At 39.2% G+C, this 72,089-nt stretch overlaps 2 protein-coding genes across 2 annotated transcripts; one reads left to right on the forward strand and one right to left on the reverse strand.

Annotated features, from left to right (window-relative positions):
- Positions 1–38,244: 38,244 nt before the first annotated feature.
- LOC133825331 (uncharacterized) lies at positions 38,245–39,935 on the reverse strand. The gene is made up of 2 exons (XM_062258289.1): positions 39,892–39,935; positions 38,245–39,100 (listed from the first exon to the last, which is right to left on the reverse strand). Exons 1-2 carry the CDS (start codon positions 39,933–39,935, stop codon positions 38,245–38,247), a joined length of 900 nt encoding a protein of 299 aa, XP_062114273.1.
- A 1,230-nt stretch (positions 39,936–41,165) lies between these two features.
- On the forward strand, positions 41,166–42,302 carry LOC133825332 (uncharacterized). The gene has a single exon (XM_062258290.1). The coding sequence runs from the start codon at positions 41,166–41,168 to the stop codon at positions 42,300–42,302; it is 1,137 nt and encodes a 378-aa protein (XP_062114274.1).
- The last annotated feature ends 29,787 nt before the right edge of the window (positions 42,303–72,089 follow it).

Consider the following 72,089-nt stretch of genomic DNA (forward strand, 5'->3'; position numbering starts at 1 on the left):
AGCTTTTGCAGTGGACAATTGTATCTTGACCAAACCAGCGATACTTTATTTTTAAAAGAGAAAATAGGAGTTATTTTATGTTTTAAATAATAAAGATAAGATTTTATTATAAGCTACCCAAATTTAACTTGACTGACCCTAAGGTGGCACTTTATTTGTTGGGCAGTTTTATTGTCGAATAGTAAATGCTACGTTTATGTGTTTTAATTGTTGCATTCATACATCATATTTACTTTTCAAATAGTAATAATGTTTTATTTTATTTCCAGTCATAAAAATGCTACCACCCAATTACTTTCACATTATGTGCCTTGTCATGCATCAAATGATTGATGATCATATAAGTAAAGTAAAACTAACTAAAGAGGATGAAAGAGGAAGGATAAATTCCACTTTATTCATTTTTCTAGCTAAAAAGGTTAAACGTATTTTTAATGAAAGACGACCTCCTCCTATGCCATCATGGGATGCACAGAAAGAGGAACATGAGAAATATGCTAATTGGATGAGTTCAAATCACATGGCAAGATTTTATATTCTTAGCACCATGGAAGAAAAGCTGAGGAAAAAGAATAAAGATATTGAATACGCTCGTGATATTTGGAATGTTGTCTATGAGGATATACAGACAAGACCCCATTCGCGAAAAAGGTAAATATGATTTGCCTTTACCATAATCTTAATAGTGGATTATTATGTATCATTCTGAATCTTTGATTTAGAAACCACTAATCATATTTTTGCTCTTCTTTACAGACACTTGTGCAATCAAGAGGAACTTGTAGATGGTGACAAAAAGACTAGAAAGAAGAAAGAGAAAGCGTCTAGTTCAAGAAAGCGTTGAACAAAGTTCGTTTATTTTAATGTTCTTTAGTTTTATTAAAAGAAAACTATTTTGTTGTTTTGAAAAATTCTTTTAGTTTATTTCTTTTAGTATTTGGAATTTGATTTTATTACGTGTATAGTCTTTAGAATATTTTTAATTTGATTATTCTGAAATTTTCTTTAGACATGCAATTAAAAGTTCGGACTTTCATGCTTTTAAGAAATTAATGATCACAAAATAACTCAAAATTATTTAAAGTGGCTAAACCGAAAGGAAACAAAAGACAAAAGGTTTCATCTGAGGATGACACATTTTTTTGGCATCTTAGACTTGGTCATATAGGACTAGACAGGATAAACTGGTTAACAATAAATGGACTGTTGAGAGAACTAAGAGTTGGAACTCTTTCGGTTTGTGAGTCTTGTCTAAAAGGGAAAATGACCAAACATCATTTCTCAGCGAAAGGCAATAAAGCTAAAGAGCCTTTATAACTTGTACAAAGCGATGTCTGTTGTAACGCCCTACTTCCTTAGAGTCGTTACTAAGTGAGTTTTAAATGTGCAATTAACTCACTAATCGAGGTTTTAGGTTAAAAGTGTAGCTAAACTATAATAAAAGCCATATAATTTGAAAACGTAGTCATTCATTTAAATTATAAAGCGTTATACATTTGAGATCCCAAAATTACTGTTTAGAGATATTTACAACTCAAAAATATGATTAAAGTCGACTAAACGACAAAACTCTGATTAATACCTAACGACTCCCAAAAATACCCCTGGCCGTGGCAGCCAGGCAGGCCAAACATGTACACGTCGCTTCACGCTCTCCGTACTCATGTTTGGTCAACATTTCCCTTGCCCTTACCTGCACCATAGAGCACCCGTGAGTCGAAGCCCAGCAAGAAAACTCAACACAAACAATCAACATATGCATATCCATCATTCAGCATATAACAAAGCCTCCAACAGGCGAAACATATAGCGCCCATGATGTCCCAGGCGCATTACCATGCCCTGGGCTCGTGGTCTATAACGTGAAGATGACTCATGCATCTTAGAAGGGTCTCATCCTAGCGACTTGCACTCTGCGTGCTTAACGCCGCTCCCGACCCTTGCCATACTCAGCCTTGCACTCCACATGCTTAACGCCATCCCCGGCCCCTTGCCATACCCAGCTTTCTGCCATTTCTGACCTTCGCCGGTGATTCACAAATAGGCATACATAGCATAATATCAATAATTACTTAAACATATACCATACATAAACAATAGGGCTACACCCTACAATTCAATCACATAGGGCAGTTCCCTACAATACAAACTATAGGACCACGCCTTGATCTACGGGTACAATCTTAACTAAGCTTCTAAATACTTAAATCTCTGGCCTAGGATCCTTCAAAATCAAGTCCTATGGTGAGAGAGAGAGATAACCGAATTGGAGAGAGCTGAGAGAGAAATTTCTATTTCTTTTTTCTTTTTCCTTTCTCTGATTTTGTCTAAAATGTTCTAGAGTCTCCATCTCCCAATTAAATATAACCTCTTGGCAAAAGTCAAGATTACCCCTTAAGTTAACCTAAGTCTTCAAATATCACCAAGGTTAGTTTAGTAATTTGACACGTCCCGCTAAATCCTCGAGTACACCTTAAAATCCCCGTTAATCCTGGCATACTCAAACCATTACTAAATTACTACCCAATACTTAATAAATCCCAAATTCATATTATATACCCAAAAATACCCCTAGGCTCCTTCCGAGTCGAGTATTTGACCCCGTTGTGACTTTCCAGCTAAACTGCTCCCTAGGACCGTCTCAGTTCGTGCATCACAAATATATCACCACTCACACGTGGTGTCAATCACAATATACACAAATATTGCATTTATGACCTCAATGGGCTAAAATTACAAATATGCCCCTAGCAACCAAATGGGACCCACATGCATATTTAATTCACCTAAACATGCATTTCTAATCACATACTTATCAAATTCACATATTGACACAATAAATCAAATATTGCCCTTCAAGCACGCTAATCAAGGCCCTAAGCCTTATTAGCAAATTTGGGATGCTACATCTATGGTCCAATCAACGTACAAGCTAGAGGAGGATATGTGTAACGACCCAAATTCGCTAATAAGGCTTAAGGGCCTTGATTAGCGTGCCAGGAGGGCATGATGGCATTTATGTGTGACTTTGATGAGTTAAATGCATGGTTATGATTTAAAGCATGTTATATGACTATTTGATTATCTTAGAAGCATGACTATGTATATTAGTATGCATGTAGGCCCGGATCGTGTTAGAAGGGCATAACCGTAATTTTGGCCATGTTAGGCATAACTGTATTGATATGTGATGATTGTTGAGACCACATTGTGATGTGGATGTATCTGTGATTTGTGACTCGAGGCGATCCTAGTGAGCAGGCTAGTGGTAAGTGATGACGGGAATTTATACCCGGCTCGGTGCGAGCCTGAGGGTATAAGCAGGAATTTAGAGAATAGATTGAGATTAATTTTGATGATGGGGAATAATTATTTGGTGATTTATCAGGTATTGGGAAGCAACGGGAAAATATTAGAGACACTTGAGGATTAGCGGGAATTGGGTAAAATGACTAAAATGGCCCTATTTGGACAAAACGGCTTAGAGTTAATAGGGAGGGCATTTTGGTCATTTGGCTTTTAGGGATTGATTTATGAGGCTTTATACACTTAGTGGGATTTATAGAGTAAGTGTGTTGGCTGTGGAGAGAAAGAAAGAAAAAAAAGAAAAAAAAAAAACAGAGGGTTTTCCTAATGGGGCGGTTTGTGCATTCTTGCACCATTCCTCTCCATTTTTCTTGGAGCAAAGCTCAGTGGGGAGCTAGGATAGGCTGAGCATCAAGGATCTTAAGGTTACACTTGAAGATTTGGCAAGGATTAGCAAGAACACATCAACTTTTGAGGTAAGTTTTTAGAGATTTCAGTTTTAAGGGTTTTGATGGTTTGAGCTGTGTTTTGAGCTGAGTTGATGGGAATTTTAGGGACTTTCTGGGCAAGCTTTGAGGATGAACAAGCTAAGGAGGTATAGGGTTGAATCAAGGTCGAAATTTGCATCAATGGTAAGAATTCTAAGCCTTTAACCTTGTTGTTGATTGAATTTCTGGGTTTAGGGTTGTTCATGGTGAATTTTGAGATTTGGGTTGAATGTGTTTGGGTTTTGAGTTCTTGGGATGCTTGGGATGAGTGTGAGGTGTTTATAAGCTTGATTTTGGGTTTGGAAAAGGTTTGGACAAGTTTGGGGTTGAATTGGTTGAAGGAAATCGCAAGAAGCGATTTTTGGGTTCTGCTGGGCTGCAACTAGCGCTACAGCGCTAGTCAGTGGGCGCTGTAGCGCTAGCCCCTGTTCTGGGGGGTGTGTTCTGCTTGTAGCGCTACAGCACCCTCTTTAGAGCGCTGTAGCACTGCACTGTTCACAGAAGGGGATTTTTGGGTTTTTGATGAGGGATTTTGACCTAGGGTTCGGGGCTCGATTCCGCCACTTTGTTTTGGGGATCTAGGACTTCCCGGGGGCTCGGGAGTGGTCCCGAGGCTAGGTATTCAGACTTGGGGTTCGGTGTTGACTTTGACCTATGTTTGTGCCTAGGTGTGCGCTAAGGCTCGAGTGGGATCGTGCTCAAGGAGTCAGGTGATCTAAGCTATCGAATTGAAAGGTAAGAAAACTATAACACCCGTAGGATAGGGCGTGGGCCCATAGTGTGATTGCGGGGCACGGCCCTATATTGCATGATGAGATGATTGCCGGGCACGGCCCTATGTTGCATTACATGTTAGGGTGCAGACTTAAATAAATTGATATTTGTTTGAATGTTGTTTGATTTATGCTATATGTGATTATAGTGAAATGAACGGCTATGGCCGAGGGCGGCAAGGCCGAGAACGGCAGCGGGGCTGGAAGTATCACTTAGCACCTGGGATGCTTATAGTCAGGGTGGGACCCAGTGGATACATGTGAGATCCTACAGTAAGGACCGAGACCGCAGGCTTTGGTAAGGCTTCTGGTGCGGCATGGCCGTGTTTGCTTAGTCTAATGGTTGACTTGTTTATCTGTTGACTATCTAATATGATTAACTGTATAATTTGCATATGTCATGTACAGCATGAGTTTTCTTGCTGGGCTTCGGCTCACGGGTGCTTTGTGTTGCAGGTAAGGGCATAGATTGCGTCAACCAACCATGAGTACGGAGAGCGTGAAGCGACGCATACATGTTTGGCCTGCCCGACTGCTTCGGTTGGGGGTTTATTCGAGAAATGGCTGTAATAATCTATGATTTTATAATTAATCAACTGTAAACTTATTTCACTGATAACCTATATTTCATTGATAACCTATCCACTAACATCCAATCTCTATCTATTGTCAAACTTCACACAAACATAGAAAGCAAACAAACAAAGCGACAAACATTAGCAATTAGGTTCATGAATTACCTAATTGACAAGCAAATAGAGAAAAAAAATATGTCCAAAAAAAATTGGGCAGCATTTCCCCTATTTCTATCACATTTTCCAAATTTAAAATGTACATGTATACAACACATAAAACACAATAGTGTTCAAAAAATCAATCAACACATGCATTATTCTCATATTACTAAATCTAAAAAAACTGGGCAGCTTTTCTCCTATTTCTATCACATTTCTCAAATTTAAATAGTACATGTATATAACACATAATACACAATAGTTTTCAAAAAATCAATCAAACATGCATAATTCTCATATTACTAAATATAAAAATAAAAATTAGGCAACATTTCCCCTAAATCTATCACATTTCCCAAATTAAAATAAACATATATTCGTCACATAAACACAACAAATCAATTAATCAATCAAACATGGATAATCTCATCCTTATATCACCGCAACACACAGTCCCAGAACCTATCTCCGCTAGTTTTTAAATCCTAAATTCCACTAATTTCAATATGATAATTAAGTATTTCTAGCTTTCAATACATATTATTGTTATCCCCGTTTCTTCCGACTTATACGGATCCACACTCTAAGTACATGGGCCACCTTTTTGGGAGTTAAGGCCCAGATCAGGCCCATTAGAAGAAGGGAAAACGAATATAGGCAGCCCAAGTCTCGGTAAGGCCCAAAGGGCATCAGGGAGTGTAAGCCGGGACCATCGCCAAGGCAGGTTGTACAAACCCGGGACTGCATACCGGGATGTCCCCTGAGATGCGGTAAAGGAGGTCGCGGCTCCCAAATCCGAGATTGGGCCAGGATCGCTGTGGATAAACCCGGGTCCTAGTAAACGGACCGGGACCCTGGTAAACGTACCTGAATAGGTTGGTCGAGTTTGGCGTGATAAAGTATCCCCGATACTGACATCGTCCCAAGAAGCGTGGGGTGTTGTCCCCACGAGTAACCTGCAGAGGAGGCTACCTTGGGACTGTACGCCGTTGGTTTAGAACTGCGACGCCACTACTCCGGCCGATCTTGTCCCCCCACATCTTCCTCGTAGTCCATAACACCCAGGCTGAAACACTAGTTTGTCGCGTGTCTTATAATAAGATCTTCGTAACGCCCTACTACCTTAGAGTCGTTACTAAGTGAGTTTAAAACACAACTGTGCAACTAACTGACTCTACGAGGTTTTCAAAGACCAAAGTGTGACTAACCGGAAGTTAAGGCTGTAATCTTTGAAAATATTTAGTTTCATTAAAAACTTTAGGTATCAACATCTGGGATCCCAAAAATAAGGTTTACAAAATACTTACAACTCAAAAATAGATTTACACTTAATTGACTATCAAAAGAATAAGTTAATACAGCCATATTCAAAATGCCCCCAACCAAAGCAGTCGGGCAGGCCGAACATGTACGCGCCACCCCCACACTCTCCATACTCATGGCTGGTTGACTGACCCCTTACTCTTACCTGCAACACAGAGCACCTGTGAGCCGAAGCCCAGCAAGAAAACTCATACAGTAAATAACATATAATCCACTGATAAACAGGAAAACCATCAGACTGAACAAACACGACCATGCCGCCCCATAGGCCTAACCAAAGCCTGGGGTCTCGGTCCTTACCGTAAGGATAACTCATGTATCCATTGGGTCCCACCCTGACTATAGGCACTCCATGTGCTAAGTGTTACTTCCGGCCCCACGGCCGTTCTCAGCCTTCACCGCTCTCGGCCTTAGCCGTTCATCTCATTATAATCACACATATAGTACATCTCGAAATAATCATTCAATCATATAATAATTCATTTAAGGTTATACATTAGCACGTAATACAATCTAGGGCCATGCCCTGTAATATCACTATGGGCCCATGCCCTGTTCTCGGGTGCTGCAGTTTTCTTACCTGTATTCCGAGCTTTCTGATGCGCTAAAGCCGCGAGCACGGTCCTCTAACCCAAGCTTTTCCAAAGACCTAGTCACAACACGTATAAAACATCCTTTAATACTAATCAATTCAAAACCACTTCCCGGGACAATTTCCACACTCTTGGGACTACCAAATTCCTAAAAAAATTCATTGGAAACATCCCCCGAACCCCCGGAGCAAAAGCTCAAAATTGCAAAATTTCATGCCCTGAAAATGGCCTAGCGCTGCCCAAGAGGGCCGCGGTGCCCAGAAAGTAAGAGAGCCCCCCATTGCCTGGAAGCAGCCTCGCACCGCGGCGCCCAAGAACAGGGCCGCGGCGCTCCTTCGCGAACCCAGATTTCTGGGTTTTCTCTTGCGTTTTTCCCGAGCTACAACCTCCCCAAATCATCCCAAAAAAATACCTAAACCCCAAGATCAATTTAAAACTTCATATGAACCATCTAACAACCCATAAACACTAATATCAAGATCAAAACACCATCCCACCCAAAGATCCACCCTTTGATTTCTAATTTCAGCAACTCAATCCAAAACTTTAAAAACTTAACTCATGCTTTAGATTTCTCAAATCAAAACAGAAACAAATCTTAAATGTGCATAAAATCCTTACCTCAAGTGGAGAATTAACCCAAAGGCTTCCTTGATCTCTTCTTAAACTCCCCCTTCAGCCCCTTCTACTCTTCTTCTTCTTTTTCTTCTTCTTGCCCTAGCTTTTTCTTTCTTCTAGTTTTTCTTCTCTTCAATTTTTATCAAAACCATCAAATGACCCAATGCCCAAACCGTGTACCCCAATACCCCAGCTGAAAATTGTCTAAATCCCTTGCCAAATGACCACTTTACCCCTTCCTAATAATCCTTCCTAACTAAACCTTCAAGGGCACTTAAGTCCTTTCACTTCTATTCAATTCTACCATTTTCCATCTAAAACTTGTTACTCAAAGCAGTTACAATTGGTTACACAGGTTACTCAATCTCCAATAACTGTAACCATTAGTTCTCAATTCAACTTACGAAATTCCTAAAGTACCCCTAGGCTCCTTCCGAGCCGGGTAAAAAATCCCGTTGTGACATTTAGACTAACTAGCTCATTAGGACCGTCTCGACACGTGCATCACAATAAAAACTCAACACTCACGTGGTACAAATCACATAATACAATTATCACATTTATGCCCTCAACGGGCTAAAATTACCAGTTTACCCCCAGCATACAAACGGGGCCCACATGCATCTATATACCACCTAAACATGCATTACTAATCACATATTCATTCAAATTCATATATTATCATGTAAATTCATTCATATACCACCTAAACATGCATTACTAAAATTCACACTAAACAAGGTCTTAAACCTTATTAGCAACTTGGGGTGTTACAATCTTGTTTGGGCTAGCCCAATGGGCTTTGATTAATGTATGTTTCATATTTCCGTCCTTTGTATTGGGCTCCCATCAGAGAATCCAATGGTACTTACACCCTTATTGGTCCCGGACTAGCCCGGCCTAAGCCTAGTGCACTCGCGTGCCTATAAATACGAATAGTGGTGCACTAAGGAGGGGATCCTAGATTTTTATTGTAAGCAGTTACTCTGGTCAAACTTGCAGAAAACTCCATTGTCAAAAGCTCTCTAAGCTCTAATACAACTGACTCGTGGACTAATGCTCATTAATGCCCCAACCACGTAAAAACCTTGTTTGCATTTCTCAAATCCTTTCTTTTAAGCTCTCTAATCTTTTATAATTCTAGTTTCCGAAAAACTCGGTAAACATTTTGGTGCTTTCATTGAGAGCCTAAGAAAGCTCGAGTTGATCTTGAGCGTCTGCAACAATGGTGAACACAAGACACACCACTTTCGACCCTACTAACCAAGAACACAGCAATAGAGAGCCACTGCCTAGCCAACCTCTTCCTCAGAGCCAACCTAAGGACACACCTCATCAGATGTCCCAGCCTGACGAGTCGCAGAACTATGAAGGTGGAAAAGAGTATGAGGAAGATTACTATGAGGAAGAGGAGGGAAATGAGGGGGAATACCACGATCTCGAGGCTGAGGATCCCGTGATCCCAGAAGAAGCAGACCCCAACCAGGAGGACCCGGAGGTAACCAAACTAAGACAACAAGTTCTGGACTAAGAGGCCAGGATTGCTGAGCAAAAGGAAGCCACTCGACGAATGCAAGAGTCCCTCCAAGCCCTGCAAGCTTTCATAGCTTCCCAAGGTTTGGCAGCTAGTCCTCCAGTTGTTCCGTCTCCAGGAAACCAACCGCCCACTCTACAGGCTAAGAATAGCGCCCGAAAATGCGAGGACGATTCCTGCCCCGGAACAAGCTCCCGGACAAGGCCCGGTTAACCCGGCCCAAGAAAAAGGGAAGGCCAAAGCAAACCCCCAGAAGGAAGTCCCTCCTATCCAGAAAACTGGGACCCTCCCCTGGCCGCTCCCTAGGAAAGAGAGGGTGTGTCCCGTCCCAGGACAAGGCCACCGAATCAATCCGCGAGGGATCGTGCTCGCAGGGTACCAGGCCCCGGCCTGCCCTAGGGCAGACCAGACGGGAACGGTCTTTCCACCCAAGCACTTCTGTGAGTAAGGGCCACCAGGGGCGCCAGCATGATGACGAGCCGAATGCCTTTAGCTTCGGGGACGATACATCCTGGGTAGACCTATGCGACGGGCTGAATGCTCGAAAGGAACAGGCCAGCAAGGAAAAGATCCGTCCTTGAGGAGGCGATTTGAGAAATAATCTCAACGACAGAAGGAACGAGAGAGTTCCCTTGGAAGATGGCACGGCCAAACAATTCATGGAACAGCTGGCCGCCTTAAAATAGGTCATGGACCGCCTGGTCCACAAGCAGGAGGGAGAAGGCACTGACTACGACAAAGAATAAAAGGAGCCCTACGCCAAGCACATCCTGGATGTGGTGCTCCTCAAAGGGTTCAAAATGCCAAATTTTCCCGCCTACACTGGGAACACCAACCCCAAAGATAATCTTTCACGCTACAATCGGTTTATGACTGTAGCCCACCTCTACGACAACAGCAAGTGCCTTTGCTTTTCGATTACTCTAGGCAGACCTGCAGAGGAATGGTGGAAGAGGCTCAAGCTAGGATCCATCCAATATACTCCAGGCCTAGACTACCCATTTGCCTAGATACGGAATCGCACCAGTCAGGTACAGTGCTGCTCTCAACGGGGCCTAGCCATCCCAGATGGAGGGAACTGAATCAAGTGTGAATCCCTCTCGGGGAAAGAGATCCAAGAAGGGAAAAAATAGTTCTTAACCATATAAGAAGGGCAAGAAGGGCTATGAGCCCCAGTATTCGGAGTACACCAACCTAGGGGATACTAGGGAAAACATCTACCTGGCCACAGAAAGGACGGTTCATTACCGAAAATCAGCCCTCATGTTCAAAGGAGGATAAAACCTCAGAGATACTAGCAAAAGGTGCGTGTACCATAAGGAGGCGGGCCACACAACCAAAGAATGTTGGCAGCTAAAGGACGAGATCAAAATTTTGATCAAGCTAAGACATCTCCACCAGTGGATCAGGATGCATGTGGGAGTTCCGGGACTGTCAGCAGTCCCTGGACTGTCCACAATCCTGGGCGCACATGGAGCGTACCCACCTCCCCAAGGAGGTTACGCAAAGGGCCCAGTGTTGGTGGATGATGGAAGTTCCATCAACATCTTGTTCAAACCTGCCTTCATCGCAATTGGCTTGACCGAAACGGATCTGGCCTCATGCCCAACCCCGATCTGTGGCTTCAATGGGGACTCAATACTGCCGTTGGGAAAAATCCAATAGCCTGTAACACTGGGGAATGAGATGCAAAGCTCGTTCAAATTTTGTACATTTGTGGTGGTGGACTGCCCCACCGCTTACAAAATCATTTTTGGTCGGCCCGCATTGGTCAACTTCAGGGCTATCACCTCCATCCACCACCTATGCGTGAAGTTTCCTTGCGATAACGGAGGAGTGGGAACAGCCTAGGGAGATCAGAAGAGCGCACATAAATTTTACCATGTATCTGCGCGACCCGTTTACATGGTCCACGAAGAACCTCTTGAAGAAATCGTCGATGCAGTCCTGCCTCCTTCCCCGGCAAGACGGATTGTCCAGGAGGAGGACGAGCTGCACCTGCGGATAGGGGATGACCGCGTAGTGGAACCCATGGAGGAGATTGAAGAGGTGTGCATCAGTGACACAAACCCGACCAAGGTAATCCAAGTCGGGAAGAACCTAAAAGCAGATGTTCGGGCTGCCATCATCGCCCGGGTGTAGGAGAACCAGGATGTCCTGGCCTGGTCCCATTCGAATATGACCTGGATCGATCGCAATATCATCTGCCACGCCTTGAATATCGACAAGGATGCGACCCCGGTCCGGCAGAAACGAAGACCCCTAGGGGTAGAGAGGGAGAAAGCCCTCAAGCTGGAAGTTGAAAAGTTATACTCGATCCACTTCATCCAAGAAGCTTTATATCCCGTGTGGCTCACCAACCCAGTGCTGGTGCCTAAGCCGAACGGGACCTGGAGAACATGCATCGACTTCACGGATCTCAACAAAGCTTGCCCTAAAGATTGCTTCCCGCTCCCTCGAATCGATCAGATGTGGACGCAACATCTGGCGACGAGATCTTGAGTTTCATGGATGCCTACTCAGGCTACAATCAAATCTCTATGCACGTAGCAGACCAAGAACATAACAGTTTCCAAACTGACAAGGGGGTGTACTGCTACATCGTCATGCCCTTCGAACTCAAAAACACCGGAGCCACCTATCAGAGGCTAGTCAACATAATGTTCTGGGCCTAGCTGGGATGGAACATGGAGGTATACATCGATGACATGCTAGTCAAATCCAAGACCTCTAGCAAACATTCTGACGATCTGGCCAAAGCCTTCGCGATCATTCGAAGGTATGGGATGAAGTTGAATCCCAAAAAATGCACCTTCTGTGTAGCATCCGGGAAGTTCCTGGGGTTCATAGTAAGCTACCGGGGAATAGAGGCCAATCCGAACAAAATCAAGGCACTGATTGAGATGCCCTCACCAGAAAAGCACAAAGATGTTCAAAGCCTGACTGGCGGATAGCCGCTTTGAGCTATTTTGTCTCAAAGGCCACAGACAAATGCATCTCGTTCTTCAACATCCTTCAGGCAAGCCAAAGGTTCAAATGGTCGGCTGAATGCGAAGTGGCTTTCCAAAAGCTAAAAGAACATCTCGCCCGATCACCAATATTGGCGAAACCGGTGGAGGGAGAACCGTTGTACCTCTATTTCGCCGTGACCGAACACGCCGTCAGCGCCGCGCTAGTACGGGAAGATGGGAAGTCCCAGCTCTCGGTCTATTACGTAAGCAAACAGTTATTGGGTACAGAATCACGATATCCACTAATCGAAAAGTCAACATTTTGCCTGCTAATTGCGTCCCGGAAGCTTAGGCCTTATTTCCAGGCCCATGCCATAAGAGTTCTGACCAACCATCCTTTGCGGCAAGTATTGCAAAAACCTAAGTCGTCAGGAAGACTCTCGAAGTGGGACATGGAGCTAAGTCAGTTTGACATTGCATACATCCCTAGGATATCAATCAAGGGGCAGGCCCTAGCCGACTTCATCATGCAATGCTTCGGGACCACGGAAGAGGACAATGTTTGCGGATCCCGTAGCGCCCTTGTGGAAGGTTTTCGTAGACAGAGCCTCGAATGACAATGGAGCAGGGGCCGGAATCATCCTAGTGTCACCCTAGGGACACCTGTTGCAAAACGCCTTGAGTTTCCAGTTCAAGGCTTCGAACAACGAGGCCGAGCACAAGGCCATGTTGGCCAGTTTGCGCCTGGTCCGGGAGGTAGGGGCCGCAAACCTGGAAATCTACAGCGATTCCCAGTTGGTTGACGGTCAGATCTTGGGAGAATACTAAACAAAAGGGGAAAAGATGGCAGCTTACGTGACTCAGACTCGAGAGATGCTTCAAACTTTCAAGAAGAACTTCATCCGCCAGATCCCCAGGGAGCAAAACTAGCCACGAATGCGGAGGCAGAGCTTTTCGGGCTAGTCTCAATCAACCATCTCCCCGTACCAAGTATTCAAACTTCCACAAACAACGCTATAGACTACTCCACGTCCTCGATGGGACCCATCATCCAATACTTAACAACTGAGGGGTTGCCCACGGACAGGGCAGCAGCTAGGAAGCTTCAGTACCAGGTCCATAGACATGTCATGATGGAGGGAAAGCTATATCGTAGAGGAGTATCCATGCCATACCTTCGCTGCGTTTCCAAGATTGAAATGAGCGCAATCATGCACGAGGTGCATGAAGGCTTCTGCAGAGATCATACAGTCGGACTCAGCTTGTCCAAGAAAATCCTGCGCCAAGGATATTTTTGGTCAACCATGAAAAAAGACTGTGTTGATTACGTCCGCAAATGTGAGCAGTGCCAAAGGTACGCGAAGATCCCGCGAGCCCCTCCAATGGAAATAACTCTAATGACAAGTCCCTGGCCCTTTGTGATATGGGGAATCGAACTAGTAGGATCGCTCCCGACCGGGAAAGGTGGTGTGAAGTATGCTATCGTGGCTGTCGACTACTATACCAAGTGGGTCGAAGCGGAGCCCATGAACACCATCACCTCAAAGAAGGCCTTGGACTTCGTCATCAACAACATCGTGTGCCAGTACAGGCTCCCCTACAAGATTGTGTCCGACAACAGGAAGCAGTTTGACAGCATCCATTTCACAGACTTCTGTGAAAGACATGGTGTCATCAAGAGCTTGTCCGCGGTCACCAAACCTCAAGAAAACGGGCAAACAGAGGCCGTCAACAAAGTCTTGAAGGGGATACTAAAGAAAAAGCTTCAAGACTACAAGAGCAAATGTCCAGAAGAGTTGCCCCGCGTACTATGGGCATACCAGACCACCGAACGAACGTGTACCAAACACACTCCTTACTCCATGGTGTACAGGTGCGAAACCGTCATCCCAGTAGAAACAGCTGTCCCATCCCACAGGAGGGACACGTATGATCCCGCCCAGAACCACGCCTTACTCCAGGAATCCTTGGATCTTATCAAAGAGATCCGAGAAGAATCGTAAGTTCAGTTGAAGATGTACCAAGGCAAGATCGCTCGGAATTTTAACTCGAAAGTAAAAAGTTGAAGGTTCGAAACCGGTGACCTAGTCCTAAGGAGAGTCTTCCCTGCATCACAAGATCCAGCAGTGGGGGTTCTGGGCCCGAACTGGGAAGGGTTATACGAAATTCAACATGAAGTATGTCCGGGAACGTACTGCTTAAAGCAACTCGACGGAACTGAAGTCCCAAGGGCCTGGAATGCAGAACATCTCCGTAAGTACTATCAGTAGTTAGGATTGCATGTTTTGGCTTTAAATTTTCTTTGTAAACAATGTATGCCCCAGGGCGATTTCTTGAATAATAAAAATGATGTGTACAAAACATCATAAAGAAATATTGTGAAACAATGAAAGTTCTCGTCCGTCTCCATAAGCAAGTGACCCAAGACCAGTTTTGGCTTAATAAGGGGGGGGGGGGGGGTGTATCCATTCACACGAGCAAGTCCGAGAACAAAAACAAACAGGACGCTAAATGCTCTTAGTTCGAACCAACGGATAGAAATGGAAGCCCAACTCCTAATGAAAGGGCACAAGGCTAAGGCCTAGTCCTGACCCGAACATACGTGGTCTGGGGGTACAAACTATAGGACTTAAGGCTCAGGCTTAATCTAGGCCCGGACATACATAGTTCGGGAGGCGAAATATCCAATTGGACATGTGGGCCAGCCCTAGTCCTAACTCGGACATGCGTGACCCAGGGATATAAAACACTTAAAAATTGGTTGACCAAGCGTGGTCCCAAATAACCAAATACCTGTCCGCATCATCTCTGCAATAGCACAGGACTATTAGAGCGCGAATCCCAGGTATAAGTTGTCTAAAATTAGTCTTATAAACGGCCCAGGCCGTGGGAACCTAACCCAGGTTTCAAAATAAGCTAATCAACTAATCCCCAATGGTCCAGACCGTCAAAACCTGAACACTAGAATCGGGACAAATATATTTAGTGATAATTGTCAACTCCCTAATGGCCCAAGCCATTGGAACCTGAGAAACATGATTAAAGCGAGTTGATAAATTAAAATCTAGAAAGATCTTGGGCGGTCCGGGCTATTGGAGCCCGTATTATAAAACCAGAATAATCTAGTCAAGGCCATCAAAACCCAAAGATGGGTCACCAAAAGAGACATTTTCAGCAACTTTTCCCAACAGTCCCGGCCGTTGGCACCGGGACCGAACATTCGACTCATTTAAACAAGGTGGTAAAAACACATAGTAAAAGTTTAACGAATGGAAACAGGAAAGCCTTATGCAAGAAATGAAGTAAATGTTGTTGACCATGTTTTTGGCCAACGACGTGTAGACATCAAAAAGACAAAAACCTTCAAGAGAAATAAATGACACAAACAATTTTTTATAGTGGTTCAGCCCCAAGGTGTTGTTAATAGACTAATCCACTTAGAGTTATGATTATAAATCTACACTCAAGATCAGATGAACCTAGTCAACAAAGTTTCTTCAGTGCAGATTACAAGAATACAAGAGTTCTCTCAAGATACAAGTACTCTCTCTCCAGAAAATTAGAATCTGACCCCTTTTATGATGCCATGAGCCTTGTATTTATAGGCTCAGGATCGTGCAGATGATTTCCCCCATAATCGGGATATTTTATTATTCTCACTATATTTAATTAACAATAATATTCAAAATACAATGATACACTATATTTATGGGATAATCGGAGAGATTCCCGCGCAGGTAAGACCGATTCTTGTTGAAGCCATTTCTGGGATCTTTTGCGTAGCCTTGCTCTGTCTAGTCGATCCATATCACATTCAGGCTGGTCGACCAGACCTTCACTGGGCGGACACGCACCTGAGTGGGCCGACATACACCTGACTGGGCAGACATGCACCTGACTGGTCGGACAAGCTCCTGACTGGGCAGACAAGCATATGACTGGGCGGACAAGCACCTGACTGGGCGGACAAGCACCTGACTTGGCGGACAAGCACTTGACTGGGCGGACAAGCACCTGACTGGTCTAGCATGAAACTTGACTGGCCAGTCAAAAATCTTCATCGGTCGGACAAAAATTCTTTTAGATCGGTCAGATCACTTTATCACAACTCCGAAGAGCCAACACATTTATTGACTATTAATGTGCCATTTACTGACCATGCATTGCCACTTGTTACTCCTGATTGCCACATCATTGAACTCCAATTTTTGGGGATAACAAATGCGAATATAAAAATTGTCTTAGACGCATGCGCGTCCATAAAAGTGTTATAAAAGTAGAAAAAAGAGAGAAAAACAAATAGAAGACTCGGCCTAGGTTTCGCCATGATGCCTCTGGGTTGGCTTCATCTGCCTCATCCTCGTCCAAGGGTTCTGCATCAGCTTTCTCCTTGGCCTCAAATTCTGCTATTTTCGCGGTAGGGTCGGGATAACGCAGGAGGTTCATGTTCTTGTCCTGGAACCAAGCCATGTAGATGGGCTCATCAAAGGTGACCTCCAGCAAGGCGTCCCCCCGTTCTTTCTCGTGACAGGTCTCATCGTGCACCGCCACCTCCTGCCAAAACAGGTCGTCCAGTTCAAGGACCCGAGACTCAAGACTAGTGACCCTCTCCCGGTCCTGGGTAGACTGGGCTTCAGCCGCCTCCTGCAGGGCCATTACTCGGAGAAGCTCCGCCTCCAGACTAGCCACCATCTTGCTATTCTCAACCTCTCTCTGGGACATAGTCTCTTCAAGTTGAAACTTAGTCCGGGTAGCCTCTTCGCGGTCCACTTTGGCCTGAGCCACCTCCTTGGCCAGGGCTTCTTTAGAAGCTTCCCGCTGGTTCACGACTGCCTCTAGCTCTAGTTGGCTCGTCTCCATTTTCATTGCAATCTCGGCCACCAAGTCAACATTCCGTTGAGCCAGTAGAGCATCCAGGAATGAATTGAAGTTAGAAAAATCTGAAGAATTAAAAAAAGCAAGAAGAAAAAGGAGATGTAAACAGATAACTTACAGTGGCTTGATGGCGGAGAGCCTGGGAGATGAATAGCATGTCCAGGTTGGCTATGGTGGCATACCACTTCAACTAGAGGTTGGACATAGTAGCCCCCACCTGATCTAGCAAGTCCGCAGCAAACGGAGCCGTGTCTTGCCCCAGTTTGGGATAGAACCCTATCTCAGCAGCAAGCCGGTCCACGATCGGCTGGGAAGAACTAAAAGCTGCCAGACGCTCCAAGAACTCGGCCTGACGAGGAATCATCAGGGCCCGAGGAATCCCTCTTCTCCTGGCCATTCTCCCACATCTGGGACACTAGTTTGGACTGTTCCTCATGTAAAACCGCCTATCCCTCTTCGAGCAAAGTCGGATGGACGAGAAGCGCGAGCGCTTTTGGAAGTTCCTTGGCAATGAGATGACTCTCCCTGGAGGATTCCTCGGCCGAGCCAGCGTCTTTGGTCTTGGCCCTCTTTGTCCCTTTCGCGGCCTCACGTACGCTCGAGTCTGCGGTTCTCTTCCCGGAACTCCGACTCACCAGTGGTTCCCGCTCCAGGTCGATTACCGGAGGATGAGCAAGGAGAGCTGGGACAGTTTCAGGATGAACTGTTGTGATCGGGACCGCAGCTGAGGCCTCCCTGGCGGAGTTAGGCTCTGGCACCGAGCTCCCAAGGATCGCGTCCGGAGCTTTTGGCTTGGGCGAACCTTTGGCAGATTTTTTGGCCAAAGCCCTAGCCTTGGCAGCCTGGACCTCAAGGGCCTGCTTCATTTTCTCCACGAGATTGGACATGTCAGAGTCTTCTGAAATAAACACAAAAAAAAAAAAGAATTAGCAAAATAAACAAGTTAAGACAAATGAGTAATAACAAGACTAAAAGTACTCTTGGACGAACCCTTGTCTAGACCTCAGACTCGATTTAATTCTCCTAAGGCGAAGGAATGGATTCGGTCTCCCATGTCATCCGGGTATAAGAAGTTCCCATACTGAAGGAATCCGGATGAGTACATGAGAGTTTCCTGATCTACAGTAATGGGATACGAAGGTCTCATCTCTCCATCAACCCCGAACAGGGGCCTTGATAAACTAGTCTATCCCTAACTAAGTCCCCAACTCAGGGAGCATAAGTCAAAAGCAAAGGTGAATTACCTCTCCCTGATACACTAGCACCGGTAGTCCCCGTGTTCGGTTGGGCCTCATCAAAGAGGGCTCCAGCTCCTCGGAGGTGGCACTCTCCTTTTCCTGAGTCTGGTCCCGCTTCCTTTTGGCCGCCTCTGCCAGGGTCGTTACCTCTACAACCCTGATGTGCTCAAGGGCCAGCTCCTCCCTCAATGCTGGGTCTTTCTCGCATTGTTCCCCCAGAGGCTGGGAGCCTTGATCGTTTGGTTGGCCGCCAACATGCCGACCACTCGGAGGTTCTCGGTGTTGACATAGCCCCCTACATCCAAATCTTCTGCACTTAGGGTGGAGTAGAACTTCTTTCAGTTCAGGATAAATTGGGTGAGGGGGTCTGGGCATAGGGTCCTATCATCCAAGGCAATATACTAAGAATGAGGAATGAAAAGTGAAAACAAGAAAGAAACTAGGGAACGGTAAGCCACTTACCCACTCGCTGAAAGTCCAGCATCAGCATGGTGTTCTTTTCCAAAAGAAACCCGGATGTCATGAACCAATATTGTCTGACGTCCGGGGGGTGCTTCCATGTGCTGGTGGGAGCAGCGTAGTTGGCCCGCAGTTTTATTCTGTAGAAGTCATCCAGGGTCTTGTCCTTGACGTTAACCTGTGACTCCAACTTGTAGAAATACATCACCTCTGCAGGAGTCAGATCCGAAATCTGCTTCACTATGCAAAAGATGCGCCATCCCGCATCAATCGGTATGCTTGAGGCAAGTGTTGGAACAGCACAATCCCCATGAACTTGAGGAATTGCGCGAAGTAGTCATGAAGTGGGAGAGTGGCTCCTGCACTGATGGGGCCTACGCTCCAAGCCCTGAACTCGCCCACGCCGATGTGAGCTTTCTCTTATTTTTTGGCCAGACAATTATAGAATAGTCTGGGAGTCGACTCCACGCCCAAATGCTTCTCCAGGGCATACAACATCCGATAATTTCGGAACAGGTTCTGCACCCCGTCCATCTCCCATTTGTTGCCACTGGAAGTCTTGGGTCCTAATAGAGTGACAGGGGCTGCTTGAACATGTTCTTCTGAATGGAGGGTAACACCTGAAGTCATGGCTGGTGATCTGGAAGCAAAACAGAACAAAACAAACAACCAAGCAGTCAACACCAAAACCCAAGAAGGTTGGTTAAGGCACGGGGGCTCTCCTACGAACTGCTTGGAAGAGTCCCCTCTGGATCAGGTCCGGGATCACCAAGGAACCGTGGAACCCTGATCGGGAATGAATAAGAAGGGATCTAGTTAAAGTTCTCCTAAGCCGGCCTATTATTGCTTTTCCGAGAATCACCCGAACCTGAGGAGATCCGGGACAGTCCGGACTACTTTTTTCCTAACCTATTCTAATGCACCTAGAGCCAGCCTAAACATAGGCGAGCTCTAAAAGCCTAAACAGACAATTTTGACGATATGGAAAACACAAGAAAATAAAAGCATAAGTCGAAAATACTTACTGGAAAAGGCTAGTCGTGAAAAATGGCGTGTTTCCGTCGACAATGACGATAAAATTGTGACCTTGAACAGATGAAGGCGGCTCAAAAGCTCGTCTATTGGACAGGCCAATGTCGTCTGCTCAGGCGAAGGTACAGAGATCAGGTGCGTTGGGAATAAGTGACGGCGAAGACGGAGTAGATGATGGAGAATGTCGTCGACAAGCTCGGACATAAAAGGTATTTTAAGTGTTCTTTTTGTTATGAGAGTGTAAAGAGGTCAAATGAGAATTTGAGGTTATTTATAAGAACCAGAAGGTTCTTTCGATCTAACAGTTCAGCGGGATCCCCCCCATCGGATGGTCCTAGGTCGTGCAGGGACATTAATGGACCTACTTGAGTACTGGATCACGGTTATCCAGAGGTGTGATCCACGCCGCCCCGATCCAATGGCCCAGAAGGACACCTTAAAGGTCGTCCCATCCAATGCTCATCTTTGTAGCAGAGATAATAATGGGGACATTTGTGCGGATGGGACGCATCGTAAATCAAGCTAACATATTAACTCCCAGCACGGTAGCCAATAGAATATTTGTTGACCTTATAAAATCGAGTGCCATCAATGCGCCAGTCGCAAAGGGACACGTACGCCCTTCATGATGAAGCAGGGCGAACGGAAGCCCTCCAGGAGGCCCTGAAATGAATGAACCGGGGCTCTGGTAAACGAACCCGGGTCCTGGTAAACGAACCAGGCTTCTTGGATTCGGTCCAGGACATCGAAGTAGGCTTTCACTCCATGATCGTTCTGCAAGCAGTGTCCCCCATCCGTGGACCCGTTGCCTTGGAAACGAACCGGGAAGTGTTGATATGGTCCGGGAGGGAGACAAGCCTCCACCGCGCGAGCCGAGATGAAGGCATGGGGGTTATTGTTATCCCCGTTTCTTCCGACTTATACGGATCCACACTCTAAGTCCATGGGCCACCTTTCTAGGAGTTAAGGCCCAGATCAGGCCCATTAGACAAAGGGAAAACGGATATAGGCATTCCAAGTCTCGGCAAGGCCCAAAGGGCATCCGGGAGTGTAAGCCGGGACCATCGCCGAGGAAGGTTGTACAAACCCAGGACTGCGTACCGGTATGTCCCCCAAGATGCGGTAAAGGAGGTCGCAGCTCCCAAATCTGAGATTCGGCCGGGATCGGTGTGGATAAACCCGGGTCCTGGTAAACGGACCGAGAACCTGGTAAACGGAGGGGGATGCTGGTAAACAGACCTGGATAGGTTGGCCGAGTTTGGCGTGATAAAGTATCCCTGATACTGACATCATCCCAAGAAGCGTGGGGTGTTGTCCCCATGAGTAACCTACAGAGGAGGCTAACTCGGGATTGAACGCCGTTGGTTCAGAACTGCGCCACCACTACTCTGACCGATCTTGTCCCCCACATCTTCCTTGAGTCCATAACACCCAGACTGAAACACCAGTTTGTCGCGTGTCTTATAATAAGATCTTGTTTGGGCTGGCCCAATGGGCTTTGATTAATGTATGTTTCATATTTCCATCCTTTGTATTGGGCTCCCATCAGAGAAGCCAATGGTACTTACACCCTTATTGGGCCCGGACTAGCCCGGCCCAAGCTCAGTGCACTCGCGTGCCTATAAATACGAATAGCGGTGCACTGAGGAGGGGATTCTATATTTTTATTGGAAGCAAATACTCTGCTCAAACTTGCAGAATAATCCATTGTCAAAAGCTCTCTAAGCTCTAATACAACTGACTCGTGGACTAAGGCTCATTAACGCTCCAACCACGTAAAAACCTTGTTTGCATTTCTCAAATCCTTTCTTTTAAGCTCTCTAATCTTTTATAATTCTAGTTTCCGAAAAACTGAGTAAACAATTATATATTAAATTTAAATATATATTACCTCCAATATAAAATCCTCCAAAGTTTGATCACCAACAAATCTATCAACAAAAAACCTATTCACAGATACCAATAAAGAAATTTTTTTTTGAAAAAGTTAACAAAAAGAGAAAGAAAAATATACTAAAAATTTTCTAACTAAATAAATAATAAAGTGGAACTTAAAGAAAACACATAATTTAAATATATATATATATAACCATTTAAACTCTTAAACCCGAAATTAAATTTTAAAACAAAATGAAAAAGTTAACAAAGTATAAAGAAAAAGTTACTAAAAATATTCAAACTAAATAAATATTAAAGTGGAACTTAAAGAAAATACATAATTTAATATATATATATCCATTTAAACACTTACCGAAATTAAAATTTAAAAAAATTGAAAAAGTTAACAAAAACTAAAGAAATTATAATAAAAATATTCTAAAAAATAAATACTAAAATGCAAAGTTTAAACCTAAAATAATTGCATAATCATCAATATAAAACTAATACAAAATTAAATAAATCTAAAATATAACTAATTTATAAAAAAAAATTAATTAATTTAATTCATGTAAAATAATAAAATTGCACTTACTTGTGGTAATGTAGTAATGTGGGATATTGAAGTAGCAAATCACAAAAAACTAAGAAGTATTAATTTTTAAGAATCTAAAATCTACACAAAAAAATAAAAACAAATTATGTATAAGGTTCAGAAACATATATAAATCATTATTTTAACCTTAAAGTTTAAAAAAAATGAAGAAAAAAAAACTCACCAAATGGGTCAAAAGGGTCGAAGGCGCCGCTGGTTCTTGGAGAGAAAACACAGTTGTAGTTTTTCATTTTAGGGAAAGTGAGCGCTCGGGGACGATGGGCTGGGTAAGTCTGTCTGGCCTAAGCCATTAGCGTCAGTGCCAAACTGACGATAACAGGCGGTTTGTGTCAGTTGAGCACTGACACAAATGTTTAAGCAAAACACGCATTTTTCTTAAACATTTGCGTCAGTGCCCAACTGACGCAAACTGTCTGTTACCGTCAGTTTGGCACTGATGCTAACGCTCCCCTTAATAGTGTCATCTGGCCACTGACACAAATGTCTCCCAATAGCAGTGTCAGTGTTACAACTAACACAAATACCCTTTAATTTATGGCAGTGTCCAACTGCCACAAATGTTATTTCTCAGTCAATGACGTCAACCAACTGTGTTGAATGACGGGTTTGACTGATACGAAAGGGGTATTTTGGTGTAGTGATCCCAAAAAATTCTAGGAACCAACTCCTATGCCTACATGATATATGATCTCAAAGGAAATACATGGGTTCCTAAATCTAGTGTATAGGTACCTTTGATTGATATTGATGATGAGGATCAAGATAACTTCCAGGAAGATGAACTTTTTGGTGAAGAGGAGGATCAAAACTTGGACAATGCTAAAGCTTATGAAGTCGAGGAAGAACAAGAGGAAGCACAAGCAATGAACCACCTCAAGCTCAACCTTAATGTCAATTGAACTTGGAGGATGCCTTCATGCATCTTCAAACTTCCGTGGAAAACTGTTTTGACTCTTTTGGCCAATGGTTTGACACTATGGGACAAAGTTTTGACAATTTGGAAACCAACATGGATAGTCGTTTCAATGATGTCAATGATAAACTCTCTACCATGTGGAATCACTTCCAACGTTCTAGACCTCCTCCTCCTTAGATAACCTTCATGATTTTCAATTTTTAAAAAAAATAAAAAAATACTTTATGGTGTTTTTATGTTTATGGTCATGTAATTTTGAACCTCGTTGTTTGCTTGAACTCTGCATGCGCTTTGATTGGCCTTTATGCAATACTAAACTCAAGTTTATGCTATATCTTTACTTTGATGTTTGGTATTTATTCTTTCAAGGGTAGGTAACCATTTGGTACCCTGTATTTTTGCAAAGTATCATCTTGGTACTTTGTGTTTATAAATAATGCTCATTTGGTACCCTGCATTTTAAAATCATACATATTTCGTATCTTGTATTTTAAAATCGTACATATTTGGTACCCTAAACTAAAATTTAATTAATAAAATTTTACCAATTTAATCAAATTACTCTCAATCATACGAGCTGCAAATTATATATAACTGCTGACAGTTTTATCATATTAACAAAATTTTATCAATTAGGATATCAAATATCTATATTTTTAAAATACGGGTGTAGTGCACAAAATTTTTTTTTTTTGGATTATTAAAATTTTGTGATTTATTTTATTTAAGTGTTAAGTGTGATAAAGTTTTTTATTTAAATGTTGTTTATTTTATTTAGTTGTTGTTTGTTTTACTTGATTGTTTGTCATTTTATTTAATTGTTAAAATTGGTGTAGAATTTTTTTTATAAAAATTACTTGTTAAATAATTTGTATTTATTTTATTTTAAAAATGTGATTATGTGAGATTTGGTTTAATGCACTAAGGTGCATGGTAGATAGTGATGCACCCTGGTGATTTAGTGTGTGCAAGTATATGGTAATAAGATGCACATGTGTGGATTTTCTACACATTTTATAATTGTCATTTATTTGATATAATTGAATAGTTTTATTTAAAAAAAATAAAATAAAATAAGGGGCAAGTGTAGGGTGGACGTGTAGCAATTAGGGGGATATTGATTTATTTTTCCAGTATTTTTCTAAGGAGAATAAATTTAAATTGCATGAGGATAGACATTTTGGGAAAGGAGTATGATCACCATTTATCTCCAATCAATTATCATAAAAAGAAAAATAAAAGAAAATAAATGATGAAAGGAAACTTACCATTTCATTTTGGAGAGGCTTTATGAGAGGATTAGGTTAAGAGGGGAAGGAAAAATTGGAAGAGCATATTGTGATCTTGGCTGCCGTGAGATGAAGAGAGGAAGAGAGAGAGAGGGTGGCGAGATAGAGAGAGAGAAAGGAAAGGGCTGCCATTTTCTAGAGAGAAGGAAGAAGAAAAAAAGAAAGAGGAGGGAAGAAGAAGAGGGTTTCGAATCCTAGGTATGTTCTATCTATTGGTGTTTACATATTTGAATTAGAGTCTTCTCCTCTTCTCTAATCTAAGGTTTATTTTGTGGTTTCTTTCTTTGGATGTATGGTGTTTGAAAATCCCCTATAGGTGACAAGGTTTTTCTTGCTAGAGTATTCTTGATTCAACAATCAAGAGAGGTAATGGTTTTTCTTAACCTATATTAGTTTTGATGGGTTTATCCTTGAGGTTGTTTATGGTGGTGTTTAATGGTTTGATTATTGTAGGTTGGTGATGAGGTGATTATGATCTGTTTTATTTTTTTCATGAAAAGAATATGTTTAGTTAAAAGGGCTCATGAGAATGTTTGAGAGAAAATGGGTTTGATGGGATTTATATGAGGGTTGTAATTTATGTTTATGTTTCTATAAATATTTTAGACCATTGATTTATGTAAAATATGCAAAAATGATGATAGATGCATACTAGGTTTTATGTGAAGGTAGATGAGAATTTTTGTGATATTTTATGGTGCATCTTGAGTGTTTAGGCCTAGTGCAACACCCCAAACTCCAGGGACCGTTACGGTGTGCCTTGTAAACAGTGCTAAACCCGCTAATCGAGTCATTTGGCCAAAAGCGTGATCTAAGTATGATTAGCGGTTTAGGGATTAAAACTTTGGTTAAGATGTAACGTCTCACTAGAACGTTTAATATATACATTGGGATCCCGAAAATAAAGTTTCAGAGTCTATTACAGAAAACATTTACAACAGACCGTTCTAAGCGGCAAAACAGGGTTCAACCCTAGTTCCACTTTAAACCTCGGCCGTGGAAGACGAGCAGCTGCATATGTACACGTCATCACCTAAGCTCTCCAACTCAAGGATGGTCCAGCTTCCTCTTCCCTTTACCTGCACCACGTAGCACCCGTGAGCCAAAGCCCAGCAAGAAAACACAATAGAGCATGGTATAATATCAACAACGATCATAATAACCACTCGGGACTATCAGTCCAAGCCAATAGGTGACAATAGCCAAAAGTCACAATAATGAGCATCGCTCCCTCTAGCCATGTGACGATAGGGTCACCAGGGCTTAACCGATAAGTGATTCTTTCTCAAGTTTGATTAGGATAGGTGCAAGGTGATTAGTCACCAACATAACCTTCCTCACGACTCTGGAGTCGAAACTATGGACAACGTCCCTTAGCCATGTGACAAACAGTCACTGGGGTCATATACCTTGGCTGAAATCATCTGGTCTTAGACCAGGCAAGCGCTTATAGTTCTCATTGACCTTCCGGTCGGTCATTCAATGCCGACCTTGATTAGAACTAATCTTTATTTGGCCCGGCGTTCACAACGCACTTCCACCTCTGACCCTTGGGTCGGTAAAACACGACCAGTGCTCAGCCCGTGGTGAACTTAACTAATAAGTCACAGCTTCACAGACGGATCTGACACCATTGTCAATTCTGACTAATAAGTCAGTGCCATACACAGGTAAGCCATGCCACCAAACATATATCACATGTCCAATATCCATAACCAAGGTATTCAGCATGCTTACTTAACAGATATTAGTACAATTAGGACTATGCATTAACACAGAGGCTCAAGCTCTGAACGATATCACATCCAGTATACAAAGCATGTCCTATTCACATGTTTCTTATGCATCATATGCAATATGTTCAACCATCCAACATGCACCAATAACAGCCATGCATGTCACGTCGTTTAACAGTCAACCAACATGCATCAAGAATAGCCACGCATGTCATACATAATAATCAACCGACATGCGTCAAGAATAGCCATGCATGTCATATATAATAATCAACCAACATGCATCTTATAGCCATGCATGTCACATACACACAGGGTGCATTTTTCTTACCTCAAAGTCGAGCTAGAACGATTAAAAGAACGACCCTTGAGAACGATCAACTTTTAGTCCTTTAGCGGTCACCTAGTCATAACCAAATATAAGATACCATCAATAAAAATGGTCAACATAAGTTCCCAAATCAATATCTAGCCTCCGGGACATCAATCCCCACTTAACCGGGTACTAGGTTCAACCCCGAGGCCTATGGCTTGAATCCCCAAGCTAAAAACATGTTTTTGGTCAAAATGGCCTTAAGGGCCGCGGCCCTCCCCTGCTGCGCCACGGCGCGCCCTCAAACAGAATGGCTCCCCCCTGCCAGACGCCAAGGGCCGCGGCGCACCACAGCTGTGCCGCGGCGCTCAGCCCAGACCAGGCAAAAACCAGCACGTGAACTCAGAATTTGCCCCTGCGTTTTCCCTTAGAACCAGCCCCTCAAATTAGCCCAAAACCTCTTCCAAACACTCATTCAAAACTCTAGACATCACCCATAACCTCCCCTCATCAAAACCCAATCTTATCACCCATCAAAACCCCTTTAAATCCAAACTTCCAACAAGAAATCAAAGCTGAAAAACCAAAGAGGAAAACAGAGTATCACCTGAATTTAATGACTAAAACTCACCTCTAACACGGTTTTGAATCCCCTTCAATGGTTGAAACAAATCCCCTAGCTGCCACCTTTGATTTCCTAGCTCAAAACCCCAAGGTGGCTCTCAAAACTTGGAAGAGAGATGGAGGAGAGTTTGTACGGGAGAGAGAGGAAGAGAGGATGAGGATGGCTCTGTTTTTGATTCTGCCTTCTACAGCCTACTAAACCTCATGTATATCCAAGCCAAATGACCTAAATGCCCCTAGGTCATTTAAAGGCTTCTAAGCACTTCCAAGGGTAAAATCGTCCTTTACAACCTATACCGTTAATCATAATTAACGCTCTCCAATTCCCGCTATTCTCAATATTCTCAAACACCAATAATTCATATCCCATTACCCTTTAATTCCCGGTAATGCTCTAACCATTGATATCACTCCGAGACTCACCCCGAGCCCCGAACTTAAACCCGTGATGACTAGACCGAACACTTACATCTCATGATCGTCTCATGTCGATAAGCTCGAACCAATCCACCTTATAATGTGGCTATATTAATTAATCACAATCATGCACCCAGAATATACAATTACGCCCACAGTGGCCAAATTACCAAAATACCCTCACAATAATAAATTCTCCCATATGCATGCATTCACCATCATTTAATAATATAATTCACGTAAATATGCATATAATCATTAAATACTATAATAGATCAATTATGGCCCTCCCGGCCTCCTAATCAAGGTCCTAATCCTTATTAGGAAATTTGGGGCATTACAACTATCCCCTCCTTACAGAAATTTCGTCCTCGAAATTTACTCAACAACTCGGAACCAGAATTCCACTCACTTGTCGTAAATTCCTTAGGTCATTTCCTTGACCCCACTATTTTAATAGCCTTGCCTTAACCCAAGGTACATTTTGTTCAACAGAACCTCATTACTTATGTCACAATCTGAACTGGCTATTCCTTACCGGAATACTTAACCTAACCTTCAGATTCTCATAACTCAATTCATATGTTCCTTCGGCCCATGCTCACTGCATAGAAGCACATAACTCACTGTATACAACTGCCAGTGCCAAAAGTAAAACTGATTCAGAGTCACCCTGCTCTGACTCAATTAGGAGCCAACTGCTGAAACAAACTAGGACTAAACTTATCTTAATTCCTCACCTCTTTTCCCATGGTGATGCCTTAGAGAAGATACATTCTCCCACCTGGAATTCCATATTCCTACCTTTCAATTCAATAACTCTTTTCCATCTATTATGAGAAATGAGCAACCAAACTTCAAGCTCCAGCAATCTCATAACTTCCCTGAACCACCTCAGGATTCAGCTATATATATACATTTCCTCACTCATCTTATAAGATGTTCCTCCAATAATAATTGGATAACCCTCTCTCTCTCTGATTTACCACCAGTCTGAGAGTGATAAGCTATATTGAGTTCCATTTATACTCATCGCCTTCTAACCCTTCCAAAACCTGGAAGTCACAATAAAGTCTTCATCTGATAAGATAGACCTTGAGTTCCATGAAGGCTCTCTATCTTTCTCACAAGGAGATTCAAATATTGATCTGCTGTACTATTCATCTATCCTTACTGATATAATAAATTCACTTGGCTTACCAGTCCACAATGACTTAATGTCAATTCATTCCAATCCATCAACCTGGGAATCCCACTGCAAAACTCATCGCGATGCTCACTTATTCCCACTATGAAATACCCAAAGGCTGTAATGGCCTTGATGTTTCCTGATATTCTGTCTCCATCTGTTAACAGGTAAGAGCTTTACACATGCCTTAATATATGTCCCTTCATCTCAGGCCATCACTATAAAATTTCCATATTATGTTACCCTTTCACAATGCCTGAATGAAACGAACAAAAGAATAACGTGAGATTCATCCAGAATCTCTCAGTTAATCTTGATGTCCATCGGATCCCAAGTCCGATCTCTATACTACTATAAGCTTATGTCTGTCACTATACAACCTTTAGCTAATCCAGCTAAAGCTTTCCATTCAACCTTGCCCGTCTGTGGCTCACTTAACCATCTTTCCTTTTATCTTTCTTGAGATAATAATCTCAAACAGTAAACTAGCCACCTGGCCCACCAGAAACTCTACCCAGTCCTGGTCAAACTCTTTAATCAACACGTTGCATAGGTAATCACTTCCCTCTATCACTAGGATGTCATAACAATCCTCCAACTGATCCTGGTCTATAAGACCCAGCACTTTCTCCCCAAGGCACCTGAAATATCTTTACTATCCATGGACACTCCTGTCCCCAAGCCACTCTTCTCTCTTGGCAATTCTCCGCAGAGAAAACACCACTATACCATCGTCCAAGACAATCATAAATCCCATTCAAGTCTACCCTTGAATGCACTATCAATCTGATTCACAAACACTTGGCATCAAGCCAATTTTCAAGACATACTCAACACTCGCAATGCTCTAATCTGATACTAGCTCAATCCTTTACATAATTTTCTCACTATTATCTCTAACTGGTCTTAACCAGATCCAAGATCCACCTTTAAGGGTTCCATCTTACTCAGTAACTAACTCTTTAATTCTTATAACCCCACTGAGCCACTCGAAACAGTGCTTACACCTGATTCCATCTCTGGTACTAAACCAATCACCATTCTCATCTTCTTTTAATAAAAAGAAGGCCTGGCAGACTGCCTGGAAACACATTTAAAAACAACCCACAGACTAATCCAGTCTGTTCTGATCTCACTAACACAATCTAGGTGGTATCCACCACACTGGCTAAGAGTTCCATGCACCTCCCCACACAAACTCCAGCTCTCACATCCGGTATCATAAACATATCAAATCCATGCACAATGCCAATTGTCACAAGACTTTCCTCTCACAAGCTCAAGAATTACTACACTTTCCTTGCCATTCAAGACTGCTCTTTAATCACCTAACCAATCCAAACCTTGGATCAAACCAAAGCCTGCCATAACCAGCTTTGTCAGAATCCCTGATGAGTCCATGCCATAACTCAACTTATCCATTGAATTTCCAATACCATCTTACTTTTCCCATCACAACGTAGCCATGTGATCTACATATACCACCAATATACCCTTCTCTATATACATACCAACAAAAGAATAACATGGCGCCAAAGCCAAACAACGTAATTCACAACTCAGAACTAGAAAACTGACCTGTCATCCCCGAGGAACTAGTCCCGGTCTCAGACTCTGATTTCCCTGGAATAAACACTCGAGTTGGAATCGAGCTGTCTATCCCCTTTTGCTCATTCTTTTTCCGCATTGGGCAATTCTTCTTACGATGTCCAAACATCCTACATGAGAAACATGCCCTTGCTTGGCATACCCCAAGGTGATGCCTCTTGCACCGAGTGCATATCGGATATGTCTTCCGACCTTCCTTGCTACTTGCTCCAATAAGTGGAGACACCACTATCTGAGCTCCATGCTCTCCAGCACTCTGCTGCCCAACTACCATACTCTCAACTGCAAGAGCCTTCTCTACCACCTGACCACAGGTAGAGACCTCATGCACTGGGGAAACTCTAATGCCCTGAGCTATTCCAGGATTCAACCCCTGAATAAACCTTTCCTTCCGAGCTATATCTGTGGGTACCATGTCTAAGGCAAACTTGGCCAACCCATCAAATTCAGTAACATACTCGGACACTGATGCATTACCATGAACGAGATTCAGAAACTCATTCATCTTGGCAGTCTTAGCTACATCATAGTAATACTTCTCATTAAACAGCTGCCTAAATCCTTTCCAGTCCATCAAAGTTGTGTCTCGTGTCTGGGATACTACCTCCCACCATGTCCGGGCATCCTCCCGCAATACACATGTAGCACAGATCACCCTATCGTGACCTACCAGTCCCATACTATCAAGAATGGAGCTGATCATGCCCATCCATTGCTCAGCTCTAAATGGATCTAGGCCTCCCTCAAAGATTGGAGGATAAAACCTCAGGAATCTTTTACAGAGAAATTCTCATCTGTTCTCAACCCTAGGCTGAGCTGAAACTGATGCCACTACTGGCATAGAAAAGGAAGGGGTACTCCCCAACAGACTCCGCTATTGCTTCAAATACCTGATCTCTTCCTCCTGCCTCTGCAATCTTAATTGCAAATCTGTAAGCGTCTGCTGAACATTCAAAGATGCAGACGAAGAACTGATACCCTGGCTGTAACTCCCATCCCCTGTATAACTATCACCAGGCCTCATAATCTGCCATCAGTATAAACCTGCTGATTCAATCTGCAGTCAATAACTTGATCCATTAATCACTATTAGCATATCAAGGGCTTTCCTCACAAGATAAATCTTACCATACCACAATCATAAACCACTTGCAGTGCTGCAAACATGCCCATGGCATTCATACATACCCATAATTCCTGCTCTTCCAATACTCAAACCATGCTTCTAACCCCAGCATGCAAATAACACAAGTATATATATATTCTCAGAGTAGGTAACCATATGATCACAGTCATATATACATATATATTGACGGAGCATATAATCATATAGTCAAGAGCCAGGCTCTATCAGAATCTCATGCTCCCTAATACAATGTGCAGGTAAAACATTCATATTTTCTACAACCAGCTATGCACATAGCTACAGAAATAAGTACCATTCCTTGAGTGAAGCTATCTTCAGTGATGAGTGTACATGCCCAGCTTGTCTTCAGGAACCATAAACCTTGGCTTGCTCTGATACCAAGTTGTAACACCCCAAACTCCAGGGACCGTTACGGTGTGCCTTGTAAACAGTGCTAAACCCGCTAATCGAGTCATTTGGCCAAAAGCGTGATCTAAGTATGATTAGTGGTTTAGGGATTAAAAACTTTGGTTAAGATGTAACGTCTCACTAGAACGTTTAATATATACATTGGGATCCCGAAAATAAAGTTTCAGAGTCTATTACAGAAAACATTTACAACAAACCGTTCTAAGCGGCAAAACAGGGTTCAACCCTAGTTCCACTTTAAACCTCGGCCGTGGCGGACGAGCTGCTGCATATGTACACGTCATCACCTAAGCTCTCCAACTCAAGGATGGTCCAGCTTCCTCTTGCCTTTACCTGCACCACGTAGCACCCGTGAGCCAAAGCCCAGCAAGAAAACACAATAGAGCATGGTATAATATCAACAACGATCATAATAACCACTCGGGACTATCAGTCCAAGCCAATAGGTGACAATAGCCAAAAGTCACAATAATGAGCATCGCTCCCTCTAGCCATGTGACGATAGGGTCACCAGGGCTTAACCGATAAGTGATTCTGTCTCAAGTTTGATTAGGATAGGTGCAAGGTAATTAGTCACCAACATAACCTTCCTCACCACTCTGGAGTCGAAACTATGGACAACGTCCCTTAGCCATGTGACAAACAGTCACCGGGGTCATATACCTTGGCTGAAATCATCTGGTCTTAGACCAGGCAAGCGCTTATAGTTCTCATTGACCTTCCGGTCGGTCCAGCATTAATACCCCATATGAGTCATTCAATGCCGACCTTGATTAGAACTAATCTTTATTTGGCCCGGCGTTCACAACGCACTTCCACCTCTGACCCTTGGGTCGGTAAAACACGACCAGTGCTCAGCCCGTGGTGAACTTAACAAATAAGTCACAGCTTCACAGACGGGTCTGACACCATTGTCGATTCTGACTAATAATTCAGTGCCATACACAGGTAAGCCATGCCACCAAACATATATCACATGTCCAATATCCATAACCAAGGTATTCAGCATGCTTACTTAACAGATATTAGTACAATTAGGACTATGCATTAACACAGAGGCTCAAGCTCTGAACGATATCACATCCAGTATACAAAGCATGTCCTATTCACATGTTTCTTATGCATCATATGCAATATGTTCAACCATCCAACATGCACCAATAACAGCCATGCATGTCACGTCGTTTAACAGTCAACCAACATGCATCAAGAATAGCCATGCATGTCATACATAATAATCAACCGACATGCGTCAAGAATAGCCATGCATGTCATATATAATAATCAACCAACATGCATCTTATAGCCATGCATGTCACATACACACAGGGTGTAGTTTTCTTACCTCAAAGTCGAGCTAGAACGATTAAAAGAACGACCCTTGAGAACGATCAACTTTTAGTCCTTTAGCGGTCACCTAGTCATAACCAAATATAAGATACCATCAATAAAAATGGTCAACATAAGTTCCCAAATCAATATCTAGCCTCCGGGACATCAATCCCCACTTAACCGGGTACTAGGTTCAACCCCGAGGCCTATGGCTTGAATCCCCAAGCTAAAAACATGTTTTTGGTCAAAATGGCCTTAAGGGCCGCGGCCCTCCCCTACTGCGCCGCAGTGCGCCCTCAAACAGAATGGCTCCCCCCTGCCAGACGCCAAGGGCTGTGGCGCTCAACCCAGACCAGGCAAAAACCACGCACACAAATATATTGTATAATAAACCTTGTGATGGATTCACTTCTCTATTTTAATAAATGTTACCTTTCTACAAAAAAACTTATGTCTATTTTGTAAAATTATTTAAGATTTTGCATCAACTAAAAGTTGCTTCTTAAACTATGGTACACTCTTTTTTATCTGTGTGCAATATATCAAAACACTTTCATAACATTTTTCTTTTGTTTGAATAAGAAGCAGGCTTTGATGGAAAGGAATGAATTAGAGCAGATGCTCCTTTGCTCAGAGAATAAAGAACACTCAAGTAAACAAGTATGATTGACCAATGAATTAATAAAATTTCATAAACTCATATTGTTACAATGAGATGTTATTGCCAAATTCCTTGCCTTTAGATTCAGGGTATTAACATTTTATCAGTTCAATTGTCACAATAGCTTACTTTATTTTGTTTTGATTTTTGCTTTCTTCTGCTATGTTATATATAACAAATTTATTTTTAACATATGACTATATGAACACAATTTGTAGACAAACCTTGCTCTATAACTAACTCAGCTGCTTAAGCTTTTCTACTGTCAGATGTTGTATAAACTGTTCAGTTCAGTTGTTTTTAAAAACCAAACCCCACTATATAATTCAGGCATAGTCTAAAACAATTATTACTTGCTTGAATCTATTGGAAACATGGTTTTGTTTTTGAGTTGCATTGGTAGGGCTTTTTGTGGATTAAAAAAATATGACTAATGACTTGTGTTAGTTCAAATATGTATGTAGCAGTAGTTGTAGACTCCAATATATATATATATATAAATATACTTAATGGCAATTGTAATTTGTAGAGACACTACGCACCCACCATTATTTTTTTTTTCTTTGTGAGTAAAGTTTGCAGTTACAAAAATGGTAGGATTATTGTATTAGGGAACTAGATTAGTTAGATATAGTTACTACATTGTGTCTTTTGTATATAATAATAATAATAGTAATTGTAATTGATACCGGCTATTAATTATATATGCTTTCTTTTATTTATTTTTTTTGGTGAATAAGAATCATTGTATTGCTCAAAACAAATCATGTACACTTATAGTTCCCTTCTACCCCTATGTTACTTACATTACACATCTAACTTTACAATTTCTGATACCATTCCTTATCCCTATTTTGTTTCTCTTTATACATTACAGTAAGTCTCAGTTTTAGCTCTCTCTTAATGACCTCCATTGTATGATTGATATGCCATATCTTAGAGGACCACAAAACATCATTTCTGACTCTCCAAATATGGTACACTAGAGCTGATACAGCAGCTATGTAAAAACTTCTCCTGAGTTTAGTAAGGTGTTTTGCTTTGGAGATCCAACTCAATAGTGTGTGATAATTCCCTGTTTGAGCTCTGCAGCCAATCCACTCTTTCAATTTCACAAGACATAAGCTGCTGTAAGCACATTGAAAAAATAGATGTGATATCTCTTCTGTATGATTCCCACACAGCAAGCACATTTTGTCCACTACCTGACCGTGATTATTGAGGTAGTCTCTGGTTTTCAGCTTCTGGTGTAACGTCAGCCATAGAATGAATCTGTGTTTCGGTATATTGCATCTCTCCCAGACATATTTACTCCATTGGACCTTAGTTTGTTGATCATATAATATTGCATGCCCCGATTGTATTCCATATTTCACTGCCATGAAAGCTGCTTCAGCCATTTTTGCTCGAAAAAGATCCTTAATTTCCACTATTTTCTTCCAGTACCAGCTGCAACCTTGCTGTACTGAATAAGTCCACCAGTCCCTTGCTTGCAAATAAATGCTATGTATCCACTTAACCCATAAGTTGTCCTTTTTAGAGGCTATTGCCCATACATATTTCCCTAAGGCAGCTATATTCCATTCTATAATTTTTCTGAATCCTAACCCTCCTGCAGACTTTGGAGTACAGACAGTGGACCAAGCAACTGCCCCTAGACTGTGAGCTTCTGCAACTCCCTTCCACAAAAAAGCCCTGCAAATTGCATCTATATCCTTCAATAACTTCTTTGGCAACACCATTATTTGAGCCGAATAAGAGTGTATGGACAGTAAGACCGAATTGATCAAGGTTGCTCTGGCACTATATGATAAATTCCTGGAACTCCATTGTTTAATCCTGGCCACCATTTTGTCTAGAATGATCCCACACTCAGCCTTAGAAATCCTTTTAGAACAGATAGGAATGCCCAGGTATCTAAAGGGTAATGAAGATCTTGAGAATCCTAAAGCAGATACTACTCTCTCAATCTCAGACTCACTCATGCCACTGCAATATATTGCAGACTTTGCCTCATTTGGAAAGAGTCCTGAAGTCTTGGAAAATAGCTTGAGTCCTCTAAGCATCAAAAGGATAGAAATAAAGTCTCCATGGCTGAATAACAAAATGTCATCAGCAAAAACATAGATGGTTCAACTTCAAATTAGCACACCGATCATGAAACTTATAACTAGGATAAGAGCCAACCTTAAGCATGATCCTAGATAAGTATTCCATACCAAGTACAAATAACAAGGGGGACATAGGGTCTCCTTGCCTCAATCCTCGTTTAGCCTCAAAGTATCCATTTAATGAACCATTAATCATCAATGAAAATCTGGTAGTTCGAACACATACCATGATGAGCTGAATAAACTGCTGTGGAAATTGAAAACCAATGAGCATTTCTTCAATAAAATCCCATTCCATGGTGTCATATGCTTTCCTCAAATCCAACTTAATCATGCAACTTGGCTTACTGTTTTTCCTCCCATAGTGCCAAACTAAATCTTTACATATCATGATATTGTAGACTATAAATCTACCATGAACAAATCCCCCTTGATTTTCCGCAATTAGTTCAGGTAGCACCTTCCGGATCCTTGAACAAATCAACTTGGATGCAGCTTTATAGATGACATTACAACAGGATATAGGTCTGAAATCACACACAGAATCTAGGCAAATATGTTTGGGAATAAGTGTGATGGTTATGTTATTAATTTCTCTAAGTAGTTTACCTGAAGTAAGAAAGGATAGCAAACCTGTAGTGACCTCCGAACCCACCAAATCCCAATTATCCTGGTAAAAGTAACTACTATATCCATCTGGGCCTGGGGCTTTCAACCCTGGAATTGCAAATATCATGTTCTTAACCTCCTGAGCTGAGAAATCCATTGAAAGAGTCTGAATGAGCGCTGCATTTAGAATTGGTCCCAGCTTCATGATTGACCAAGACACCTTCTTCCTGTGCACCATTACTGTCCCTAACAAGCCTTTATAATAATCCAAAAAATCTTTTGTTATATCTGTAGGAGAGTCTACCCAAATCCTTGCCTCATTCCTGATGGACAAAATTCTGTTCTGAATTCTCCTTGCCTTAAGGGAAGCATGAAAGATGTGAGTGTTTTCATTACCATTAGCCATCCAAGAAACTTTAGCTTTTTGTGCTAAGAAGCTCAAGTAAGCTTTATGGTAAGACATATACTGTTCTCTAATCACTTGCTCCTGAGAAATCAACCTGTCATTTAAGGGATCTTTTTGCAACTGCTCCTGAAGCTCCTTCAATACGATTCCTGCCTTGAATTCTGACTGTTGAATATCAGAAAAACCCTCTCTATTTATGGTCATTAGCACCTGTTTCAGCCTATTTAATTTTGATACTATTTGAAACATTGGTGTACCATCAACTGATAAATCCCAACTTTCCTTAAGTTTATTTTCATAACAGGGTGCTTCTTTCCACATCCGAAAATAGCGAAATGGCTTCTTTTCCAAATACATTTCCAACGTGACATGAACAAGAATTGGACTATGATCAAATATCCCTTCTGGCAAGAAGACAGCCTCTAAGTTAGGGAAATGGTCAGTCCAATTTGAATTAACTAAAGCTCTATCATTCTTGGAATAAACCCTCTCATCTGCTCTCTGCTTATTATTCCAAGTATAGAAACAGCCAGAGAATTTCAAATCTTCCAAATGACAAGCTGTCAAACAGTCTGAAAAATTTCTTGAGAACTTTATGGAGGTTTTTTTGCCAATTCTGTCATGCATGGATAGAATCTCATTAAAGTCTCCAACCACCATCCAAGGGACAGATATACCCACAGCCAAACTTTGTAAGTCATTCCATAGGCTCTCCCTAGAGGTTGCATCATTATAACCATATACAAAAGTAATCAAGAAGCTTCTTGTTCGATTAGGGACCTGTACTTGATAGTGAATTAATTGTGTAGTACATAACTTGATATCCAAAGTAAAGGCACTTGGATTCCAAGCAATTATTATCCTACCCTTATCAATCCAAGAGTTATTGTTTGTGAAACACCATCCAGAAAACAGATTCGTGTAAATAGACCCCATATTTTTATTCTTCACTTTTGTCTCGAGTAGACTAACCAAGCCAACCTTCTTTGACAGAAGTAAGTGTTTAATCTCTTTGTGCTTATGTTGACTGTTAATCCCTCGTACATTCCAAGTTAAAATTCTATCCATCTAGAACAGAGGGTCCTCCCCCCTCTCTTACTGTATTTCTCCTCTGTAAAAGCTCCATCTCAGGGTCTCCCTCAAGCAGGCAAAATTTATTCTTCACACTCGTTGGGATGGCATTAGGTTCCTGTATCTTGATTCCCTTAGTAACTGTTTGAAAACCATCAGCATCTACATTAACTTTGCTTACAATAGGTGATGAAACCTTCTGTTTAGGGACCCATTCTTGCTTCACAGTCTTACTCTTCCTGCAAACTTGAGCCTCATGTCCTAGGCCAGAGCAATTCATACATACAGTGGGCTTCCATTCATATTCCACGAAGATGTATACTTCTTGATCAAATTCATTCAAGAAGCTGATTCGAGATGGAAAGTCCTGTGTCATGGTCACATCAATGAGAATTCTGGGATAAGCTAAGCGATCTCTGTTTTTAGTAATGGAATCCACTTGAATTGGCTTCCCAATCTGTCCCACTATCTTGAACAGAGACCGATCACCCCAGTATTTAATATCCAATCCTCCCAAATGAACCCAAGTTGGAACTGAATCAATGTCTTCCTTAGTAAAATCATTAACCAGATTCCAGGCCTTCATTATGAGAGGTTTATTCCCAAAAAACAGATATCCTCCATCCAAAATTCTATCTCTTACTTCCATAGATAAAAAGCGAATGATGAAAATACCAGATGAGAGAATGCCTACCTTATCAACTTGATCCTTCGATAATCTCCTCACAAAGCCCTCCAGGATTCGGATTGGTGGATTTGCACCAAGCACATAGCAGACTAAAGAGGATTGCCAAAAATTCACCTCCTCAGCAATATGCTTTCTTTGGCTTTGACGTATAGTAACGCTATTAGCTTTTTAAAAAATATATTATGATCTTCAATATTAATATATGATACCTTTCGTATAGACTTATAATAATAATAATATATTTTATAAAAGCCCTATTATGTATAATTTCAAACAATTACTATTGCTAATAATGATAATAAATTAATTCTTCAACAAATTTTTTTGTAGTTGTTTAATTTTATTTTATTTTGAATAGATCCTACTAAAGGGGTTATATATAAAATTTATTTTGTTTGCTTTAGGTAAAGTTCTCTTTGATGATAAGAATTCGAGTTTGTAGGATGTGATAATTAATTAACACCGAGTAGAATAGGGAACTCATTTGTCTGGACATGATTATCATTGACGAAAGGTGTATAAAAATCTTTTTATCGTATTATATTCTCTCTTTTTTTCCAATTATTTTATACTTCATGTAATATTTTTTTGGTCATGGAAATATCTTATGCATGCAATAATCATAAAAAAAAAAATTAGTTACTAAGTTTAAGCACCTTTTGAGTGAGGGTTGTTTATATAGTATAATTTTTTTTAAATTGTTGCAAGCACATGCAAGTATAAACCTCTTTCAAATGAGTACAAAAATGAGTACAAGCTTTTTTTTTTGTTACAACTTTCCTAATGATGCTGGAAGAAGTAATTGTCAAGATTACAATCAATGGATTTCAATTCATATCTCAAAATTTAATTGATTTACGTGTCAATGACAATATAATTATATCAGGTATTTATTTAAATTTTAATGTTTGTTAATCTGATTTTACTAATATTCACAATATAACCCACCTTTTTTTGAAATTTTCTCTCTCGGTGAGGACACTGGCGGCCATGGCTAAAGGAGCTAAGATTTCAGGGAAAGCTAAGGGGAAGAGGAATAATAAGAAGAAAGGTCCTTCATCTTCGAATCGTGTTATCAAAACCAGATCCATGGATGCTATTCTAGGGATCTCTGAGTTGGAAGTGCAAGATGAGGAAAAGACGAAGGATCAGTTTTTGGGGATAGAATTTACGGCTCAAGATTCGGAGGAGATACTTAGAAAATAGAGTGAAATACGTACGAATTTCTCAGACTGGTTGAGCTTTGCCAACAGGACGACTCAAGATGTTGCTATGGGGAAGAAAATGACTCTGCCTATCTTACGATCTGAGCACATTGTAAGGAATCTAGATCGGGCATTTGAATCACCATCAAAGTTTGAGGAATCAACAAATCCGAGTAAGAATAAGGTAAAAATTGATCAGGCTGATATTGAGGAAGAAGTGAATTACTGGAAACCTTCAATTGTGGGTTATGTTGTTGGTGCTAATCCTCCTCTGAACGTCCTTGATGGTTTTGTGAGAAAAATGTGGAAAGATGATGTGGTTAAGGTAGGAATGCTATCTCATGGAATGTTTATTATACGGTTTCAGAATCTAGAGCTGAGAGATAATGTTTTGAATGGGGGTTTCATTTTCTTTGACAAGAAACCCTTCATCATGAAGCCATGGAATTCGATAGATGATTTTACCAAAGAGAATGTGGATTCAGTACCTACGTGGATTCAAGTGAGGGGCCTGGATATAAAATACTGGGGAGAGGCATCTATTTTCAAGATAGTTGGCCAGATTGGGAAACCAATTCAGGTTGATGATATTACTAAGCATAGAGATTGACTACTGTACCCGAGAGTATGGATTGAGGTGAGTCTTGCTCAAGATTTTCCCCCCAAAATCTCTTTTACGGATGAATTTGATCATGATGTTGAATTGGATGTGAAGTATGAATGGATTCCGCTTATATGCAAGAATTGTTCGGGTATGGGGCATGGAGCTAATGAGTGTAGGAACAAAGTCCAAACAAAGAAGACCTGGGTACCAAAAGAAAAGGCAGAAGTAAAAAAAGGTGACACCAGTAGTTGACGAAGACGGGTTTCAGATGGTGGGAAAGGGCAAGAAAGTTCAGCAACAGTCTGAGATAGAAATAGAGGTGACAAATCAGTTTGCCATTTTAGACTTTCAAGTGGAGAAGAATGTTCAGGAGGTGGTCAACACTGGAGAGGGGGGAGATCCCTCTACTTCAAATGGATAGAATTCTTGTTTGGAATGTTCAAGGGATTAATGGCCAGCACAAACATAAGGAAATCAGGCAGCTGATTTATTCAAAAAAGGTTGGTTTGGTTAGTCTTCTTGAAACCAAAGTTAAGAATAAAAGTATGGGTGACATGTATATGAATTTGTTTCCTGGTTGGTGCTTTACTAATAATAATTCTTGGTTAGATAAAGGGAGGATAATAGTTGCTTGGAACCCTTCTATATATTCTATTGATATTAGGAGGTGTACTAGTCAAATGATTCACTGTATTGCTCAAACAAGCCAGAATTCTGAGAAGTTTCATATAACTTTTGTTTATGGGTTTAATGAAGTAGGAGGAAGAGAAGTTTTGTGGCAAGATTTAAAAGATCTCAAGTCCAATATTGATGAGTCGTGGATGATTGTAGGAGATTTTAATGAGATTTTGAACTATGATGAAAGAGCTGGCAGCAAGAATCATAAGAAGTCTTCTGATAGTTTTAAGGAGTGTGTGATGTATTGTCAAATGGAGGACCTTAAGTTTTCAGGGTGCTTCTTCACTTGGAATAACAAGCAGAAGCCAGAAGAAAGAATTTTCTCTAATATTGATCGTGCTTTGGTGAATCTGAAATGGACAGACTCTTTTGTGAATTCAGATGTTGTTTTCCTTCCGGAAGGGGAATTTGATCACTGTCCTATTTTGATCCCGTTCTATCAAGATGTTAGTACAGGGAAGAAGCCTTTTAGATACTTTAGCATGTGGAAAACAGCCCAGAATTATAAGACAGAGGTTCGGCAAAGCTGGCAGATTCTTATCACTGGTACTCCTATGTATCAATTGGTGGGTAAAATGAAGAGGCTTAAGAGTGTGTTTAGAACTATTAACATGGAGGGATTTAATGAGATTCACAAGGCTGTTTTGCAAGCTAAACAAGTGATGCCAGATACTCAGGCAGCTCTGCATATGGATCCTAGGAATACTGATCTAATGGAACAAGAGCAATCGGCCAGAGACAGATACTCTTATTACCAACAAGCTCACAATTATTTTCTAGCTCAAAAAGCTAAAATTGATTGGGTTCAAAATGGTGATGAGAATACAGCTATTTTCCACGCTTCTTTGAAAGCCCAGAGAGCCAGTAATTGAATTAATTCAATCCGGACTGAGAGTGGTATTTGGATGGATAAACCAGGGGATATTCAACAAGCTTTTCTGAGCTATTATCAGCACTTATTAGGGACTTCAATGAGCAACAGAAGGAAGGTTTTTCATTCAGTGGTGGCTGCTGGTCCATTACTTTCAAAAGAACACTTTCGAATCCTTCAGAAACCTTTCTCCATTCAAGAGGTTAAAGTTGCCATGTTTGCCATACTAGGGAGGAAGGCTCCTGGTCCGGATGGGTTTGGGAGTTCTTTCTATCAGGATAACTGGGATCTGGTGGGAGATGGGGTAGGTGCTGCTGTGATTAATTTTTTAAACACTGGCATGCTTCTTAAAGAGATAAATACAACAACCATTACACTCATTCCTAAAATTAAATGTCCAAATAGTGTCCAAGATTTCAGGCCTATATCTTGCTGTAATGTGATTTATAAGGCAGCTACCAAAATCATTTGCTCGAGGTCAAGGAAAATTCTCCCTGAGTTAATAGCTGAAAAGCAAGGTGGTTTTGTCCATGGGAGATATATAACTTATAATATTATGGTCTGTCAAGATATTGTTAGGCATTATGGAAGGAAGAATTGCAAACCGAGTTGTATGATTAAAATTGATTTGAGGAAAGCTTATGACACTATTGAATGGGGATTTCTTGAAGAAATGCTTGTTGCTTTTCAATTTCCTCGGAAGTTCATTGATCTCATCATGGTGTGTATCAAAACCCCTAGATTTTCCTTATTACTTAATGGTGAATTGCATGGTTTTTTTGAGTCCAAGAGGGGTTTGAGACAAGGTGATCCGATGTCCCCGCTCCTATTTGTGCTTGGCATGGAGTATTTGTCTAGATTAATGAGAGAGGTGGGTTCTCGGCATGGTTTTAAATACCATGACAGATGTGATTCTTTAAAATTGAATCATATGTGTTTTGCAGATGATTTGTTGTTATTCTGTCATGGGGATTTCCTTTCCATCCTTTTGCTATTGAAGGGCCTGAAAGTTTTTTCATTGACTTCTGGTTTGCTGCCTAATGAAGAGAAATCGGCAGTTTATTGTAGTGGCATGTAGGAGGCAGAGGTGTCCCGAGTGCTGGAAATGTCAGGATTTACTCGAGCTTATCTTCCTTTCAGGTATCTTGGCATACCTGTTTGCTCAAAAAAAAATTCAGCAGCTGAGTGTAATGGTATTCTTGAGAAAATGGTTGCTAGAATCAAAGTTTGGAGCACAAGGAACTTGTCTTATATGGGAAGAGCTACTTTAATCAACTCTATTTTAATTACTATTCACTCTTATTGGGCTCAAATAATGATTCTTCCTAAAAGATTATTAAGGGATGTTGAAGCTGTTTTCAGAGCTTATCTTTGGAAGGGTCTGGCTGGCAGTAATAGTCTGGGTTTAGTAGCTTGGCATCATGTGTGTTTGCCCAAGAAAGCTGGGGGTTTAGGCTTTAGGAAGGTTATTGATTGGAATATGGCTGCAATGGGGAAGTATGTTTGGGCAATTGCCACCAAAAAAGATAACTTGTTTGTGAAATGGATTAATAGTGTATACTTGATGGACAGAAACTGGTGGGATTACCAGGCGCCTCTGGATTGCAGCTGGTATTGGAAGAGGTTAGTTGCTGTCAAAGATGCTTTCAAAGCTAAGGTTGATCTGTCTAAATTTGCAGCTTTGAGGTATAGCATTAAAGCTGGTCATGACCTTTTGTTTGAGCAATCTCTTGCTGTTAGCTGGAGCAAAATTGTTTGGGATAGGCTGAGCATTCCGAAGCATAGGTTTGTGCTATGGCTGGTTATGTTGCAGAGGCTGCGTACTAGAGATCAGCTGCATAAGTTTCAGCCTCTAATGGATCAATCTTGTCTGCTTTGTGGTGATGATATTGAGAGCATTGATCATCTCTTTTTTCAGTGTCATTATAGTAGGGTCTGTTTGCAGAAGCTTAAGCAGGGGTTGGGTTGGAATTCGGCCTCTTTAAACCTGGTGCATTTAATTCGTTGGATTCATAAAGCTAAGAGGATGAGTGTTATTCGGAAGATCTCTTTGTATGCTGCACTTGCAGCTCTTGTTTATCATCTTTGGAGAGTTCGAAATGATGTGTTCTGGAACAACAAGTTATGGCTTGTAGATAATATTGTACAAAGAATAATTAGGGAGCTTCAAGCTAGGATCACTCTTGTAATGCCTAAAAAGGCTCAAACCATAGATAAAGATTGGGTCTCTAAGCTCAGTACAAATTAGTTGTATTTGTGGTTGGTTTGGTTGGTTTTGTATTGGTTGGTTGTAAACTTTGGCTTTTGAGTAATAGATTGATTCTTATTCATCAAAAAAAAATGTTTGTTAATCTATATTTGAAATTTTTATCTTAATATTTTAATATATTTATATTATTTTTTGGGTGATATTTTAGATGTTGTTGGATGTTTGTGTGGTGAGTGACATTAAGATTGTTGGAGGTGGCTAGAAAAAAAGAGACCTAAAATTTATAACAGATTAGTAAGTTTAACATAGCCAACAAAACCAAAACTATGTATATTTTTTTAATTGTAAGTTTATTTTATAAATCTTTCATATTCTATCTTTCTTTTTTGGTTTAATTAACTTTTGTTTTTTTTTTCTTTATAGTTCGGTGGCATCAAAAATCACTTTGTGGAGAGAGTTGGGGGAGATATTTGATCCTGACTTATATAAAAATATGACAAACCCTTTATTGTGATACTCACTTCTACAACAATAAAAAAAGTTCAAGCTGATAATTTTCTTTACATCTTACTAAATATATTTTATAAAATTTAATATGTCCGTCTTACTATTATACTCAAATTTTGCTAGCTTTTAATATATATATATATAATTTTATTGAATTTTTGATGTCTTTTTTTCTACTACAAATGCAAGCAAAATACATATTATTCTTGAAATAGATTATGTGACATCTTTAATTGAAAGATTTTCGAAGTGATCAAGTCAAGGTAATTATTTTCCATTCCCTTTGTCCTTTCATTACTGTTCTATTGTTTATTCGTTAATGTTTTTTGTGTTGGTAAATAAGCCATTAAATTAACTCCTCAAAAATTACAAAACAAAACAACTTGTGGTTCAAACCAGAACTTCAAACCAGCAAGCTCCAATCAAAATCACTCAAAAACAAATCCCCCATATACAATGCAATGACATAAACCACTCTCTATCCTTTTGAATAGTTCATTTAGGTATTACATACAAGATTCTATTATATACATCATGTTTAATTCTCTTCAGTATACTATTGACAGTGGCAGCTTCTTGCTTCCAAATAGCTAAATTCTAAACCCTCCAGATATTGTACACAATAGCATTAATTAAAGCTATTTGAAAATCTCTTCTAAATCTACTTCTTCTGCTATTTTTAACTCATTTGAAAATTTGCATTAGATCACCTTGTTGCATCCTTCACCCTATCCACCTTCTACACTTTACTAGACATTTCATACTGATATGGCAATCAAAAAATAGATGTTGTTGAGATTCAACATTATTCCCACAGATAGGACAATCTTTCTCAACTACAATTCCAAGCTTTGATAATCTATCTCTGGTTTTGAGCCTCCCCAAAATAGCAAGCCTCGTAATGAATTGATCCTTCGATATGCTTAGTCTATTCCACACTTCTGGATTGCTAAAATGACTTAACTACTCATTTTTCAAACCAGTACAAACTGCCTTTATGTTGTAATTTACATCACTAGCAAGCATTTGCCTCAACAAAATCTTCAGTTTATCTTTAGCCATCACAACCTTTTTCCAATACTAGCTACTATTAATAGGAGCTTTATACTCCCACCAATCTTTCTGCTTCAGATAAACAACATGAATCCATTTCACCCGAAAAATTTCTTTTTTGGATGCAACTACCGACACATGCTTCCCTATTGATGTCATATTCCAGTATGTCATATTCCAATTATCCACACAAGGGAAACTCAAACCACCTTCTTTCTTAGGTTTGCACACCTCATCCCAAGACACAGCTCCACCACCACTAAGTTCTACAAAACCTTTTGATAAGAAAGCACGAAAGATTTGAACTATTTTGTTCAAAATAAACTTAGGCAGAATCGTTACCTGAGCCCAATAAGAATGTATGGATATGAGCACTGCATTAATTAATGGCACTCTCCCTGCAAAGGAAATGTTTCCTTGTCCCCAGTTCAGATTTTACTAACCATCTTTTCCTCTAAGCAGTCACAATCCACAGCAAAAATCCTCTAAGGATGTAACGCCCTGGATAACCAAGACCGTTACACTGTGTTTAAAAATAGTGCTTAACCTACTAAGTGTTAGGAAAATATTTTTTTGCCTTAATAGAAATGATTATAATATTACAACTCTATGCAATAATATTACAAGTAAATATAGATTTATTAAATAAGGTTACAACTCTATAACTGAAAATACAAATAAACTAAAGAAAGGAAGAAGATGATGATAAAGAAGAGAATAGTGAGAATACAACTCTAAGCAAAAGATTACAAGTAAAATAAAGTGTTTAGACCAAATGAAAAGATTACAACTCTTAAACAAAATATACAAGTAAATAGAACAAGAGAATAAGAAGAAAGGCAATAGAATAAAAAGAAGAACAGAAACACAATCAAACTCTCACTTACACAACGTAAGTGAAGAGGATTGGGGATCACCAACTTGAACAAGGTTTAAAACCTTTGTCCAAAAGATTATTTCCCCCTAACTCAAGCACTAAGGGATCTCTCTCAGATATTGAAAAAGCTTTCTGGAATTATCAAGCCTCAAGGTGTTTCTAGCCAAGTGCTCTAGTGGATAGAAAAGTTGTGTCTTACAAGTGAGCTATAGGCTCCTATTTATAGAGTTTAGAGACACCCTTTGAATTTCAAATTCCACCAACCCCCATGGCTGTTACCAATGTCTAATTGGATTAATATGGAATTAAAAAAAAGATTTGGGAGTTATTTGGGTTTTTTGAGCCGTTCAACAAATATTGAAAAAACTAAAAATTGGTCAATTTTTTGGCCTGTGGCCGCGACCACTGAATGTTGGCGGTCGCGGCCACTGACCAATTTCAGCACAAAAAATTGTGTTGTTTTTCCAAACGGTTCCAAACCCTCCCAAATGATTTTGTAACTCCCAAAACACATTATTGGGGTCAAAATCATATCTCTAACAGCCATATCACATATGGCTTTATGAAATTCATCTCAATATTGTGTAACAACAATTTTACACAATAAAAGTAACATTTGGAAGTTACAAATTTGTAACACCAAATATGTTACATTATTTGGATATATCTCATATATCTAAATATTGTAACTCTCTATTATATGTTACAATATGTGACACACTTTGTCACATTTATTTAATCTAAAACATTATATTATAATATAATATAATTTTACATTATATTATAAAATAATATAACACTAAGCAAGACATTTGAACTTGAATGTGTAATTAATGGCTAAGTCATGGTTAAGTAATAAAATATTTGGTCAAAAAATAGTTATTTTTCATTAAAATATTAAATTTGTACATGAAATCCCAAAAATCTGTTTAAAAAATGATAAAAGATAAATAGATGCAATTTAGCCGTCCTAAGCGGCAAAAACAGGTTTTAACCCTAGTTCCTCTCAAGCTACCTCGACCGTGGCGATCAAGCAAGCCACATATGTACACATCGCCCCTTAAGCTCTCCAACTCATGGCTGGTCCAGCAATCAACTCCCTTACCTGCACCACGTAGCACCCGTGAGCCAAAACCCAGCAAGAAAACTAAGACACCATGCACAATTAAGCAACAGTATAGAGACAGTAGATGCAATTTACCAGGTTCAACCGACAATAGCTTATAGGCAACAATCCCAATAAAAGTGCAACAATAGCATCCAATCAATTGTAAGACAGTCATCCAGAAATTCAACAAGTCATAGGCGTCAAACTAATAACAGTAAACATGTACGTTCAACAATATATCTCAATCAATATGAAAATGCTTAGGGTCGGCGCCCTTAGGCCGAGCCCTCTATTTATTTAACTGACTCCGGCTCGCTTAGGCTAAGTCCAGTGTTTATCTTGATGACCCCAGCTCATAGTGACCGAGTCGCATCCTGTTCGCATGTATCAGCCCTGGCTCTCTTAGGCCAATCATTTCATATTTCGCGTAACCATATCACATTTACACAACACATATACCCAGATATAGGAAATCTTAGTCCAAACACAGCCACACAAGGGTGCAGTTTTCCTACCTTTAACTTTAAGCGGAGGATACAGAACAGTCCCGAGCACAATCCTCAGTCCTGAGCCTTGGCAATAAACCTAGTCACAGAGGCCAATGGTTAATAACAATTTCTAACCCAAATAAATACGTAGGAGACAAAAGATAAACTCCGGGACCTCGATTTCTACTAAACTGGGTAGTAGAAATCATCCCGAGCGTCAAGATTCGAACCCTTGAGCCTTACCAATCCCAGAAACCATCCTAAGGAAAAGTCCCCTAGGCGGGCCACAACCTGGCCCTAAGGGTCGCGGTGCGCCCCCAAGCCAGAAACTTAATCTTCAAGCATCAGGGGGAGGCGGGCCGCAACTTTCCCCCTAAGGCCGCAGCGCACCCCCAAGTCAGAGAGCCCACAAAGGGCATTCTGGGCAATCGGGTTGCAGTGCCCCTGAGCTTGGTCGCGGCGCGCCCCTACGAGCCCAGAATTTCTGGGTTTCCTCAGCATATTTTCCAGCCAAAACCTCAAAGCTTCAATCCTAACCAACCTCCCAACCAAAACCAAACTCAGCTACAAGTTTAGGATTTTTAATCACCCATTTTAACACAAGACCATAGGAATTATACTAAAACCACAACCTCAAATCAGTAGAAATTCATACTCTCACTAATACCCAAATTCATAAGCTAACCAAGCATTTATAACTCTATCTAAACCCAAATCAAAACTTAGTACAAGAAGGCTTAGAATCTTACCTCAACGATGGCTTGTGTTTCCCTCAGCTGATCCTTGTCTACTCCTAGCCTCAACTCTCCAAATTTCCCAACCTTTTCTTCAACTTCTCCAATTATTCTACTAGCTTCAATGCCCACCCAAGGAAGAAGTCTCAACCGACCAAGGAAGGAGAGAGAGAGTGAAATATATTATGCCTATTTCTTTGAGTCTAAAAGCTTCTAATGAGCATATCCACAAACCAAAAGGAAAAGACCATATTGCACTTGATATTTAACCCAGCCTCCTAATTGCCCTTATGGGCATAATGGTCATTTTGCCCCCCATTTTCTGCTAATTCCTCAAGTCATCCTACCACTTTCCAATTAACCCTGTCATGCCCAACTAATTACCAAATATTTACCCATTACTCAATAAACCCCAAATATACATTAAACTTCCCAAAATACCCATAGGCTCACCCCGAGCCGGGTATTAAACCCTGTTGTGACTATTTCGCTAAACCACTCACTAGGATCGCCTTGAGCCATAAACTGCAAATATATCCACATAATAATGTGGTCTCAATCATTTACTCACATATATTAACATTTATCCCCACAAGGGGCCAATATCACAAATATGCCACAATTATCAAGAATAGGCCCATATGCATATTTAATACTCGTAAACATGCATATAATCATACTCACATTATCATATATATCATGCATGCCACAGAGTCACGCATTTAATATGTTAATCACGCATATATTCAGTTATGCCCTCCCGGGACGCTAAACAAGGTACTAAACCCTATTAGCATTTTTGGGTCATTACAACTATCCCCTCCTTATTTGAAATTTCGTCCTCGAAATGTATTCAAACACTCCGGAACATAAATCCCGTAAACCTGACTGTAATCACAACGTCCAGTCTTTACCCTTTTTATCCTTTAATGACACTCTCATTAGAGTGGCAATCTTAATCCATAAAACCTTATCTTATTTATTATATTTTCATTAGCTTTTTCTCGCACAATAGCTCTGCTGAAATCCCAGAGTCTCTTTACCTCTTTAGTAGTGATTATTATACATTTTCCCTTCTTGACATTGGCACCAGTAACATTCATAAGCCACAACCCATACTAGGGTAAGGCTAACTTGTAGGCCCCCGAAATAATCCTTGGTACAATCTCGGCACTCTTCTTAAATCAGGAGTCAAAACTCCTCTTTCTTTCCCAAAATATCATATTCTTCCTTGTTTGCAACATTCGCAGAAATACAAGTCTCTCGTCCTGGAATCTTGTGTTCCCATAGTTGAAACTTGCGAACTCTTATGTCCTTTCAGATAGGCTGACACTTCTGCCCTAATAATCCTAATAACTTCATTGGTTTCCCCAAACCAATACTGAACCACGATTCTCTCTGTCTTTCATTTCATTACTTAGAACCAGTATTTCTTTCTCTCTACCTTACTGTATCTTATGCCAAGTCACCTTAGTCGTTGACCGACATCCACCATTGTGACAATTCAATCAGGGGTTTGTACTTATTTCAAAACCCCCAAACACTTACACATTCACGACGTATTCCCTCAAAATCTGAGTCACTTCTTCATATTGCCAATCTATCTGAAGATAGCTAATAATTCTAGGTTTCAATCTTATACTCATTATCTTCTACATCCTTTTCCAGAACTTGGAAAGTAATGGGTTTCAGTCCGACACCACTAACTTCGGTGTCCCACGAAGACACACAATCTCCCTTCACCCATACCCACCATTATGATATTAATTCACAAGAATCAAGGTGTGTTAGCTCAATCTGTTGAGTCACAACCTTCCATGTCCAACCATCTTACTTGTAGTCTGATGTGGTCAATCCTTGCGGTCCACTTGTAACGACCCAAATTTTCTAATAGGGCTTAGGGCCTTGGTTAGCATGCCCGAAGGGCAATAAATGATTTAATATGCTAATATGTGAATATGTGATAGAGATGCATGTTTAGTTGAATTAAATATGCATGTGGGCCCCGTTTGGATTTAGGGGCATAAATGTGATAAATATGATATGTGTGTGTTATATATCTGTGTAGCACGATCCGAGACAATTCTAGAGAGCAGTTAGCCAGGAAGTCACAACGGGGTTGAGAATCTGACTCAGGGCGAGTCGAGGGTTATTTTTGGGTGTTAGATGTATTATGGGGTTATCAGGTTATGGAAATAAATATTTGGAGATATATTTGAGGTTAGAATGTCTAGGAGGGGATATTGGGGAAATTTACCATTTTGCCCTCGGGGACGTTTTTGGTACCCCGACCCTTGGGGTAACCATAAAGCTTAAGTTAAATAAAACAAAGTCTAGGAAGCTTTTGGAGACTTAGAAACCGACATTCACTTTCCCTTCCCAGCTGAAGATAGTTTCTAATCTCTCTCATCTTTACTCTTTAACACAAACTCAAGGAATAAGCAAGGGAAAGAAATCAGTCAAGAACTAGAATTGGGGCAGAGCTTGGGAGATTCTAACCAGTAAATCAGGGCTTGGAGCTTGAGGAATTGAAGTTGGGAATTTAGGGGATCAACTCTGAATCAAAACTCAGGAAGGGTAAGTTCTAACTCTAAGAATTATGGTTGATTTCTACTGTTTTCTTAGGAAATGCATGTGAGTAGGATTTGATCTGTTCTAGGGTGTTTAGCTGAGTTTTTGGAGCAGGTTTTTGATAGGTTTTGATGTTAAAACTGGGCTAGAACCTTTGTGATGATTATTTGGAATTGCTAGTTTGGTTTTGGGTGAGTTGGTTTGAAGAAAATGCAGGAAAAGATGGAGATTTCTAGGTTTGGAGGCGAGGGTCGCGGCCCTAGGAGGGGCATGCCTCGGCCCGTGTGCACGCGTGGCCATGGGAGGCCATGGTGCTTGAGGTGCGCCGCAGCGCTTGGTCAAGTGCGTCGCGGCCCGTGTGTGTTTCAGGGAGGTGTTAGCCTCTGTTTCGAGGCTATCCGCGACATGATCTTATAGGGCCGCAACTCTTAGTGCCATTTAGTGTTTCTAAGTGTGTTTAGGTTTAGGAACTCAAAGGTTAAGGCTCGGGATGGATTTTATCACCCGGATTGATAGAATTCAAGGTCCCGGAGATTAGAGATATGGCTCAAAGTTATTTAATGGATTAGAACTTGATTGATGAATATTGTTAATGTGTTGTGACTAGGGTTTCGGCGAGGCTCAAGTTAGAGGACTGTGCTTGGGATATCGGTGCTTGGAGGGCTCGGGACGCAGGTAAGAAAACCCCTATTCCCATGGAGCGTAGCCCAATATGTTTGAATTGCAGGGCGTAGCCCTTTGTTTGAGTTTGTTAATGTTAAGTGTATGTATATTATGCTAAGAATGCAAATGTGTAAGTGTTCGGAAAGAGATGGGAACGGTGCAGGCCGAGGTCGGCAGGGGCCGGGAATGGCAAAGGATCGGGAACGGCGTTGGGCACGTTGAGTGCAAGGCCGAGTACGGCAAGGGGCGGGGAGCAGCGTTGAGCACGTGGAGTGCGAGTTGCCAGGGCGAGACCCTAAAGGATACCTGGGATATCCTCTCGGTGTGGACTGCAAACCCAGGGCCTGGTAAAGCGCCTGGGATGGCTTGGCCGTATGTGTTAGCCTATTGATGGCCTGTTTATATGCTATGTGTGTTGTTATGCATATGTTTCTGCTTGTGAGGGTTTTCTTGCTGGGCTTTGGCTAACGGGTGATCTGTGGTGCAGGTAAGGGCAAGGGAAAAGTCGACCAACCATGAGTACGGAGAGCATGAAGTGGTGCGTACATGTTTGGCCTGCGTGGCTGCCACAGCCAGTGATTTTGGGAGATGGTTGTATTAAAACTTAGATTTTGTCGTCAAGTCGACCTGGGTTGTAATTATACATTGTAAATATTTCTAAACGGTATTTTGGGATCCCAAGTGTCAAACACTTTATGATTTTCAGTAAATGGAATTATTTTCAAAGTTTATAACTCTGTTTATAGCTTAATCACACTTTTTGTCCTAAAATCTCGATTAGCGAGTTGAATGCACATTTTAAACTCACTTAGTAACGGCTCTAAGGCAGTAGGGCATTACACCACTACTATACCTTTTTACCTTCCAATGTATGGATTTTGGATCTCAACATCCATTTAAACTTCCTGGTTGCAATATTCATTGAGAGATAGGACAATATTCATCTACGATCTCCACCTCAGCACCAGGTTTCATCGGATCACTCATCTGATCTTCATATCTTAATTTGTTCATACTAACATAGTAGGTTTCTTAACCAATCCTACAAGATCTTCTCTCTGAATTTCATCGTCCATAGAGATATATCTGTCCACCATCAACTGCAGGTACTATAACAATCTTAATCGTTACCTCATCTGGCTTTATTGTAATATGTGGCATCCTATCCAACTGGCACATATCTTTCCAACTTAGGGGAACAAGTTCTATATCAATTTTCCCTTATGCATCAATGATTTCCAATATGAATCACTCATTAATTTCCACTAGGTCCTGGTCTTAAGGTTGTTCCTCTACAAATGACCAAAAGCTCAAATCATGCGCGCTACTACATTTACTTCTATTCCGTGGTTGCCTACTTTGTACCTTAACCGTGGGTATCTAGCATTACCATCAACTTAATGCTCCATGTATACCAGTCATGTTCTCATTCTTTCACCTACTGCGAGGTACGAACAATCATCCTTTCAGTCTATACCCGGGCGCGTCTTAATCTTTGTTGCACCGTCTTACAGTTTCATGTCTTAAACAAGGATAATATCCTCCATGTTTCCCTTCCATATCCATCCATTGCACACAGGATCAAATACCATAGGGCGCTACCAATCCTTGTTATTCTTTCTAAAATCCATTCATTCTAACTTTAGGTTCTTCTGTCATTCCAATCTTGGTGTAGTTGTCTTCGAAGATACTTCAAGATAGACGATGTGTCCACATGTCTCACTATACTTCTCAACCCTTAGGAATTCTTTAGTAATTTCTTTGTGACTTTTGATTGAGTTCCTTCATACATGACTCTACCACTTACCATAGCATGACCTTGAATATCTTTGAAGAAATCAATGCTTACATCTTCTGGAGCCTTACCTGAATCCTGCCTCAATAGTCTTTGTATTATCAATGTGGTAGTCGCTTACATTCTGCCTCTAAATGGAATTAGACTAACACATTCCTAACCAATCTGCATGTGACCCATCCATGACGTTCCTGTACCCTCTGCTTGTCAAACTTACCTGTGTTTTCGAAACATTAGTCAGTTAAGAACCTTCATTGATAATCTATCATATCCTACTTGGTGCAAGGAGTAATTTGTTAAATGTCTCTTTCCTTGATCCTCAGTTGGTAATAACCAGGTCAAAGATCAATTCCTGAGAACATTGTCCTTTCTTGCAGCTGGGCAATTAAACTCCTCATCCTTAATAGGCAATGTTAACAAATCCCACGATACGATGCTCTGTCTAATCCATCCTTAAATCAAATACTTCTTCAACTGAACCATTAATTATTCACGATGTCCCTGATATCAAGTCTTTCCATACCTAAACCTATAGTGTATCCAACATTTCTTTGTGCACCCATCTGAAACCTTATTGGCTATTCCAGTTTCCATTCAGTCTAACTGATATTTTCCCGGCGTTATCTACTCCAATGTCCAAGCATCACGTAGATGCAACTGGGTCCTTCCCTTCCAAATCCAAACATTATTACCATCTCTTGCAATCCATGGTTGTCCCATATCTAACAAATTAACTCCCACTCAGGCTCATATGAAGGCTCTCTTATGACGAGCTTAATCACCTTTACTATAAACCTTTTACCACTTGTATTCCAATTCTTCTTTTAAAAGTTACTAGCTCTTCCCCAACAGGCGCCAATATCTCAAGCCTCACCATATAACAACCTTGAGGTAAGTACTTCATATCTGAATCTACTCTGGGAGCCATGCAGCACTGAACTCTTCCAAATCATAATATAATAAAGAACGAGGACTAACAATCCAACTAGTGACCTTCGAATGAATAACCCCGGGCTTTGACTGCAATAGGGCGGACCAGTCCTCCATGTTCCACTCTTGGGTAATCCACCCTAACGTACTAAACTATTCCATGTAGAAAACATGCCTCCACTTTCCATCCACCCAGTTGAGGTCTCCAGCATCTAGCACATACTAAATCTCTTTAATAGGCCTCACTGCCGCCTTGGCAGCAATCTTGTAAACTATAATCCTTCCTATCAAAACCAGGAGTAATAGAACTATCAAGGGTCCTTCTTTTCTGATTACTGGGTATCTACTCTTACTTGATCCCGCAAATGGGAATACCATTTCCTACGTTTCTTGCCCTACGACTTCCACACTTCATATCTTATCTTTTATATCTTTAATAACAGGGCCATCCATACTACCCAAGCATAGATGAAAATCCCATGCACTAGAGCGACCCTAATGCTCTGGGCTAGTCTAGAGTTTAATCCTTAAAAAAATCATCATTTCTGGGCTACATCCGCTTGTATAAAATCCAAAGCGGATTGACCAACCCACCAAATTTATTGACATACTCTGTCGTTGTCTTGCCATTCTGAACCAAGTTCATAAACTTATTAACCTTCACAGTTCAAATTATGTCATAGTAGTCTCTTTTATCAAATCACTATCTGAATTCCTCCCAACCCATCATGACAACATTTCGGGTCTGGGTACTACTTCCCACCATATCCGGGCATCCTCCCACCACTTATGCATGGCGGAGCTACTCTATCATAACCTACCATTCTCATATCATCAAGGACGGAATTCATCACACCCATTCATTGATCAGTTCCTGAACAAACCCAAGCCTCCCTCGAAACTAGAGGATAACACTTCTAAAGCCTTTCACACGGTAACTCTTATCTGTTTCCATGCTCAGACTGAACCAACGCTGGTGCCCTTACTGTCAAGACCTACAAAATAACATTTCCCCAATGGAACCTACTATCTCAATCATCTATTCTCCTTATCCTGATCTAGCAGCCTTACTCGTATACCAGCAAATGTCTGCTACGAACTCCAGGGACAGATGGAGGGTTTTGACCCTAATCAACATCTGCAGCCCCCATTCTAACAATACCATGTCCAACTAACCATCTTGAGTTCATCCATTATTAATCAGTCCGTAGTCACTGGCTAAACCCCTCAGCCCTGATGTTCATATCGAAAATCATCCCAAGGGTAGGTTCAAACAACCACCATAGTCATATACACATTAAGCATATCAAAGCACCAATCTACATTACTCATGCACTAATTAGCAAATCCAACCACTACCATATATATTCATACACATCGTGCTTTCTATATTAGTATGCAGATAAGACACATGGGTTCAATCTAAACCATTAACCACATAATCATGTCATTAAGTTCCTAACCATGAATTGAGCTTATCTTTAGCGGCGGGTGTACACACCCAGCCAGTCTTCAGGAACCCTTAAACCTAGATCGCTCTGATACATAGTTGTAACGCCCTGAATAACCAAGACCGTTACATCATGTGTTTAAAAATAGTGCTTAACCTACTAAGCAAGAAGTTTGAACTTAAATGTATAATTAAACGCTAAGTCATGGTTTAAGTAATAAAAGATTTGGTCAACAAATGGTTATTTTTCTATAAAATATTAAATTCATACACGGGATCCCAAAAATCAGTTTACAAATTGATAAAAGATAAACATATGCAATTTAGCCGTCCTAAGCGGCAAAAACATGGTTTAACACTAGCTCCTCTCAAGCTACCCCGACCGTGGAGATCGGGCAGGCCGCATATGTACACATCGCCCCTGAAGCTCTCCAACTCATGGTAGGTCCAGCAATCAACTCCCTTACCTGCACCATGTAGCACCCGTGAGCCAAAGCCCAGCAAGAAAACTAAGACAACATACACAACTAAGCAATAGTATAAAGACAGTAGATGCAATTTACCAAATTCAACCGACAATGGCTTATAGGAAACAATCCCAATAAAAGTGCAACAATAGCATCCAATCAATCGTAATACAGTCATCCAGAAATTCAACAAGTCATAGGAAGCAAACTAATAACAGTAAACATGTACGTTCAACAATATATCTCTATCAATATGCAAATTCTCAGGGTCGGCGCCCTTAGGCCGAGCCCTCTGTTTATTTAACTGACTCCGACTTGCTTAGGCCGAGTCCAGTGTTTATCTAGCTGACCCTGACTCACACTATCCGAGATGTGTCCTGTGCGCATGTATCAGCCCCGGCTCTCTTAGGCCGATCATTTCATATTTTGCGTAACCATATCACAGTTACACAACACATACATCCATATATAGAAAATCTTAGTCCCCACACAGCCACACAAGGGTGCAGTTTTCTTACCTTTAACTTTGATCGGAGGATACAGAACGGTCCCGAGCACGATCCTCAGTCCTGAGCCTTGGCGGTAAACCTAGTCACAGAGGCCAATGGGTAATCATCAATTTATAGCCCAAATAAATACTTAAGAGACAAAAGGTAGACTGCAGGACCTCAATTTCTACTAAACCGGGTAGTAGAAATCGTCGCGAGCGTCAAGATTCGAACCCCCGAGCCTTACCAATCCCAGAAACCATCCTAAGGAAAAGTCCCCTAGGCGAGCTACGACCTATCCCTAAGGGTCGCAGCGAGCCCCAAGCAAGAAACTTAAACTTCAAGCATCAGGGGGAGGCGGGCCGCGACTTGCCACTAGGGCCGCGGTACGCCCCCAAGTCAGAGAGTTCACCCAGGGCATCTTGGGCATGTGGGTCACGGCGCCCCTGAGCTAGGTCGTGGCGCGCCCCTACGAGCTTAGAATTTATGGGTTTTCTCAGGATATTTTCCAGCCAAAACCTCAAAGCATCAAACCTAACCAACCTCCCAACCAAAACTAAGCTTAGCTATGAGTTTAGGATATTTAATCACTCATTTTAACACAAGACCAAAGTAATTATACTGAAACCACAACCCCAAATCAGTAGAAATTCATACTCTCACTAATACCCAAATTCATAAGCTAACTAAGAACTTATAACTCTATCTAAATCCAAATCAAAACTCAGTACAAGAAGGCTTAGAATCTTACCTCAGTGATGGCTTGAGATTCCCTCGACTGATCCTTGTCTACTCCTAGCCTCAATTCTCCAAATTTCCCAGTGTTTTCTTCAGCTTCTCCAAGTATTCTACTAGCTTCAATGCCCACCCAAGGGAGAAGTCTCAACCGACCAAGGAAGGAGAGAGAGAGTGAAATATATTCTGCCTATTTCTTTGAGTCTAAAAGCTTCTAATGAGCATATCCACAAACCAAAAGGAAAAGACCATATTGCACTTGATATTTAACCCAGCCTCCTAATTGCCCTTATGGGCATAATGGTCATTTTGCCCCCCATTTTCCGCTAATTCCTCAAGTCATCCTACCACTTTCCAATTAACCCTGTCATGCCCAACTAATTACCAAATATTTACCCATTACTCAATAAACCCCAAATATACATTAAACTTCCCAAAATACCCATAGGCTCACCCCGAGCCGGGTATTAAACCCTGTTGTGACTATTTCGCTAAACCACTCACTAGGATCGCCTTGAGCCATAAACTGCAAATATATCCACATAATAATGTGGTCTCAATCATTTACTCACATATATTAACATTTATCCCCACAAGGGGCCAATATCACAAATATGCCACAATTATCAAGAATAGGCCCATATGCATATTTAATACTCGTAAACATGCATATAATCATACTCACATTATCATATATATCATGCATGCCACATAGTCACGCATTTAATCTGTTAATCACGCATATATCCAGTTATGTCCTCTCGACACGCTAAACAAGGTACTAAACCCTATTAGTATTTTTGGGTCGTTACATAGGACATATAGGAATTCCCAAATATTTGAATGGCATATTACTTCGAATAAATCCAGAACTATCAAGAATCCTTTGCACCTCTCTTTATTCCATTCCACAGTAGTAAACTGTTGTTTTATTCTCATTTTCTTGTAACCCAGATGTCTAAGAAAACCTCTTGAAGTCTTTTAGGAGTAGATGGATAGACTGGAAGTCGCCATTACAGAACATAATAACATCATCCGCAAAACAAAGATGTGTTAGTTTCATTTCAACACATCTTTCATGAAATTTAAGCTATGATTTTTGAGCTGTTTTCTTTAACATTCTAGACAATATTCCATTTCAATTACAAATAAAAGGGGAGACATGGATCTCCTTCCCTAAGCCCTCTTTTAGATGCAAAGAAACCATGAAGAGACCTATTGAGCATTAAGGAAAATGTTGGAGATCTTACACAAACAATGACCAGCTCCACAAATTGTTTGGGAAATCCCTAGTATACGGCTCTAACAAGAATTTTGATTGCTCTTCTATAATCAACGGAAACATTCTTGTTATTCTCCTCATATGCCTCATTTACCTTTAAGAACTCCTTCCTACTAATTCCTTCCAACTATATTAATCTCAAATTTAACTGATCTTTTTGTATTTCTTCTTGATACCTAATCATTCCTTGAAGAGCTCGATTATATCGCATTTGGATTTCCCCAAAGCCATCTTTATTAATATCTCGCAAGATATTTTAATTCTCTTGAGTTTTTGAACTATTTTAAACATTAATTGGAACTCCACTACACGGCTCTCCCCAACATCTAGCAATTTTCTCCTTAAAATCAGTAGCTGTATTCCACATGTTCAATTATCTAAACGACTTTTTACCAAAAATTATTTCAGGATATACTGAAATCAAAGCTGGATAGTGATGAAATTCCCCTTCTAGTAAGAAGTTCACCTGTAATCTTGGAAATAAGTGTTAGAGAATATATTTTATTGCTCAATGGAAACGGTAAAACCAAAATACAACTCTATGCAAAAGTACAATAGACAAGATAATATTGATTAAAAAAATATTACAACTCAATTGCTCAAAAATACAAGTAAATAGAAAGAGGTAGAAGAAGAAGATTACAAACTCAAAACAATAATAATATAAGTAAATAAGATCAACAAGATCAAAAGAATGAAAATAAAATCAATGAAAAGGACAAACTCTCACACAACCAAAGTGTTGAGTAGTGGGGATCACCAACTTGAACAAGGTTCAAAACCTTTGTCCAAAAGCTTATTTCCCCTAAGTACTAAGGGATCTCTCTAGGAAATAGTTCTCTGGAATTATCAAGCCTCTATGGTGTATTTTTCAGCCAAGTGCTTTGTGGATGGAAAATGGTGTCTTACAAGTGAAGAGACCAAATGGCTCCTATTTATAGAGTTTAAGATACTCTTTGAATTTCAAATTCCACCAACCCCCATGGTTGTTACCAATGATTAATTGGATGTTTATGGAATTAAAAATGAGATTTGGGAGTTATTTGTGTTTATGGAGCCATTCAAAAAGGTTGGAAAAAATTGAAATTTCGGTTAGTCAACACCTGTGGCCGCGGCCAGGAGTATCAGTGGCCGCGACCACTGGTCTCTGTTCCCCAGGTCGTGGCCACCAACATTCCTGGCCACGGCCACTAGCCAATTTCAGCACATAAAAATGTGATTTTTTTCCAAACGGTTCCAATCGACTCCCAATTGATTTTGTAACCCGCAAAATACATTATTAGGGTTAAAAGCATATCTCTAACAACCATTTCACATATGGCTTTAAGAAATTCATCTCAATATTGTGTAAAAACAAATCTACACAATAATGGGCAATATTTGGATATTCACATATATATAAATATTGTAACTCTCTATTATATGTTAGAATATGTGACACTCTTTGTCACATTTATTTAATCTAAAACATTATATTATAAAATAATATAACATTCCCCCAATAGATTAAATAGTTATCAATTGTAATACTTATTTAATCAATCAAATATTATATTAAAATTTAATATTCCCCCAGTTGATTAAATAATCACTCTCTATAGAAACCTTTGCATTGGTGCATAAAGTAAAATGTCTTTCGACTTGAATTTTACCTTAGTGTAATTATCACAAAGATTGTTGAAATTTTGGTTGCCGAAGCATTGAACCACTATCCCTTGATAACAAACTGGTGATAACACACACACCTTTTGCTATGTTCACTTGAGACCTCAATGTCTCTCTTTCGCACCGTTAACGCCCATGTGCACATTCCATTCATAGACTTTCTTGAGAATGACTCCCAATTCTCATGAGGGGCGGCACCACCCTTAGGCCCGTATAGGTAGAACTCTTACAGTATTTTGTTACCCTAAAATACTTGTCTTTTCAAGACTGAGTTTTATTAAAAAAACGTTTTGGTTCTAACCCTCATTTTGGTAACACACCAGTACTCATATCTCAGATGGGACAAAATTTGAGTACTACTACTATTCACTTTATTGATTTGTTATTACCTATTGAACCTAATACTAGTTTGGTTACTAGTATTCAGATATGTTACCATCAATCGTGAATCTCTTGAGGGAGTTTAAGTTCCATCCCTTGGGATGTAGAAATGATTTCATTCCTTTTCTCATGCATGCATCCTTAAACACTCATTATTTTATTCAAACTTTGTTGCTAGCCATAGTTTGAAAAATAGTTACCCCTTTAAAATAGTGACTTTGACCATAGTTAACACCCCCACTATTTTATAGTTTAATATCCAAGATAAAAATTTGAATATTAATTCTAGAAACCTATTTGTTTCTAAAATTCTCCTTTATGTTTTAAATTAATTCCTTCTTGAATCAAAATATTACAAAACAATAGCTTTAGACACCAAACATTTCTAGATTTGTCCATTCTATACACATATAGCCAATGTGATTTAGAATGTGGAATTCCAAATCAACTATTTGATAGGATGACAAAATTAATCAATCATTATCAACAAAATAAATTGATTAACTTTGGAGCATCACCCCCACATTTCTTACATAGTGATAATCACTTTAAAATAGAAATCTCTTCATTTCTATTAAGTCTTTTATTCTCCAAGATAAATCTAGACTTATAATTTTCAAAGTTCATCATGAGTCCTCTAAGCCACATGATAAACTCTCAATATATCAATATAAAAACCTCAATGTTTCTCTTTATTTATTTACTTGCTAAAGCAAGGAACATTTCTTTCAAAGCAACTTTCACTTAGTTTCTTTCTTTTATGTATTTCACAAAATAAAAATGTGAACACAAATGTAATGTGAGAATTTCTCAAACAAATAATCACAATATGGAATAATAGGTCACTCTTACCTATTATTTTAACAAGTTCATTTTGAAACTTTGTTAATATCTCACACAAATATTTCATATCACAAATCTCATAGCAAAATAAAGAATTATCATAGAATAATACTTTAATTTATTGATAGCTTTCATGAGTACAAGCTTTATTACATGAAAATGATCATTTCCCAACAAGGCACATAAACATGGTAATCATGCTAAGATCTCTTCTTCCTTTTCAAAAGCATTTACCTCATTCTCATGTGGGTCCTTTCGGTACCTACATACTCTAGCATAGTGCCCAGATTTTCCACAAACAAAACAATGACCTCTCACTTCTTTGAATTGTCCATAATCTTTCTTTGGACCTAAAGGGTTCCCACTACCCTTTTTGTTGTTCTTGCCCTTAGGATGCTTGTGTGAAACTGCATTGGTCTTGGAAGTCTCACCTTTAGACTTATTCACACCCTTGTCTCTTATTCTCGATTCCTCTTCAATTCTAATGTGTTTTTGGATCTCTTCCAAAGTGTAATCCTCATTCTTATAGAGGATTCTTTTCCTATATCTCCTCCAAGTTAGTGGTAATCTTTCCACTATTACACCAACTTGAAAGGCTTCGGGAAGCTCAATCTTGAAAACTTTTAACTTTTTCACAATCACTTCTAACTCATTAATTTGAGGTAAAAGAGTTTTCCTATCAATGAAAGAAAATTCAAAATATTGAGAAATTAAGAACTTTCTTGTACCTTCTTCCTCAGCCTTGTACTTACTCTCCAAGGCGTCCCAAATCTCCTTCGCGGATTTGGTATTGGTATAGAGGTCATATAGCCTGTCGGATTGGGCATTAAGGATATGACCCCTACAAAGAAAGTTGTCCTCTTCTCTCTTCCTTCTTTTCTCCACCACCTCGGGAATGTCTTTGTCGAATGACTCGGCTAGAGGTGCCAAGGATGACTCAAGGATGTATGCTATCTTGAGTGTTTTCAAAAGGAATTTCACTTTGTCTTGCCACCTAGCCACCTAGTGAAATTGGATCCATCAAACCTATGCAACCTCACTAGGTCTTGGTTTATGATCTTGATGGTCTCACCTTCCATTGAAACAAAAAAGGTTAAGCTTTTGATTGTTAGAGAATATATTTTATTGCTCAATGGAAATGGTAAAACCAAAATACAACTCTATGCAAAAATACATTAGACAAGATAATATTGATTAAAGAAATATTACAACCAAATTGCTCAAAAATACAAGTAAATGGAAAGATGTAGTAGAAGAAGATTACAAACTCAAAGCAATAATAATACAAGTAAATAAGATCAACAAGATCAAAAGAATGAAAATAAAACCAATAAAAAGAACAAACTCTCACACAACCAAAGTGTAGAGTAGTGGGGATCACCAACTTGAACAAGGTTCAAAACCTTTGTCCAAAAGCTTATTTCCCCTATTCTCTAAGCACTAAGGGATCTCTCTAGGAAATAGCTCTCTGGAATTATCAAGCATCTATGGTGTATTTTCCAGCCAAGTGTTTTTTGGATGGAAAATGGTGTCTTACAAGTGAGCAATAGGCTCCTATTTATAGAGTTTGAGATACCCTTTAAATTTCAAATTCCACCAACCCTCATGGCTGTTACCGATGATTAATTGGATGTGTTATGGAATTAAAAATGAGATTTGGGAGTTATTTGTATTTTTGGAGCTATTCAAAAAGGTTGGAAAAAACTGAAATGTTGGTCAATCAACACATGTGGCCGCGACCACTGGTCTCTGTTCCCCAGGCCGCGGCCACCAACATTCCTAACTGCGGCCACTGGCCAATTTCAGCACATGAAAATGTGTTGTTTTCCTAACGGTTCCAATCCACTCCCAATTGATTTTGTAACCCCCAAAATACATTACTAAGATTAAAATCATATCTCTAACAACCATTTCACATATGACTTTAAGAAATTCATCTCAATATTGTGTAACAACAAATCTACATAATAATGGGCAATATTTGGAAGTTACAAATTTGTAACTGAATTTGTAACACCAAATATGTTACATATTTGAATATTCACATATATCTAAATATTGTAACTCTCTATTATATGTTTCAATATGTGACCCTCTTTGTCACATTTATTTAAGCTAAAATATTATATTATAAAATAATATAACAATAAGTCTAACCCTTCTTGATTAGCGAGCACTCTATCCAACTTAGCATAAACTCTATATTTCCCTTCCTGCTTATCGTTCCAAGTGTAGTAGCTCCCTAAGTATTTAATATCTTCCATTTCACATTTTTCCAAACATTCTTCTAAATGCCTAAAGTTATTTTCTCTCCCATTTACTCTTAATCTTTCATCAAGAGCCAACACTGAATTAAAATCCCTCATCATGATCTAAGGCCCTCAAAACCTCCTTTTCAAATTGATTAAATCATTCCATAACACCTCTCTTTCCTTAGCTATATTTATTCATTTTTCTACTTCTTCTGCCAAGCGTCATTCATGGAATAGATAAATGTTATCCAAAAAGGATCCTTACTCTTTGGGACAATACCACAACGAATATACTAACTTGTACAACTCTTGATATCCACATCAAAACTATTGGGATTCCAAGCAACTACTATTCTCTCTCCATTATGATAACTATTGTTGGTAGTAAAGCACCACCATCCCACAAACATATTTAGGTATAAAGCTCGTATGTTAGAAGCTTTAACCTTTGTTTAAAGGTGACTAACTTACCCAAACTTCTTCTCTTGAATAAATTTCTTCACTTCCTTTTACTTCTTTATGCTATTAATCCCCTAACATTCCAACTCAAAAACTTATCCATTCGTAAATGGAGGTTCTTCCCCTCCCTCTATGTTTCTTCCCAATTTATTTAACATCTAATCATCTCGGCCTTCCTCCAAAATCTTACAAGAATTCTCAATAGCAACTGTTGTTGTTCGGAAAGTCCATTCTTTACCACACTATTGCGCAATCTTGAATTCTGTAACCGTATTTTTCTTCATTTAGCTGCCTTCTTGCCTACTGACTCATGTGTTTACCTTCTTCTTCTTCTCAACCCATCTCTATTCTCTTATCTAATCCTTCCTACAATTACATTGCTCATGTCCCATTCCTTTACAAGACGTACACTGAACTGGTTTGCACTCATACTACACACCTACCCATATTAAGTCTCCCTTCTCATTTTCAAACATAATTTCTTCTGGCAATTCCTGGTTAAATCTAACTTCCACCAGTACTCACGCAAACTGTAATCTATCTCTATTCTTTGTAGCTTGATCTTCTTTAATGGCTTTCCAATTCTGTCCAACAATTTTGAACAAAGATTTTGCACCCCAATACTTAACATCAAGCTTCCTTAGCTGTATCCAAACAGGAATGTTATTCACATCCTCTTTAGAAAAATTATCATGAAGATTCCAAGGCTTCATTATCACATACTTCTTATCAAAAAGTACATAGCCCCCTTTCAGAACGTCATCTTTATTTTCCCCTGTATGAAATGTTAGTAAGAACACACCAGGCGACAACAACCCAACCTTATCTATGCCTTTATTCCTCCATATTCTCCTGAAGAAACCATCAATTATAGCAACAGGAGGATTAGCACCCAAAACATAACACACTATCGTCGTGCTCCAAAACTGGACCTCATCCTCAATATCATCCTCCTAAATTTTCACAACATTCTTCTTCACTCTAGATACACCTACTTGAACAAATTCTTGATCTCCGAAATTGTTCATATTAAGAATAGGAATGAGTTGTGAGTTAGATCCCATACCTTCCTTAGTTGCCTTTCCTTTAGTTAATACCTCTATCCAGTATAAAATTATTTCTAACCTCTGTCTGTTGTTGAATTTCCTGCAACAAGCACCTTGGGGTTAGTGTCTGCCCTTCTTCTTCATCCCCTGAATCAGACCCAGAGAACTCAATAGACGTTGTTCCCAAAACTTCCTCCATCGATTTTGTTTTCCTCACCAAATTCGTGGAATTCGAACCCTTCCGCTTCATTTCCACACCCTTTTTACCTCCCTTTCGAGCCTTCGACCTACCTGCCATGGCAAGAGAGAGAGTTAAGTCAGAGAGAGAGCGTCCTCTTATTATTCGTTAATGTTGCTATGTCTAATTGACTAAATTATATTTTGGAATGGTTTATGTTTAATTGTAGTAATGCATTGTTACTGTAAGGTACAAGATTACTGGAATAGACATCACTTTCGGATAGTATTATACATCATGCAAAATGTGCTTCAAAAAAAGCATACCTACCTACAATTGGTGCTTATATGTGTGGCACTTGTAAAAAAAATATGTGACTAGTGTTAGTTTTTTTTAAACAAAAACACTTTACTATTATATTAAATTTATTCTAATTTTTATTTTTGTCTACTGTAAGTACAAATTACATATAAAAGTCATAGATAAAATTAGAGAGAAAATTTTTGTCTTATTCAATGTTGTAAATGAAAAATTACTTGATACATATGCCAACAAGTTATTCAATAGATTATCTTCAAACAACAATAATATTCCTACAGAGATTGAAACTCTTTGTGGGAAATATTTTGTTTATAAGTTAGGGTTTAATGAAAATAACTTGAAAGAGGGTCTTGAAAATTTTATCGTGTCTAAAAATTTTATGCCTAATAATTATTAGAACAAGACCATGAATCAAAGAAAGTAAGGAATGTAATTTTTATCTATACAAGGTCTAATTTGTATGTGATATATGCAATTTATATAAGATTCTCTGGAAGGCTATGATCTCACTTTAGGAAAAAAAAAATCAAATTATAGTTGATGATGATGAAGTTGGTGATGGTGGAAGTAATCAGCTCCGAAGAGGTGCTTAGTATTTTGGTGGACTATCTTTCTACATGTGTGTTTGTGTTTTCAATTTAATTTTTATAATTTAATATGCTAATATCAAAGTGTGGTATAACATGTTATTTCTCATTTCTTTTTCATCTAAGTTTTTATTTGCAATTACTATTGAATTTAATACAATTTATTTCGTTGTCTATTTTCAAAATAAGCCAACAAAAAATATTAGGAACCATCTACTAAATTAAAAAAAATATTTTAATGAAGACCATTTAACAAAAACTACTCTCTCCATACCAATATCTTTTATACTTATCAATATCTTTTTTATTGTTATAGAATCATCTTCGTCCTATTATCATTAATAAATGTGGAATGATAAAAAAAATTCAATAGTTAATATACTCATAACTCCCAAAGAGAACTTCAAGCACATAAAAAAAAAGTTGGGAATTCACACATTTTATTTTATTTTCGTACTCTTAATAAATATACTAAATACAATATTACGTAATACCGAATAAATATTAAAAATACAACAAATACAAAAAAAAAACGTTTATATGTAATAATGAAATCTTTCATTAATTTTATTTTATTAATTATTCAAAGTCACTATATAATAAATATTGAATACACTAAATACAACCAGAAAATATAAAGGATCCGTTTATGTGGGGAATTATTTTTATATTATTTAATTAATAATAACAATAGATGATATAAAACTACTAAACCATTTATATGGAAATGATTTGTTTCAATTTACTAAATTTGAATAGTGGTTATGTAATAAATACACAAAATGTAATGAAAAAACATAAAGAATATGGGAAGGTTTTTTTTTGTATTAATTAATTACTAATAATAGTTGTAGACGATAAAACTGAACCATTTATATGAAATGATTTGTTTATATGAGATTGTATTATTATTATTATTAAAATGAACGTAATTAGCATACATAATTGATTTAATTAATTAATTTTATTATTAATTAATTAATCATAATAATAGTAGATGATAAAATGAAATTATAAAAATCCGCAAAAAAAGATTAAAACTATATAAAAAAGAGTAACACGGATATTTTTTTTAAAAAGAAACGTTAACACATATAAAAGAATAATAAAAAATAACTATTAATGTAACTTTGTTTTTTGACTGTTGTGTTATAATAATACGAAATAAATTATGCATCGACCGTTGCTATATACATTATTAGTATTATTATTAAATTGTAAAACAAAAAACATTAAAAATATAAAAAAATAAGAGCAACACAAACATTTAAAAAAAAAGTTAACACATATTAAAGAATAATAAAAAAATAAATATTAATGTGAATTGGTTATTTGACCGTTGGGTGTTATAATAATACCAAATAATTTATGTATTATATATAAATATATGTATTAATATACAACAACGTTGTTTTACAATTGTAATTTATTATTTATTTGGTTAATAAGTAGGTAGAATTAATAATAATAATAAAAAATATTAATAAAATTTTGAATTTTTATAAAAGAAAATATTAATAGACTTTAAGCTGATGGTTTTTGCCTATACGTAACTGAAAAGTTCTTAAATTTTTTACAAACTATTATATTAAGGTATAGAAAGTGATTGTTTCATTTTCAATCTAATATAATTTTAATATATCTTCGTTAAGATATTATTCTCTCTCATTTAAAATTAAAAAATGCTCTAATTTAAAATTCATGGCAGCTTAAGAAGTAAAGGTGTTTCAAATTCAATTTTCTCCCAGTTCTTCATATTTTATATGTTCATTGGAAATAAAATTTTTATATGGTATATATTTGATAAAAAAAATTTATTCTTTTACCAATAATTGTCTTATAATTTTTCCATTTTTTCCCAAAATACTAATTTATATTTTGGCATTGCCTACTATAAATTACATAAAACTATATTAACAACTAGGCAATATAACCGTGCTTTGCGCAGTGTTTATAATAATTAGTATTACAATTATTTTTTGGAAAATAAAATTTTGGTTTTTTTTGTAAAAATGTTAAGTTTTTTATTTTTTATTTTTTTGTGTAGAATTTATAACTTAAGGAGTTGTTAACATTTTCACTAAATGAGTAACATAATATGAATCATGACATTTTGATGTTTGAGAATCATTTATATATATATATTTGTTAATTCATTTTAGATTAACAATGAATATTATGTTTAGTAAATAAATAAAAGACTTAATGTAATTCACGATTTGAGAAAAAAAAATCATATGTAGTATTATTTTGATTAGATGAGTTGTGAAACAAATAAGGTAAGGAATAATATTGAAATTAGTTAATACTCATTTTTTTTACTACTATGTTTGTGTAATGAAGATGATATTGTAATTTACAATAATATAAACACATGTAGCTTCAAAATATATATATATATATATATTGCTAAAGATAGAATTGAACTATGTACAACAGGAAGAATGGAGAATTTATTTTATTAAATTATACACCAGTAAAATTTATACCTTATAAGGTAAGAATTTGAAGTGGGCACATGAATAAGGTGGCTATATTATTTTCTAGAATAAATAGATTTTTTATGAGTGGGTGTTTTGAAATACTTCTTTGTAAATAATATTTTTTATTAAGGTTGGGTCTCCCACCTCATCATTAGCATTTAGTATGATCAATCTTTCTCTTGTGGTAACTCGGGACACAACAACATATAATTGACCGTGGGTGAATACTTGCTTAGGGAGGTACAAGTCAACATGTTTAAGAGATTGGTCTTAGATTTTTTTTATTGTCATGGCAAAACATGGTGCCAAGGGAAGTTGTCGTCTATTAAGCTTGAATGGCCATCTTGATTCATTGCGAGACATGATAATTCTTGGAATTGTGACATTTTCACCAATATTTGTTCCAGAATATACATAAACATGCATTTAAATCCATATTATCATAAAAATCATGTATACCACATAGTCACACATTTATTCAATTAATTCAACATGTATATCCCATTATGCCCTCCAGACACTGTGATGTGATCTAGACACTTAGCCTCAACAGTAAATTCGGGTCGTTACATATTATGTGAATATAAGAAAATAGAGAGAGTGGTGATTCAAAAAAAGTTTCAGAAAATTGTCAAACAAGAAATTCTCATTTTCTTCTCTTATTATTCCAAACATTTCTCAAGCAATAATCCAAGTACTCATATGTTGAGATAAACTTGTGATTTCTAAATTACAAACCATTGTTCTCTATGTGCCCACACACATCTTGAGGTGTAGAGAACACTCAGGAAGATCATTGTCTGAGTACTCAAAGCATTGGATAGGAATATCGTTATTCATACAAAACGACTCAAGGACACTTAATAGGCTTCAAGAGGTAAATATTTATGTTCTTGAATATTTGTGTATGTGTGCATATAATATATAAGTATGTGTGTATATATATATGTTGCATGATTAATGATATTGCATATTAATGGTTCCTATATGTATGTAATCTTGAACATATAAATTGTTTATATGAGAGGTGGAAATTTTTTTTGTTTATAAACTGGGCCAACCATGCCATTTCATTGTGCACTCTGATTGTTTTTCCAACTGGCAAAACCAACCAAATTATGGTTCAACAAGTTTAAAAGGCACTCGATCACTTCTCGAAAATAGTTATTGACTGAGTTCAAAAAACATTTTCTTGTTGCAAAAGAAGTTCGAGTATAGGATAACTCCCTGGCCAATATAAAATAGCAACCAGGTGAATCCCTAAAGGCATATCTCAATCGATTCACTAACATAGCAACACGAGCTAAAGATGATGATGATAGCACCAAGCTTATGGCCATGAGGACAAAGATCAGTGTTGGAGGTGAACTATGGAAGGAACTCCGAAGGAAAGAAGTGAAGAGTACAGACGAGTTCTTGGCTCGAGCTCAAGAATGGATCAATTTGGAGGAAGAAAAGTATGCACTCGTAGGAACCAGCCAGACCCTTATTCAGCCTGCTGGAGTTGCGACGGATGCTTTAGCTACGGATCAACTCATTGTCCATAACAACTAGGCAGGGAATAACAAAAGAAAAGGGAATGGTGAGGGCAACCAAAATGGGTCCAAGAAAAATAAGCACAGGGAGAAGTACACTTCCATCTTCACCATGTATCATTCAGATCCTAACTCGTTGTTCAATTCTTGGTTAGGTATTCGTGACTCCTAGGCTGCGATATATCGGCATACGTGAATATATTAAACACGTAATTGCACATTTTCAGCATAATTGAATTGATTAATAAGGTTTGACTGAGTAATACGAGATTCCAGCAAGTTCTGGAAAGGTATAGGGCTTCTAGAAACTTCTATTTTTGAATTATCAACTTAAAAATGCTTAATTCCTCAAATAAATAAGATTGTGACAAATGTCATGCTCTTAATGGTGTCGGAAGGTTCTATAGTTTTCTAGAACTTTCTTTTATTTAAACTATAGTTAAATCCTTAAATAAACCTGTACATGACAAGTGTCATGATCTTATTAATTCTATATAAACCTTATAGTATAATAAATGACACATTTATAATTAGCTATATTAATCAAACCTTATGTTATAATTAATATTCTTAAACTATAGGTTAAACTTATAAAATCTATAAGTGTTGCTACGAGTGTTCAACTAAGTCCCGGCTTGAACCAAAATCCACAGTACTAACTAGCTATGTAAAATTCTGGGA

The sequence above is a fragment of the Humulus lupulus genome, chromosome 3 (assembly GCF_963169125.1).
Source record: "Humulus lupulus chromosome 3, drHumLupu1.1, whole genome shotgun sequence".
NCBI lineage: Eukaryota > Viridiplantae > Streptophyta > Magnoliopsida > Rosales > Cannabaceae > Humulus > Humulus lupulus.

Excerpts from the sequence above, each read along its gene's own strand:
- LOC133825331 (XM_062258289.1), bottom strand. The coding sequence starts at position 39,935 with ATGGCCGCCAGTGTCCTCACCGAGAGAGAAAATTTCAAAAAAAG. Across the intron at positions 39,101-39,891 it reads AGAGAAAATTTCAAAAAAAG|CGTTACTATACGTCAAAGCC; the intron begins GTGGGTTATATT and ends AAAAGCTAATAG.
- LOC133825332 (XM_062258290.1), top strand. The coding sequence starts at position 41,166 with ATGGATAGAATTCTTGTTTGGAATGTTCAAGGGATTAATGGCCAGCAC.